Raw genomic sequence first — 72,089 nt, forward strand, 5'->3', positions numbered from 1 at the left:
CAATAATAAGTGACCTCGACCACACATCCAATTGATTACAATTCTATTAACTTAATGAGTTTATCGGAAACAACTTTTTAGTGTTAATTTGGCGAAAGGCCACCCAGTCCTCTTTCTAGAGTAAGTAAGGAGACGTCGTTAAAAATCCTGCCTCTGTCCGGCTGAGAAACAAGCTCAGATCCATCTAAACCGAATATTACTATGCTGACATTTCATCCTGATCTTTTCCCAACGACTTCATGTCGGCACAATGTGTGGATTAAGCTGTTTTACAATCGGATTGACGTTCCCTACGTTAAGGATGTGTTCACCATTCCGTGCTACTGTAGTGATTATCAGTGTGATATATTGTGGGGCTAGTGACCTAGATGTTAGGCCCTTTTAAACAACAAACTTCATCATCACCATCATCATATGGTCTGTAAATGAAAACGTGTACGAAAGGGAACGCAAACAACCAGTCCTCCTTCTAGAGTAAGCAACGAGACATCGTTAAAATTCATGACTCTGTCCAGTTGGGAAACAAACTCAAGTCCCTTTGAACCGAATATTACTATGCTGACCATTCATCCAAACAGCCAGAGTGAGTGTTCTACAACATATTGTCTAATAGACCAAGTCAAGACAAATTTATCTATATAAGTAAAATCGTGTGTCTGTACTTTTACTACTTTGGCGAAATTTCCATTCAGTTATCCGTTTTAGATGTAACAATGGCCATCTGCATATTTTGTAGCTTTGGCGCCTGTTTGTTTGTTTGTTTGTTTGTTTGTTTGTTTGTTTGTTTGTTTGTTTGTTTGTCTGTTTGTTTGTCTGTTTGTCTATAACGTGAAAACTACTAGGTATATTTCTACCAAATTTCATATTTAGAACCCACCTGTCCTTGGGTAGGCTTCAAAGCCAATATTGTTTCTAAATTCCTGAACGGACTGCGGGTTAATACGGAACCGAAACCGTGAATTTGCACTCCCACAAATCATACACAACCAAACTTAATGGAAATTGACCTGCCTGAATTAAAATCAATTTTTAAATCTTTTTTCTCGTATGCATCATTTCCATACAAGGATTAATAAGGGAGATATCATTAACGGACCATTTTTCGGTACACATTCCACCGCACTCGATTCAAGACGGGTGCGTGTAAAGCGTATTTCTTATAACTTGAAAACTACTGAAGATATTTCAACCAAACTTCATATTTAGCATCCATCTGTCCAAAGGTAAGTTTTTAGGTCCATCGAATGTCAAATTCCCGGAAAGGGGTAGGGCTTTATAGGGAACCGAAACAGTGATTTTTACTCTTCCACAATCATGTATATACAAAACCAGCCTGACTGGAAATCGACCAACCTTGATGGAAATCCATTTCTAAAACTTTTTTACCTGTGCATTTTTTCGATAGGATGATTAATTAGGGAGATATCATGAATGGTCGGTTTTTTAGGCAAAGTCCAATGGTCACAGCCCAAAAGGTATTGTACGTATAGCAGATTCCTTATCTATAATAATAAAATCGTAAAGACCGTGTGCCTGTGCATTGACTATTTTGGTGAAATTTTTGTGCAGTTGTCCGTTTCAGGTGTAATAATGACCATCTGCATATTTGGTAACTTTAGTTTCCTAAAAGTCCTCTTTTTAACCCCCCACCAAATCAAGATTGAGGCACAATCTTCCAGACAAGCTAGAAAATTGAAATTTGGTAAAATTATATGTCTTAGACTGTAATTGACGCAAAGCTTCGGAGATCTTTAAATATTTCGGTTTTTACCCCCGAAAAATATCGGAATATTGAGGCAATTTTAATGTCCGTGCTGACCTTCGTTTCGAGGTATTTTGCGGCTAAACGGTAAGTCGTATCACAAAACCGATGCACAGTGTGTAATTTCAGGAATCTAGCCGGCCAAAAATCGTATCTCGGAAACTAATGGACCGATTTATATAAAACTTAGTGTGTAACTGCTATTATTGGAGATAATTAAGTGTGTGGTCAATCAAGTACAAATTACTACGCCAGGAATATAATTAGTAATCTTTGTAATTTTAATAATGTTTAGTTATAGCTTTAAGAAATTTAATAGATGTTAATAGTGGGGCATGCTGTTTAGTATGTTTAAAAACAGTTACAGGAATGCATGTACTTGCCAAACAGTTTATTCATTAGATGCAGTTACATCAGAATCACTATCGTCACTGTCATTATCTCCTTCGGTAGAACCAGATACAGGAGGCTCAGACATTAAGTTGAACACTCAACTTCCTCCTCCTTGATTTCCCTAAACTGGTAATACACTGACTGACAGAGCAAATGCAACACCAAGAAGGAGTGGTTCGAAAGGGATGAAAGTTGGGGAAAAAACAGAGACGGCACGGACGAATAATTGATGTTTATTTCAAACCGATATGCAGGTTACACAATGCGCACGGCATCGACTCAGTAGGATGTAGGACCACCGCGAGCGGCGATGCACGCAGAAACACGTCGAGGTACAGAGTCAATAAGAGTGCGGATGGTGTCCTGAGGGATGGTTCTCCATGCTCTGTCAACCATTTGCCACAGTTGGTCGTCCGTACGAGGCTGGGGCAGAGTTTGCAAACGGCGTCCAATGAGATCCCACACGTGTTCGATTGGTGAGAGATCCGGAGAGTACGCTGGCCACGGAAGCATCTGTACACCTCGTAGAGCCTGTTGGGAGATGCGAGCAGTGTATGGGCGGGCATTATCCTGCTGAAACAGAGCACTGGGCAGCCCCTGAAGGTACGGGAGTGCCACCGGCCGCAGCACATGCTGCACGTAGCGGTGGGCATTTAACGTGTCTTGAATACGCACTAGAGGTGACGTGGAATCATACGCAATAGCGCCCCAAACCATGATGCCGCGTTGTCTAGCGGTAGGGCGCTCCACAGTTACTGCCGGATTTGACCTTTCTCCACGCCGACGCCACACTCATCTGCGGTGACTATCACTGACAGAACAGAAGCGTGACTCATCGGAGAACACGACGTTCCGCCATTCCCTCATCCAAGTCGCTCTAGCCCGGCACCATGCCAGGCGTGCACGTCTATGCTGTGGAGTCAATGGTAGTCTTCTGAGCGGACGCCGGGAGTGCAGGCCTCCTTCAACCAATCGACGAGAAATTGTTCTGGTCGATATTGGAACAGCCAGGGTGTCTTGCACATGCTGAAGAATGGCGGTTGACGTGGCGTGCGGGGCTGCCACCGCTTGGTGGCGGATGCGCCGATCCTCGCGTGCTGACGTCACTCGGGCTGCGCCTGGACCCCTCGCACGTGCCACATGTCCCTGCGCCAACCATCTTCGCCACAGGCGCTGCACCGTGGACACATCCCTATGGGTATCGGCTGCGATTTGACGAAGCGACCAACCTGCCCTTCTCAGCCCGATCACCATACCCCTCGTAAAGTCGTCTGTCTGCTGGAAATGCCTCCGTTGACGGCGGCCTGGCATTCTTAGCTATACACGTGTCCTGTGGCACACGACAACACGTTCTGCAATGACTGTCGGCTGAGAAATCACGGTACGAAGTGGGCCATTCGCCAACGCCATGTCCCATTTATCGTTCGCTACGTGCGCAGCACAGCGGCGCATTTCACATCATGAGCATACCTCAGTGACGTCAGTCTACCCTGCAATTGGCATAAAGTTCTGACCACTCCTTCTTGGTGTTGCATTTGCTCTGTCAGTCAGTGTATAAGGGTCCGATGATATATGTAGCCTATGGAAAAGTCAGTATTTGTGTCTTTCTGGAAGGTTTCCTTTATTCCTGGTCTTCTTGGCTTCCTCAGAGAGTTGTCCAATAGGTATAATACAGTGCCTAATGACTTCCTCTCCATGACGCAAGAGTTTGTGCTAAGCTACAGGCATATAGTACGATTTGTATTATTGTAAGTATAATTGTATAGTTTCCTTTGTGTACATGCCAAAGAATGAGATTTGTCCTTATTTCTCGATTATATCTATATTTTGCTCTTTGTACACGTATAATTCGTAGTTAGAATCATTTATACGAAAGAGAATTATCCAATTCTACACCAATATTGGCCCACCCAGTATTCATATGTGAGGCAAATTCTATGATTGTGGTTGTCACATAAATATTCAAAACCTTACCCAAATTTCACTCTATTCAACGTTTCTAACTCAATTTTACCCATAAATACATGAGAGAGGAGAAAATATCTTAAGACAAGCCAATTAGACCGCTAAATGAGGCGTCTTATGGTACAATCCATTTGACGATATAATGTATCGTTTAGCAGCAGTTAATCTGTAGATGAAGGTTTGCAATATTGTGAACATGTATATACTTCGTATGTCGATCTATATATATTCACTGAAGTCGATTTGTAGCGATGTAGAAAGGGTACGTTTGCCATTCTAATTAATATTTTACAAATCGAGAGTGACTCTCAGCAGGAGGGCGTCTGCTATTGTAATTATTACTCTCCACATCGACTTTGACTGGCAGTAGTAACGGGATCCTTCCCCAACTCCTTTGTAACTAGCAATACTAAGGAGGGACTACCATTGTAATTAATAATTCCCTTCTCGATTTGACCGGCCGAAGTCAAGAGAACATACAATTTTGTTCAAAACTTCCACATCCGATTGCGTTTGTGAGTAGATAAGTGTGCCCACCATTGTAAATGAATTTACCCATATAAAATGTGACTGGCATTAGGCATAGTGGCCTTGCTATTATAATAGAAACTCACCCTCTAGGTGTGACTGTCATTAAGAGAAGGGCCTGTCATTATAATGATAACAGCACAACTAAATTTTGACTGGCAGTAGGGAAGGTGCCTTCTATTATTACAAAAACTCCTCAACTGTAATCTGGCTGGATGTAGAAGAGGGCGCCTGCCATTGTAACGAAAGCTCCCCAAATAGATTGTGACCGCGCAGTAGGTAATAGGCTTCCCATTATAATGAAAACTTACATACTCGATTGTGAATGGCAGTAGACAAGTGAGCCTGCCGTTATCATCACAGTTTCGCAACTCGGGCTTCACATTGGATACAACGTATGGGAAACTCCCCCTGCTGTTTCTTGATAACGCTAAGTGACATGCAATTTTAAAAATATTATTCACTGCATGTACAGTAATTTCTTCGACATCCGTATACAATGTAGAATACCGTAACGAAGCACGGGTACATTTGCTAGTTGAGTAATATATGTGATCAGAAATAAGGCAACTTCTGGAAAACAATGCACTAAGTGACGTAAGTGAAATTTTCACTATGGTTCACAACGTAAAGAGATCAGAGAGATGAAAGCAACCGAAGTTTTTCTATTGTTCCTCTGTGACTGGCTTATTTCCCGTGCCTCGGGTGAAGGATCACTCTCCATGCAGATCCGGGATGGAGACAGGAAAGTTCAATATTACTTGAGGGAATACAACTAGTTTTGAGAGTGACTCTTCCACTGTATCCGCTCCAAAGCAGAATATCTGAGAAGCTGTTCACTGTTCGAGAAGTTGAAGTCAGAATAACTCTCAAGTGGACTGACAACAATCTGTATGAAAATTTTAGCTTATATGTGACATGCGAAGAGAAGCGAAAAAGTTTTTCATTATTTCTGTTTAAATCTCACAGACAAGTTTGACTATTTTTTTCATATTAAATACTGATTTCCTTACTCTTTGAATATGAGAACTTCTGCATTTGACGTGACTGACAAAATACTGATATCTCAAGCCCTCAGAGTTCATACTAATACTATTACATTTTCTACACTACTTCCACAATATAATTTGAATACAAATATCATCAAATGAAGGGGGAAGACCTAGCTTAACACGGGGAAAAAGGCCAATATTCATTCGATTGTTATATATGCTACAAACGTTGTTGACAAATGCTGCACATATCCCAGTATTGGCATGCTTCAGAGCAATGATAAGCAACTGTAATTATGTCAAAATTCAAATTATAACATTTACAAATAAAATGTTCAAAATATCCCGCCTTTTTAACAATATATCACGGTTTCCTTCATAACTCTCTTACCGTTTCACGGATAATTATGATTTTTTCAGAGTTTCCTCCCATAGTGTTGTACTACAACCTGTACCTCATTCAGATCAATAGGATTTAAATTAGATTTTGTATAACATATTTATTTAGAAAAATATTCATATTTTCTGGTGCTCGGAATAAAAACCTGACAAAAAATCCAAATCACAGTCTATGTTAATGATTGAGGTTCATTTTGTAGCTGGAGGTTTGATACACACTCTAAAAAAGGAAAAGTACGAAAATTCGTATAAACTTGGAATTTATAAGGGAAACAGTGATATATTGTTAAAAAGGCGGGGAATTTTGAACATTTTATTCTAAAATATTAAGGTTAATAACATTTTGACATTATTGAAGTTTGTTCTGGTTGCCAGGAAGCATGTCAATACTGAGATATGTGCAGCAATTGTCAACAACAATTGTAGCATGTTTAACAATCGAATGAATATTAACCTTCTTTTTTCCTTTGTTAAGCTGGGTCTCCTCCCTGAAACTACTCAAGTGCATAAGTTGCTGAAATGAATAGTCACTACCATGAATAATTGTGAATTTCTTATCAATTTTGTAACCATTAATGCAATTTGCGTCCGTATGCATAGCTAAATGGTTAGCGTACTGGCCTTTGGTTACAGGGGTCCCGGGTTCGATTCCCGGCAGGGTCGGGAATTTTAACCATCATTGGTTAATTTCTCTGGCACGGGGACTGGGTGTATGTGTCGTCTTCATCATAATTTCATCCTCATCATGACGCGTAGGTCGCCTAAGGGAGTCAAATCGAAAGACCTGCATTTGGCGAGCCGAACTTGTCCTCGGACACTCCCGGCTTTAAAAGCCATACGCCATTTCATTTCAATGCAATTTGCAAATACATTGTATTTGTAAAGAATATAGCTGCTCTTATAAGCCTCGAAATACATACATAACTACTTTCCCGTGACTCATGATCACAAGATTTAGAAGTTTGTAAGAGTGTAAGCTCGCTTTCTTTTATTATTTTTATTTTTATTTTTATTTCTTCCTTTATTAGGCTCGAGACGCTAAACGGCTAATATGGCTCAATATTTATTATAGAATATGCATTAAAATTAAAATATAGGTTATCATTTTCTGCAACTGAAAAGTTTTAAGGGTGCTGCCAATAAATGTTTAAATATTCTGAAAGAAACCGAAATATTTTCGTAGGTTTTCATACTCGTAGGAAATTATTATCCTTCGAATATGTTGCTTTTTATATTTTTATGGGTGTAAATATTAAAACTCGCTAACAGTAGCATTACCACTTAATTTTAATGAAGCAGATCAAAATAGGCCTACTATGTATCGCATCTTGCCTGCTGTCATTTCTTGATGGATACAGTACTTTTGTATCCATCTCTTGGCACAGGCCAGAGTAAAGTGTAGCTTTCACCGAAGTCCCAGTCTCATCCATGGCTGTGACAATATGGAAGCAGCTCGGGTATGGGTGGTGCTGAGTAATGACATTCAGAGCACGACTAGTGCATCTGAGTGTTATGAAAGGTGTTGCTCATAGGGTCAGTCGTCTGCAATAGTACTTTCTGATCCAGTGAGGAAACTACCTCACTCCTCATCTTGCCTAGTATGCCTCATTTTGGTGCTGCCATTGGTTTTTGGGGTGCTATTTGAGGATCCAACCAGCCTCTGGGCTAATGACCTAACAGACAGACATGTATCGCATCAGCAAGTTTTAATCATTTTAATTTGACGTATGATTAGATTTTTTCCAATTTCACAATTTATTTTCTCTGGTTGCCCCTTCTTGTATAAAACGGTTAAACAACGGCCTTTAACACTGACCCTGGGTTCCAACGTGGTGACTGGATGTAAAATTTGTTAGATAAAGTGGAGGTCGGACAAGTTTTCACTGGGATCTCCAGTTTCCCCACGCCCCTTTCATTGTAGTGGTGCTCCATTCGAAGGTGCGTGATAAGCCTGCCCAGCCGGCACGTTCCTCTTCTTCGACGTTAGTTGAGACTTCCTCGCCCATCACGGTTACATCACTAGATTATTGGCAAAGTGTCCGCTACGAATCCTCTGATCGCAAGGTCAAAACTGGTGAGATTGTCGATTTCCCTCCTTCTTCCTCATTTCGTACTTCCTGGCATTATATCCATCTTATGTGGTGTCCACCTTCTTACATTTCGCCCTCCCTTTCTTCCGGTCTCCAGAGTCCACGGGATAAACACCTGCAGCTCTCATGTCCTCTCTCAGACAGTGCATCCACCGCTTTTCAAGTCGGCCACGAGGCAGTTGTCCATCTGGGCTGAGTGTTAAGTGGTCGCTTCACGATAATCCTGCGTCAGCACTCGTCTCGTGAGCATACTATTGTACGCGCAACTTTCAGTGATAGCCGGTGTTAAGGGGATGAGGAGTAAGGAGGCAGCATTCCCAGTTGAATCGATAGTATGATCGATCGATATGAATTTTCTGAACTTTCATTATATTTTCATCCAGCAACTGTGTCACACACAAATTATCTTGATGCAAATCTTGTTCCTAGCATGAATTCTATAGTTTAGCTTTGCTGTGTAAACAACAACAGTACTAGTACGTAAAGTGTACGCCAGATGCCTCACGGCGATGCATAAGCGATTCATAGTTTGCGTTTCAAATGTTGCCAATATGAATATCGAAGATAACCGAGGTCTACCGATTCAGCATTAGGGTGTCCATGTATCACTAAAAGTTGCGCGTACTATACCTTAGTCTTCTTACCTCTCTCTCATTTTGGCGGAAATCGGGGCAACTCTAAGAGTGTTCCTGACTCTTAGTTATTAGTGTGGTAGTCGCGTGACTCCCAGCTTACATCTAAGCATGCGCATCTACAATACCTGCAGGATCTGCTCGTGTTTCTTTGTCGCCGGCAAACATTTCACACATACAGTATAAGTGGGCAAACGAGTGTGCGGTAAACCTTCGATATGAGGCACAGCTAGTCACAAAGGACGCCGCCTGTGTTCTGGCACCTCTTCAACCAGGCAGCGTTAACTCGTGCACGAGCGTCTACAGATGGGTCGCCGTTAGATGTCGTGCGGGAGCCAAAATAAAGAAATGCAGATGTTTTCGGTAGTGGGGTGTCGTCAACCAATATTGTCCCATTTGTCCGGGTACCGCACTCAAGGTATTCTATTTTTGCGACGATAGCCGCAATCCAAATGTTTCCAGCTTTCTTTCCACTGGGTAATAATTTCATTAAGCCTGTTCCTTGAGTCGTTAGCCAGCATACAGAAGGGTCCATGGATGGCGTGTGTGCAGGGTATGTGGTAACTCTGTCCACGCATAGGATCTATAGCAGTGGTGACAGGGCGGATTCTTGGTGAATTCCCACATGAATGTCAAATGGTACTGTGGCGCTAACTGCCCAGCGGACGGAGCTTTTGGAGTTGAGGAAACGGTGTATGGCTTTTAGTGCCGGGAGTGTCCGAGGACATGTTCGGCTCGCCAGGTGCAGATCTTCCGATTTGACTCCCGTAGGTGAACTGCGCGTCGTGATGAGGATGAAATGATGATGAAGACAACACATACACCCAACCCCCGTGCCGGCGAAATCAACCAATGGTGGTTAAAATTCGCGACCCTACCGGGAATCGACCAAAGGCCAGCACGCTAACGATTTAGCCATGGTGCCGGACTGGAGTTAAGGTAGAATAACAGAACAAAACGGACATATTGCTCCGGGACAACCTTGCGCACGAATCGAATACCAGTTCATGTTCATGGGGTACCCGGTTCAATTGTCTTTTATAAATCTAGAAAGGTGATGTGCACCGTTCTTCTATTCTCTGTGTGATTCTCTGCCAACAACGGGGCAGCATGGATAGCATCTGTTGTTCTGCAGCACTTAACAAAGCCACATTGGTTTCACGAGACAGTAATGATGCTTCTAGGCGTACGTCAAACACCCGCTCGAAGATGTTTATGGTATGCCAGAGGAGACGAATTGGACAATAGTCGGTACGGACAGTAACATCACATTTTGTTTTCCAGATTGGCATGATGTTACTAATGTTCCAGGTGGATGGATTGGCATTGTCTTTTATGCATTTGTTGAAGAAGTTTCCATGAATTCAGTCCCACATTGCTCCATCTCCTTCCAAACTTCAACAGGGATGTTAGCAGGTCCAGTTGTTTTGCTGTTTTTCATTGCGTGGTTGGCAGCTGCAACATCTGTAGGCCTGATGGCTGGAACTGCACTCTGCACTGGATTGGCTGTGAGGTTAGTTGGATTTGGGAACTCTCATTACAAATGACATTGAAGTGTTCACGTCAGAGTCTTAAGTAGCTTATATACGCTGGATTTGGAAGGAGCTGTCCATGCTCGACCATGATGTGGATGGCATGACTGGTTTCTTCAGTGGCACGATGACGAGATCTAGTGATCGTATAGATACTACTGGCTCCTCCAGGTTGATCTAATCAATCATAGAAGTCACGAAAGTAATTGTCTTCATCGGCTCCTACTGTTCGTTATGTGACATATTTGAGTTCCCCACGGCGGACCAGATCAGTGTCAGTCCTTGCTGGGGTCGAAGACTTAGATGATAGGCCCCTTCAAATAACAATAATCATCATCATCATCATCAGCATCATCATCATTCATTCTAGTTGGTGATTTACCGAGCGGGTTGGCCGTGCGATTAGGGTTGCGTAGCTGTGAGCTTGCATTCGGAAGATAGCAGGTTCGAGCCCCACTGTTTGCAGCCGACTTTCCGTGGTTTCCCATTTTCACACCAGTCAAATGTTGGAACTGTACCTTAGTTAAGTCCACGCCCGCTTACTTCCCATTCCTATCCCTCTTCCCATCTCATGTAACCATAGGACCTATTTGTATCGGTGCGACGTAAAGCAGACTTGTAAAACAGTTGACTTGGACTTCAGTGCGAGCTGGACCTCGTCATTCCATCACCAGACCTGTTTGTTCACGAAAAGCTTTCCTGGTTTCAACACTCCTACCACTTCTTTCCCATTCGATCGAATTCGTGCAGCGATCACATTCCATGTAGGTTATCCTTCACGAGGCGGACAGTATTCAGGAGCGGAGAGATGGTGTCCATTAACACTGCTGCTTTGTCACGAAGCTTCCACCGCTTGATGCGATGCTGGTGACAGGTTGGTCAGTTAGGCGAAGGTGAACCTAAAATTTAAGAAACAGAAGGCTGTGCCGAGGAGCGATGTTTTCTGATGGTATCACTTTACAGTCACTCACTGGCCGCAGATATCTTCTGCTTCACCATCCAGTAATCGATTTGTGACTTGTGACTACCACCAATGTATGTGATAATATGGGACAGGCGTTTCTTGACGAACGTGTTCAATTTTGCCAATTCGCATTCCAAGACGCGATCACGAGCTGCATTACGCACGCCAAACCCGAATTTACCTTGTATTCATTCGAAATCATCCCTTGAGTATGCAACATGGCTGTTGAGGTCTGAGATATTCGCTGGTGTCTATAGAGTGGATGTATGATTCAACTTCATGTCCAAAATCCATCTTGTTTCTCTGCTTGGCATCCTACCTGTGGTGCATGACAAGGGATGATGCGTACTATCCTTGACTCGGTGATAAATTGCATGCCAATCAAGATCGGATATACAGTCTACGTAGGTGATGTTACCTCTCACTCTCCCGGAGACAGCAATTTGACAGGATGGTGTGCCATAGTACAAGAGCTTGTATCCTTCACCAATGTTACAGAATTCCACACGTTGTCACTTTGGCTACTGGATACAGGCAATGTCTACCTGTCATAGCTTGAGTAATTTGGCCATCGTGGCTGCTTCCAGTGATTGTCCCAATGTTGATCGTTTCAAATCGGGTAATTTGGCCTCCCATTTCTAAAACGTTCCAGCCTTGGGCAGGAAGCCCTCGTGCACTTCTCACACCGATCTGGTGGCATCGGATTTCTGAAGGCTACAAAAGAAAAATCCTTGGTACTCCATGTCGTACGATGTCGTCATATTAAAGATCTCTGGTGGCACATTTACTGTAGTAGCTACTCGACAAAATTGATTAAAATCTCAATAGAGTTTCCTTCACTAAGGCTGTAAAAACAACGTTCTTTATCAGTCAATACTAAACCTTGTCTCCGTATATTTAACATTCCAGAATACTGACTACCTTAGAAACAGCATCACAATGCAGTACATAGACATAACGATTGATAATTATTAATGATAAACATAACATATCGTATAAATACAGAAAATCATTTAAAGAATGGTCTTCTGAATCCAAAGTATACCCATATAGAAACTATTAGTCCTCAAATTCAAAGAGGAAGTCCTTGAGAAACCATTGGAAACACATTTGCGTTTGAAAACTGATAATGTGGTTTCAGCCACGAAATTGAATCATGAACAAGAGTGGCATAACAACAAGAAAGGTACAAGTTGTTGAGAGCTCGACTATATTATTATTATTATTATTATTATTATTATTATTATTATTATTATTATTATTATTATTATTATTATTATTATTATTATTGCAGTCAATGGAGTTTAAGCGTGGCAACAGCGGGATATGCAAGTTGCTCTCACTTTATTCCAATATTGTGCTCAGTTTTCGGCGGATTATAGAACATGTACAGTATTCAAGGCTACTGGTTTTTCAACTGAAATACGTGTTGATTGATGGAGCTAACGTATTTTCAGATTTTATCTAAGTGAACCTGGAATCACTTCTAGGTCCAATATAATCACTGAAATGATGTGTAGTCTGAGTCATGCTTGCAGTGATCTCGTTACTCTTCGACCACTATGTGTTTAGAAGTTTCGTCACACCACGCATCCGTCAGGGTATAGAGAGATTTTTTATTCATAATCATCATATAATCATCATCATCAACATCATTACAAGATATATATATTCAAATAGAAAATACATCTGTGGCTTACTTGTCTTCGAAGAAAATATTAGTATTTGATACCTTACATGCACTGGAAAATATAACTTCTTTTTTTGCTAGTTGTTTTACGTCGCACCGACGTAGATAGGTCTTACGGTGACGGTGGGACAGGAAAGGGCTAGGAGTGGGAAGGAAGCGGCCGTGGCCTTAATTAAGGTACAGCCCCAGCATTTGCTTGGTGTGAAAATGGGAAACCACGGAAAACCATTTTCAGGGCTGCCGACAGTGGGGTTCGAACTTACTATCTCCCGAATACTCGATACTGGCCGCACTTAAGCGACTGCAGCTATCGAGCTCGGTGAAAATATAACTTAGGATATTCACGACGTATTAAGATTGTGAATATAACATATAAAGAAGAGTAATAGGTAAGTTTTCAAATTATTGTGAGAAAACGCCATCTTAAATTCTACAGCTATTTCCACCATTCTCAATATAAGTGCGGAAATTTAAGACATTTAAGATCACACTTACACTTAACGAGGCTTTTATTGCACAATTAAGTAAAAATGAACCCTACACAATATTCACATTTTTGTAAACTATATATATGTCGTATGGCTTACACGTACACAAAATATATAATAACAAATTGAAATGTCAAAATTTGACAACGAGTCCAGAGCACTCGGAGTCACTTGGTGTTGAAGCATCAGATCACTGTTAAATGCTCGAAGTGGGCACTCCTGAACAATGTGTTCCATTGTCTGCTCCTCCGCTCCGCAGTCACAGTCAGCAGATGAACGGAAATCCCATTTCTTCAACATGTAACCGCACATTCCTTGGCCCGTTCTAATTCGGTTCAGCTTCGACCATGTTTGACGCGGCAGTTGGAATCCTTCAACCTTCTTTGTTGGACCTTGAACAAATTAAGCGTTGTTGGGTGGATGTTCATGCCAAAGTTGTCGCCACTCGAAGATCATGTCGAAAGAACTGATACTTTTAAAACCAGTCTAGGTTGGTTTGCGTGATTTCAGACGAGTTGTAGGTGGGGCTTGTAGGGCATCGTACAAGGAAAAGTTCTTCTGAGAAGAGATCTTTAGCAAGTTACCTTAGCTGCTTTCCTCCTTAGACCTTGTGGGGCAATATTAGCTAAGACAGGTAATCACTGAATGCGAGTAGATCTAACAGTACCAGTCAAAACTCTCATGGCTTTATTAAGCCGTACATCAATCTTTGTTGTTTTATAAACTGATCTTCAATTAACCAATCTTTTAAACAGGAAATTTTAACACTACTGCTTGTTTTCGATATCAATTATTATTAATCTTACAATTTATAGTCGAATACTGTCATAGTTCGTCTTCTGAGGTCTTCCCTTTACGTCGAGTTAATGATCTGACCAATTCATGACGCACAGCGTTTATAGCCACAATTCAACACTGTCCATTTCTTGTTTCTATGAACATCATTTTCTCTACTGGCCATCAGCGGCTCCTACCTGTTTCTCCATCATTCCTGTCAATATACCGTATAGCATTGAAATAATTAATGGCACCTGGACGTAAAAATGTATAAAACATCCTCATTTTTATTTTTCACATTTAATGAAATAAGTTCTCATGAATCCAAAAATAATAATATAAAAATTATGTCTTGGTTTAAAATCAAAACAAAATATTACTTCTGAGAAAAAGAGTTTTCAATGTTTCCATTACCGGTGTTTAATTGCCAATATCTGCTCTCAGAATAATAATACTTTAAAAATATTGCTTACCGGGCGAGTTGGCCGTGCGGTTAGGATCGCGCAGTTGTGAGCTTGCATCCGGGAGATAGTGGGTTCGAACCCCACTGTCGGTAGCCCTGAAGATGCTTTTCCGTGGTTTCTCATTTTCACACCAGGAAAATACTGGGGCTGTACATTAATTAAGGCCACGGACGCTTCCTTTCCACTCCTAGGCCTTTCCTCTCCCATCGTCGGTGCGACAAAAAGCAAATAGCAATATATATATTGCAATGGGTTTGTATGCAGAATAGCGCTAGTTTGCTGAATGCCGAAACTTCAAAAATGACTTAATGTGTTTTGCTGTAAACGCACGATATATGTGAGCCTCAGCAACATAATGCGTTTTTTAACGAGTATTGCTAATGCTGTACATCGATTTCCATGCAGTACAGGAATTTTTACCCTGAATCGGGGGCTAGATAGAGATAACTCAACCTCTTACGGTGCACCATTGTCACTTTCCCCAGCAGTCAGCCGATATTAAATTTCCGAAACTGATATTCAAGCACACTTTTCTCAAGAACCATATGAGCTAGAGCAATCATAACTCAGTAATATTCTTATAATACCTATATTGTGTGAAAAAGAATCTTCCAGAAAATATATATATCCCCTTAAGTATTAATATGACACTAACCGCCTTCAAAGTTTTGAGATTAAGACATTTCCTTTTTGAGGGCCGATTTCAATAAGGTACACTTGTAAGTATTTATTGTAGGTACTACTGTACAGCTTTCACAAAATCATGCGTGCCTAACAACCTGAAAAATCTGAATTCTTAAATGAGATTTAATACGATTTACCTAGCGGTTGATTGGCTAAGGAACTTGATATCGTGCACATATTTCGCCCTAGTTTATGAAATGGTGAGTGAAAATTGGCTGTCTTCGGAGAAATAATTTATTAGATAGATAATAATCTACGGCATGGATCTTAAAGTATGCAGTTTTTATGTCCATGTATCCACAAGCATGAATTTTCATTGCTCATAAATCTCATAAAATGAATGTAAAATTTCATGTAACGAAGTGTGATTAGTAACGAAATTTGATCGTGCTTGCAAATCTGTGCCACTCCCATCGTTTTACGGTAGCGTACTTACCTTTTATCTTGAGTTTATGAGTTCGATTTCCATGCAATTCAGGAATTTTTACCCTGAACCGGGGGCTGAGAACAGATTCACTCGACCGCACAGCAGTCTGACGTGAGAGGCAGTAGGTACATTACATAATGCAAAATAATACTTCTCAGCAAGTGTTCAGGCTGACTATGTGATATCTCAATATTCGCTGACCACCTAGCCGAGCAGTATCCGCCTTGGCAATTCGAGATCCTGCGTGATACTCTGGTTGGGGTACAGCATTTCTTCTCTCTAAGCTAATAACTCTCACCGTACTAATGATTTGTGATATAATCCCTCACAAAATTAGAGGCGAAGAGCTGCAAATTACTCGCTACAAATTTTCGATAAAATATTGCCCGCAATAACTTACTGGAGCCCCATGAAGGTCAAACTGGCATCCAATTTTTCGCCTGTTTGGAAGTCTTAAAGGCAGGTCTGCTATTGTAAATGTACAGCCATGGTAGGTCGGTGACAGTGTGCTCGGTTTCTTTGAGACGGGTCACCGCACAAAGCCTACCGAACATCGATCGAGGCGAGGGAATTGAATCACAGATACTGTGTGGGCTGTCTGCGGTTTTCATTCATTCCTTGTAACCGAAAAGGGGAATAAAAACACCAGTTGGTCAACCACATGTGAGGTCTTCTTTAAACAGAGAATACGCATGACGGCGGACAAGATAAATGTCTTCCCCATGACCTGAAACAGCTCTGGAAATGGTTACTTGTTTTGTCTCTTCACTGCCATTTGGACATCCTAATAAAAGGAAATTCAGTATACATAATCGGACATAAAGTATGGGCCGACACTAAAATTTAACACAGTATATGTGCAAAACTGGCATTTCATTATTCCCAAGGAATTGGTTAATTATAATTGTATGTAAACATTAATGCAGCATTTATGTCTGTCTCCAGTGTCGAGGGCGTTGGTTCAAAGAGTTCCGATTTCGAATCTCACACGAGTAAGGGATTTTAGTATCGTCTGATAAATTCCGCAATTTATCTGTATACAATAGAAACTCAATCATCCGGACATTAGTTTTCCGGATCCTCAATTATAAATTTTTTATTTCGTTCATATGTTACGTAAATTTTGAAGTTCCGTAACTGTTCATACATATTTTATACATTGTGCTGCATGTTTAATTTATTACTGTAATCTAATAATCCATCTATTAATATTAACATTTTGAATTCAAAATTATTCATAAATATTTCATACACTGCACTCTACCTACCGTATGTTTATTTTATTACATTAAAATTCAGAATTCACTTTTCCGGATTTTTTCTTCGTTCGATGGCCCCTAGTATCAATTATTTGGGATAATCAAATATCAAATGTACACACCTCTTCATAAGCAGACAACGCATTTCAAAAACACGAAATAGTGAATAAATCCCTCCACATACTCTACGTTCAGAGTGGGGAAAGGTATTCGCCGTAATACAGGGCTATGAGGCACAGTGCACACCTGTAAACCCCCTGAGCGCGAGAAATGTAGCAGAAGAAGGACAGAATTGTGCAGCATGAGAAAATTACTAGTTTCAAAGGACCAGCAACAGCAATGGGAAGCAATGACTGTAAAAATGATGAGAAAATAAATTTTAAAATACAGTTGGTACGTTTTCATGAAGTTCATGAGATTTTAATTGAGTTTAGATCCCGCAAAGGAAGGGTGATGAAATTTTCGGAAGACTAACTTGAGAGAAATGTCTTTCAATATATTTCAGATAATCAATCCAGTGTATTAAAACAAATAATTAATACAATAGAATAAACGAACAATTAACCATAATTTTACTAATTCTAAGAAATACAATGTTTAAATGACATTGCATGGCATTAGTTCAGCTATTCTAAAATAACAGTAAAGATAGGCCTATGGGAAACGTTATATCTATCACTCATCTGCCGACATATACAAGATTCAATAAAATTCAGGAGTGTCAATCGTGAGATTACCAATTCGTCCCTTGCGGCATGGGCTTATCAGGTGTATACCGCATCTTCCCAAAACACTGCCCGGCTAGTACGCCGGTACCGACACCATGCAGTGCCCTCGTACTAGCGAAGAAATATATCTCCACTTGCTACATATAATCGGGCTAGCACCTCAATCGAAAACCATATTTTTGGTCATGCCCGGAAATGCATATATAGCATGTGGAGATATATTTCTTCCCTAGTACGTCGGTATTCCATAGTGCATAGCTTGGGGTCGATGGCACAGATGTTAGGACCCTTTAAATAACAAGCATCAGATGATAGCTTGCACCGCTGTCGCAACTGGCGTGCTAGCCGGCCAGTATCTTGGGAACCTGCGGTATCGAACTGATGAGCCCATGCCGCACTGAGGCAATGCACTGCTAATCTTACAATTGAGTTTTCCGAATTTTATTTAGTTACCTCAATCGAAAGCCATATATTTGGTTACACAAGACTTACTCAAGCAGTGTTACACAGTGCAATAACATATTCTCACAAACACTCATTTTGAACGTCTAAAATAAACTTTTTAAGTTTGTAGCGCAACATGTATAAATACATAAAAGACCGTATCAGCCGACCAAATGAATATAAACTTTTTTTTAAATTTGAACTTTTCAATTTGCCTCGGAGCACTGATTTTGCACACAAGTACATAATCAAAGAAACAAAAAATCCCTGTTTTTCCTCTTAGCTGCCTTGCGTTAGGATAGAACGGAACTGGTAACCTCATATTTTCACACAGATCATATACTACTGTCTATAAAATCTCACCCAAAGTTTAGATTTAAGAACGAAAACTCCGAGAGTTCATCTGCCAGGCTGAGTGGCTCAGACGCTAAAGCGCTAGCCTTCTGTGCCCAAGTTGATCGGTTCGATCCCGGCTCAGTCTGGTGGTATTTGAAAGTCAGACTCTTAGATTTACTGGCTTATAAAAGAACTCCTGTGAGACAAAATTACGGAACCTGGGCGTCACTAGAAATCGTAAAAGTATTGTTTTAATGGCAAATGAAATCAATAACATGATTATTAGTCGCATAGAAGCATGACTAACATAACATTGCTTTTGACTCCTTTTGACGATAAACGTCTATGAAAGACAAATATTTTCGACTTATGGCGCCTCAAAAGGATTACCGGTACCCTGGAATAGTAAATTATTAATACAACTAGCAAGATACCCGTGCTTCGCTACGGTATTATACTGAAATTTATAATTGAATGCTTATTGTTTTAGATATATAATACGCCGAAATTCGCGATCTGACTCGTTTTCTGCGAGAATCAGCCGAAATTCGCGATCTGACTCGTTTTCTAATAGATTACGGCAAGTTTCCTCCCATTTTTCAATCTTTATTTCCAGCAATCGATTTGGTACTTCCCGGGCTAGGTCCAGATAGTCCACCCAGTCAGTTGGGTCCCTAAATCTTTGCCATCCTTTCCTATAAGCATTTTTAATATGGATCAAATCCTTCAGGAGATCCGGCGTGGTGTATTCTTGGGTGCTTTGGCGGTACTGACCCCTCGGCCGGACTGAATTCTTAGTCATTACCCGTCCAGGAACCGTTTCCAAGGTGGTCCGCACATTTGATGACAGTCCAGATTATTATTATTATTATTATTATTATTATTATTATTATTATTATTATTATTATTATTATTATTATTATTATTATTATTATTATTATTATTATTATTATTATTATAGATATTCTGGACCCCACAGCAAGATGCAAGACCGCTACATGGCGGTAAATTACATCTGCTGCCATTGTCATTGTTGACAATGTGACCAGCACAGAAGGTCACTTGGCAAGGCATAGCATTACAACACAATCCTACCCCGAAGTACCTCGGAGTCACTCTGGATCGTGCCTTAACCTACAGAAAACATTGTTTGAACATCAAGCAAAAAGTGGCTGCTAGAAACAATATTGTGCGGAAGCTAACTGGAACATCTTGGGGAGCACAACCAGACACAGTGAGGACATCTGCCCTTTCGCTCTGCTATTCCGCAGCTGAATACGCATGCCCGGAGTGGTACAAATCTTGCCATACCAAAGCAGTTGATGTAGCACTCAACGAAACCTGCCGCATTATTACTGGATGTTTGAGACCTACACCTTTGGAAAAAGTGTATTGCCTTGTAGGGATAGCACCTCCCGATATTCGCCGTGAAGTGGCAGCCAAGAAAGAAAAGATAAAGGTGTTGACATCGGAAGCCCACCCTTTGTTTGGATATGAGCCACCACGCCAGCGGCTTCAGTCTAGGAAAAGCTTCTTGAGAGTAACCGAAACACTTGCAGGAACAGTGCAGCAAGCAAGAATTCAAGAATGGCGCGTCAGAAGTCAACATACGAGGATCAGTCAATGGATGACCCCAAAAGAGGAACTCTCTCCTGGCCATGTCACAGATTGGGTGAATTGGAGAGCACTGAACAGACTGCGCTCTGGTGTTACGCGGTGCAGGGTAAACCAGAAGAAATGGGGTTTCGAAGTGGACAATACCTTGTGTGTATGTGGAGAAGAGCAGACCACAGCCCATTTGCTGCAATGCAGTTCATGCCCATTCAGCTGCACAACAGAAGACCTGGTTAAAGCAACGCCAAATGCACTTGGTGTTGCAAGGTTTTGGGCTCACATAGTTTAATGTGGCTCTTCGCCATTGGAGTATTTATATTATGTTTTATGTTTTTCCTTATCTTCAATTTTAAACTTATGTATGCTTCTGACACGATATAAATAAATAAACCATTGTCGTGCGTAGGCAAGTGTGCGCGATTTCTGGCGATACCAATGACATACTTCCGTGCATTTTTGATCTTATTATAGAGGTGAACAATTTGACGGGCAATCTGATTCCCATCGTGTATTTCAAATGTGTTTACTTTTTTTATTTATATGCCAGGAGAATCTACTGTAATCTAAGAACCTTCTCCGAAGGAAAATATGGCTGTTGAAAACGAACCCAGAAAAGATTAAAAATGATCGGTTTGTGATCAGAATAAGTACATCAAAAAATCTACAGCCTGTTTCCAGTCATTCGAGAGGGTCAGGAATGGAATGAATAAAGCCCCATCTAGCGGCGACAATAGGAATTGTGCCGGCTGCCGAAGCACTCCTCTGGGGAAATGATTGATGAATGACAAATGAAATGAAATATTGGACAGTGTTTCTGGAATGAATGATGACAGGGAAAACCGAAGTATCCGGAGAAAACCTGTCCCGCCTCCGTTTTGTCCAGCACGAATGTCACATGGAGTGACCGGGATTTTAACCACAGAACCCAACTGTGAGAGGCCGGCGCGCTGCCGCCTGAGCAACGGAGGCTCCTTATAAGTACATTATGAACAGTAAAATCAATTGATCTCACCTCCTTTTACACCCCACCACCGTTAAGTTTATTTACCCCTCCCCCCAAAAAATAAAATAAAAGAAGGCGTGTTTCTTTATGTTTAAAGGAGATTTCAAACACCAATGTTCACGTCTATTACCTTCAGTTTTGAGATATAAGTATTAACATAAAAATAATTCACTTTCTTCACTTCCTTTCACACTCCCCCACCCCCCACCAAGTGAATTTCCGGCAAAATATACTTGTTTCTTTAATAGTAAAGGATCTTCTAAATACCAATTATCACGACTCTAACTTCTTCAGTTTTTGTTGTACTGTATGTGGCCTCATGAAAGGAATTCAACTCCTTTTCACTCCCGCCACCCCCCCAAGATGGTTCCCCCCACCCAAAACGCGTTTTACTTGTTTTTAAAGGAGATCCAAATACCAATTTCCACGTCTGCAACAACTTTAGTTTTTATTAGATGTATGTATTCTCATACAATTAAGTCAATTAATTTTTCATTTCTTTCACCCCCCCCCCCCCTCCCCTTCATTGGATTTTCCGAGAATAGGTGTTTCTTCACTTTTAAAGCAGATTCCAAATATCAAATTTCACGTCTGGAACATCTTCATTTTTGAGATATCAGTAGCCTAATTAAAAGAATTCACCATTTTCAGGCACTTTAACCCCCCCCCCCTCCACCCAAGTGGTATTTCCGAAAACTAAAAATACTCGTCTCTTAATTTTTAATAGAGATAAAAATACCATTTTACTTCTGTAACATGTTAAGTTGTTTAAGATATACTGTAGAAATACTCATTTTAAAATTTCACCCCTTTTCAGTTCCCCTTAAGTGGAGTTTCCAAAAACAAATCACCTGTGTTTCTTTACATTTGCAGGAGATTCCAAATACCCACTTTTTACGTCTGTAACATTTTACGTTTCTCAGATATTCTGTAGATATAGTCTTTCAAAAAATTCCCCCGAATTTGTCACTCCTGTTTAACCGCCATTAATTGGATTTTCCGAAAACAAAAAAAATACGTGTTTCTTTCTAAAGGAGATACCATATACAAATTTTCAGTTCTGTAATATCTTCAGTTTCTGATATATATGTATCCTCATTAAAGGCATTCAAGCCATTATTCACTTTTACACCCCTCCTATTGGGATTTACAGAAAACAAAAAATACGCGTTCCTTTAATCTTCAAAGAGATTCTATATACCAATTTTTACAACTGTAAACTTTTAACGTTTTAAGACGTAAACACACTCATTTTAAAAATTCACCCTCCTTTTCACCCCCCCCCCTTATTTGGATTTTCCAAAAACGAAAAAATACCTGTTTCTTTATTTTTAAAGTAGATCAATAATACCAATTTTCAGGTCTGTAATATCTTCAAGTTCTGAAATATAAGTATCCTCATTAAAGGCATTAAACCCCTTTTTCACCCTTTTCCACCCTTCCTATTGGGATTTTCCGAAAATAAAAAAATACGTGTTCCTTTATTTTTAAAGGAGATTCTAAATACCAATTTTTACATCTACAAACCTTAAAAGTTTTGAGATATGGATTCATTTTTAAAATTTTCCCCCTTTTCACCCCCGATTTATTGTATTTTCCAAAAACAAAAAATACGTGTTTCTTTATTTTTAAAGGAGATCCCAATCAACAATTTTCTGGTCTGTAATAACTTTAGTTTCTGAGATATAAGTATCGTCATTAAAGGCATTCAACCCATTTTTCACCCCTTTTCATCCCACCTGTTGGGATTTTCCGAAAACAAAAAATAGGTGTTCCTTTATTTTTAATGAAGATTCTAAATACCATTTTTACATCTCTAAACTTTAAACGTTTTGAGATATAGATGCAATCATTTTACAAATTCACCCCCTTTTTCACCCTCCAATTAATTGGATTTTTCAAAAACAAAAAATACATGTTTCTTTATTTTTAAAAGAGATCAAAAGTACCAATTTTCAAGTCTGTAATATCTTTAGTTTCTGAGATATAAGTACCGGTATCCTGATTAAAGGCATTCAACCCCTTTTTCACCCTTTGTCACCCCTCCTATTGGGATTTTCTGAAAACAGAAAAATACGTGTTTCCTTATTTTTAGAGGAGATTCTAAATACCAATTTTTACATCTGTAAACGTTTAAAGTTTTGAGATATAGATACACTCATTTTAAAATTTCACCCCCCTTTTCACCCCCTTAGAGGCGGAATATCCAAAAATCTTCTCTTAGCGAGCACCTACACCTTAATATGAATATATCCCCAACATTTCATGTCTTTATGTCCAGTAGTTTTGGCTCGGCGATGATGAATCAGTCAGTCAGTCAGTCAGTCAGTCAGGACAAGTTCTTTGATATATATATATAGATTGAAATTCTTCAGGTAAAAGGAGAGAGATGATCACCCTACGTGACGACAAATTTTCAGTGGGTAAACGGAGCCTCGTAATGTGGAAAGTGAAAAACCTCCAGCTTTCGTTATTTAGCATTACAATGCAATTAAGAAAGACTTAACACCTTTGCCATACGCCACAGTATATTACGGGATATATTGTGACGGTTTCGATAGGCCGGATAGCTCGAATAAATGAGAACGAGTGGCATATCTTGGAGTTAGTGCTATTTGCATTCCTATTGATTTCACCTGTGGACTTAATACTCTTCTAATTACTTGCAAGATAATATTCAGAAATGTTATCAATAATAATAAAATAATAATAATAATAATAATAATATAATATAATATAATATAATATAATATAATATAATATAATATAATATAATATAATATAATATAATATAATATAATATAATATAATATAATATAATTTATTATTATTATTATTATTATTATTATTATTATTATTATTATTATTATTATTATTATTATTATTATTATTATTATTATTATTGGGGACATGAACATAGATATTCTGAAAGACAGCAGAGTCACATCCTTGTACAATAATGTGCTAGCAGATCATCAGTTAGTTCATTGCATTAACAAGTTCACAAGGGAAGAATATGTAAATGGAAAACTAACACAATCCTGCATCGACCATGCATTGATTAGGAGTGGGAAAAATGTAAGAGATTCTTCTGTAATTCAGACTAAAGTTTCTGATCATTATATAATAACTGTACAGATATCACATGATACTAGGTGTAATAAATATGTTCCAAGTGAAAAAGTTATAGATAACATACAGGAAAGGGTGAGTAAATCCATGTTAAGAACAGAAACAGAAATTATTGCAAAAGAAATAAATGAGAACATGAGTTCAGATGATATATATATGAAGATTTGCAATGCAGTTAACAAGGCAACTATTGAAACGAAGGATACAAAAAAACAGAAGAGAAGGAAAGACTCTCAACCGTGGCTGACGGGTGCTGTAATAGAAAAAATCAAAGAAAGGGACAGACTTCAAAAGATGGAAAAATGCATCAAATTTAAATCCAGAAAATAAGGAAAATTTAAGGAGGTCATATAAAAGAATGAGGAATGATATAATAGCTGATATTCATAAAGCAAAAAGAAAGTATTACAGATTGCAGTTTGAAAGTTGTAGAGGGGACATGAAGAAAACTTGGGAAGTATTAAATGATGTGCTAAAAACTAAAAGGAAATAGACAATAGAAGAAACGGTAAGAAATTATTTAGGAAGGCAAGACTCACTAGAAAATATAGTTGATAACTTTTCAAAAACATTTTCAGAACAGCTAGACAAAGTAGTACATGAATGTAGAGTACAACGAACACCATTACCTAATACAGAGAGACATTCATCATTTTATCTACCACTAGCAAGTACAGCAGATATAGCACACATAATTGAAGGAATGGACATTAATAAATCACCAGGCATGGATAAATTAACAGTTAAACATCTGAAAGATAACATAGACATAATAACACCAGTAATACAGAAGCTAATCAATAAAATAATAGAGACAGGTATTTTCCCAAAGGATCTGAAGACTGCCATAGTGAGACCTATTTACAAGCAAGGTTCACATTTACAGTATGAAAACTATAGACAGATATCTATTCTTCAAACTATAGGTAAAGCAGTTGAAAGATACATTGCTGATCACCTAATCTCATATTTAGAAAAATTTAAAATTATTAATGAACATCAATTTGCTTATCAAAAACACAAGGGTACAAGTAATCTTCTTGAGGAATTCTCCAATTTGATCAATGGGAAGCTAAATCAAGGTATGCACATTTTAGCTATGTTTATTGATTTCTCAAAGGCATTTGATTCAATTTCCCATGAAAAAATTATTGCAGCCTTAAGTAAAATTGGGGTAAGAGGAACACCACTAAAAGTTTTTGAAAGTTATCTGACTGACCGAACGTATAGGGTAAAAATTGATAATATATATGGAGAAATAACTTCTATTAAAAGAGGTGTTCCAAAAGGAAGTATCCTAGGACCCATTTTGTATATTATTTTTGTCAATGATATAAGCTCATGTTTTAAAAAATGTAAATATTTCATGTATGCAGACGATAAACTAATTGTATCAGTACATAAAAGCCCAAAAGTAGCAGAGAAGCATTTACAAATGGAGTACAACTACTTTCAAGAATGGTGCCATGATAAGGGTCTAATAATTAACACTTCAAAAACAAAAGTCTTGTACATTACTACCCCAAAAATGCAAAGAGAAAACATTAAAATAACAGGCCATTCAGTTCAGTGCATTCACGATGGTGAACAAAAATCATGCAATTGTGACTATGTTATAGAGGAAGTTGATAACATGAAATATTTAGGTATAATAATAGATAGATATTTTTCATGGAAGCAACATATTAATAAGTTGTGTGAAAGACTGAGGCTAAGCTTGTTCAAAATGCAAATAGTTAAGTATATAATACCTCATGATAGCTTAAAATTGGTTTATCATTCACTTGTTGAGTCACTTATATCATATGGTGTAAGTGTATGGGGATCAGCTTCTGTTACAGACATAAACATGGTACAAATGTTACAAAATCGCATTGTCAAAGCATTCTTTTGGTATGAAAACAGAGGAATATTTAGCTTAAGTGAGGATATGTTAACAGGGATGTACCAGAAGGAAAGGTTCTTGAGAGTTAAACAACTATATATGTACAACATAATTAAAGAAAATTACTGGAAGCCACAATATAGAATTGTTAATGAACATGCACATGGAACAAGACTGAGGCATATAAGTTATTTTCAGGTCATGAGGTACTACAACAAATATGGATCCAGAACACTGCAAGTTGTAGTTCCTAAATTTTTGAACGAGTTGTCCTCAGAATTGACGCACTTGAAAACCAAATATCAACTAAAAAAACATGTGAAACTATGGATCATAGATAATAAAATTACAGTTTAAATATTTGTTCATGAATGAAAAATGTACCAAAGACTTATGTATTTTGAGTGATACTTTCAGGGATTAAGAAAAACTCACACCACAGGACAAAATTACATTGCTAATGTAAATATACATACCTTATTAATGTTGTAAACAGTAAGTATTGCAACATTGTATATAAATGTGAAACAACTACACCGGCAGATAAGCACATCAAGTGCTTTGCAGGTGTAAATAATTGCAAAGATAATGTATAATATCCTACCGCATATTTGCAAATGTATTTTAGATAAGTTATAAATAAATAAATAAATAAATAAATAAATAAATAAATAAATAAATAAATAAATAAATAAATAAATAAATAAATAAATAAATAAAATTATTATTATTATTATTATTATTATTATTATTATTATTATTATTATTATTATTATTATTATTATTATTATTATCATTATTATTATTATTATTATTATTATTATTATTATTATTATTATTATTATTATTATTATTATTATTTGAATATTATCTTGCAAGTAATACAAATGTGGGATATTATAGTTGTGAATTTGACGATGCCTCGTGCATGTGCAAACGCATGCGCAATGCTTCAAGGACTATAGCTTGCCAGCTGATGTTGGAAGTAGGTTACTGGGTCAGTGAGTCGCTGGAAGTTAGTCTTCTTCGACACGCCGTTCAGGCGAAGGACTTGGTTCGATAACAGACAGTTCTACCTTCTGCGGGATCTGAATTTAAAGTAACTGTATGCCCCGCAAATGTATCACCTGGGCTATTCTGTTTGACAACGTACACAAAATAACAGACGTCAAGATAAGTCGAGTTTCCTTCAGTACATATTCATTGGACAATATTTCCAGGAATTGGTGGTGTGAGAAATTTATTAATTTTTATTGTACAAGTTTCATCTTGAAATCCAAGAAGAGGACAGCTACAAATTTCATCATGGTGATGTTACCTAACGCTGTGTGTGCGAGTGTTGAGATGGAGGCTTAAACAATGAGACCGTAGCTGATAGCTATGGGTTATGAGGAAGGCACATGCAATTGTACTATTGAGGACGACCAGCCGTCCAGCATTATGAAGACATCGTAAAGCTAAGTCGACCCAGTCGTATAATAATTATCTGTTCCGTAGTGCGATAGTTATGTAGTTATAATTTAAATGGTCTTGCATTTTGGTATAGTTGTGTAGTTGTAGCACTTTGCCATATCGTAGTATCAGTGGATGATCTTCACATACTTGTTTCCGTTAGATAGGCTTAATATAATATTGGATGGCATATGTGATTTGTGAATTATGCTCGTCAAATCAGTTGGTAATAATTCTCATGATTCCACTTTATAAATTCATTATAGGCATGACTGGTGGAGAATGATGTCAGAACCTTCGATTACGTAAATTAGATTTTCTCGGATGTATAGTCGTCGCACTGAAGCGGATTATAACTGCAAAGGGTATCTGTTGAAATATAATTGTGTGTGATCTTTGAACTTAAGTTTTGAAAAATTGATTCACTTACTTTGAATCAGAACCCGTGAATGTAAATGCAGAGTAGAAATAGTTAAATCGAGACACAAGAGCCGGTAGTTGGACTGGATCTTCGAGCATTCAAATATAATTGTATACGCGTAGGACTTTTTGCGTGATGCTAGAGTAATGTATTTGTGACATACCCGGGCGGATCACAAATGTATCGTTGTGTGATATGGGTCATAATAGTGTATTTCACTATTATTAACGTGATAATTTTGCGTCTTTGAGAGAGATTAAATTGTAGTGCATAATAGATGTAATTCCTCGAGAGTAAAGTCACGCCATGATTATAGGAGATGGTTATTGATGCATTGTGATATGTTAAATATTTGCATGATTTTGGATAATTAGTCTGCGTATATTTGATTTTGACTACGTATTCGACGAATTATGTCTAATTAGGTTCTATTCCGAATTCTCTGTAACTTGTAAATTTAATATTTGCGTTAACTCACAGTGGTTCTGGGACAATCTCCGAGACCTTTCCCGAACGTCGAGGACTTTCATCCGGGTCATCTACCTGAATATTAGAAACCTTGAGGTGCCCTTTACTATGCTAGGAATATTTGACAGTATCCAGATGTTATGATCATCTTCCGTGTTGCCAAATGTGTAGATATTGTAATATATTTTGTAGATTTTAGTGTAATATAGAATTATAATAACAGTAATGGTAGTTTGAATTCATCTTGTATTTTATTGTCTCAGATTTTATTGTGCTATGTGGGCCGAGTTACTTTATTTGATATTCGCATCCAAGATTTATGATGTGGCGTTTCTGGAGTGATATTTTGAGTTAGGCAGACCATTTGAAATTATTAAAATGATATTTCAAGACTTTAGTTTGTTTATTTATTTAATTTCGCTAATCCAGTAAGAGACTGGTAACTGAACAGATAATTATTTCGTTGAGTCGATTAAGTTTAAAGGGAAATTATGGCATCAAATTATGTAACAGTAAATTTAAACTTTGGGTATATAATTGAGAATTTGATATATTTATCGCACAAAATTTTAATTTTTCTTTTTTGTCTTTTCTAATATTTCAGATTGGATCATCGGAACCCAGATCTTTCAGTTAGTTAAATTAAAATTGTTTGTATCAACAAAATTATCGAAATCAATCTGTAACTGTGATTTGTTAGGGAAAGATAGGGCGAAGAATCATGTATCCCCCCATTGGACTTATTTTGTTTGTACGTCAAGAGCTGCATTTTAATTTTTATTAGCGATCATTTCCACAATCATAGTTATTAAAGGATGACAATCTGAGAATATTTTATGTTAATAAACCATGCCATATGTGAATTTTACTCTATTTTTCTTTATTATATGCCACAACACCAATTTAATTTCCTATGCATGCCACATCCCATTTGTGAACTGAGCACCCCTGAGATGTCTCAAGTATTAGCATCCGAGGCCTTAATTAAGGTACAGCCTGTATGAAAATTGGAAACCACGGAAGACATCTCCACCGCAGCATTTGGATTTTTTTAATTTGCCTCGGAGCACTGATTTTGCTTACAAATAATTAATTAAAGGAACAAAAATTCCCTGTTTTTCCTCTTAGCAGACATGCACTAGGATGAAACGGAACCACTGTACACACCTCCTATTTTCACACGGACTACAATTACATTAATTAATATTTTAATACACTGGATTTATCTTCTGAAATGTATTGAAAGATCTCGAAGCCACCATCTCCTAATTACTTGATTTTCTTGACTGGGTTCGTTTCCTAGCAGCTCCTAATTTTACCTTTCTGCTGATTGGAATCAACATGATGCTCATGTAATATCATACTTAGAGTCCGGATTGTTAGGTGCTGATAGGTTAGAATGCAAGCTTACTTAAGCCAGTAACAACTATACCCTACACAGTACAACGGGTATGCTATGAGATTTGCATAGATATTAGGGGGTACAGCCTATAGAGCTCCCTGAATTTATGCTACTCCTCCTACATTATCGTACAACGGGTTGCATGACACTTTCTTCAAACCAAATTATTTTGCATTCCTACCTATTATCACTTACAAATCCGAGGTATAACATACTGTAAAAAGTTAGAATGGTTACCTTTAAACGACCACAGAAAACTCACCAAACGACCCTCGTCTACCGGTTACTTTCTGCACCTATCTGTCGTCCAATTTTAGGCTTATTTATTTCACAAATATTCGTTCCGAATCATGCTCGAAATATCATCGCATAGAATAAATGACAAAAGTCATTCCTTTCTGGTGCTGGCTTCGAGGTTATGGAACATGTTATAAAAAACTCTTCTTCGTCGAGCCCGTTTAAAACAACTTACCGTAAAATATTCCTCAGTACATACAGTTGACTTGAAAGAATGACGCGTGAATGAAATCAAATATCCATTAAATGCATCTTAAATTATACCAACTCATTTAAGATTGTACATCGGTTCCTGAGAAAGTAGACATAGAGTAAAATGGTAACATGGTCCTTAGTGAATAATTTAGAGACTGTAACATAGTAACATTCGGCTCTTTTTTACGCTTTCTTTCAATTAAGAATACGTTCTACTTAAACCTAGTCACTGTTGTATTAACAAGGTGATTACTCAGTGATTCATTTTGATTTTATCAAGTTATTTATTCTCTGTTTAACACATTTAAGTATTTTTGTTTTCATTCATTGCAATCGTAATTAAATGTATTATTATTTCACACCCCATTCAAATTATACAGTTTTGTTCATTAATTCTTATATATAACGATTCTTTAAATCAAGCAGTGAAAATATCAAAAACCGCATTTGTTCAAGGGTAAGAGAGGACCAAGAGCCTTAATTTTGGCAGTTTATGAATAAATAAATAAATTGGTTCCAGCACTCATGCAAGTTCCTTGGCTCAGGCGGCAGCACGCCGGCTTCCGACCGCTGGGTTCCGTGGTTCAAATCTTGGTCACTCCATGTGAGATTTGTGCTGGACAAATCGGAGGTGGAAGAGGATATTCTCCGCGTACTCTGGTTTTTCCCTGTCATCTTTCATTCCACCAACACTGTCCAATATCATTTCTTTCCATCTGTCATTAATTAATCATTGCCCCAGAGGAACGCGACAGGCTTCCCCTGCCGGCACAATTCCCTATCCTCGCCGCTAGATAGGGGGCTTCATTCATTCCATTCCTGACCCGGTCGAATGACTGGAAATAGGCTATTGATTTTCATTTTCACACAGGCAAGTATTGTATATCCTTAGACGAACCTGGCATCGAACTGAGGATCTTCCGCAAGATGCAGACACACAAACCCTACATAATTCAACTGCTAACGTAATGAGTTACGTGTAAACAATTGGCATTGATGTGGACTCTTAATATTTAAAGAGCCGTCCCGACTGCACTCACCACCTAATTGAGTTCCATTATTTAAACCGACTTGTCCGTTACCATGTGCCGACTGAGTGAGTAATTTAAACGTCTCTGTACCTACTGCTGGAGAATACGTCAGAATGACCAAATTCTAGGATCTAATAGATGTACTTAAATTAACCATCCAAGTAAGCTTGATTACACTTGCTTTTGTCGTTCTTATATAACTTGAAACATATTGTATTTAGTGTGCAAAGTGCAACGCATAAAAATCCTACCAAGTTCACCAAGGTCGATTTTTATGAAGTAATGAAAAACTACTAAAATTTACCAGTGATAAGCGCACAACACTTTAAATAGTCGATTCTGAGAGGTCAGCGACGTACATTTTTAACTTTATGTCGAATTCATTAATCTACATATTAACTGATGTGCTATTAAAATTTCAGGGTGAAAGTTATTTGAAATTGCAAGATGTCACAAAAGGCAGGAAATGAACCACATAAACATTGACTACACTTGCCCATAAACCGAAACAGCAGCAGAAAGACTAATGAAACTTTTAACCACACCAACTGCTAACGCTATTCTCCGTTCAATAATATAACGTACAGAATTTATATAAACATTTTTTCATTCCTTCGCCCGTAGTTAAAAGCAAACAGTCTTCAATCTGAAAAAAAAAGTAAATGGAACGTAACATTTAGTGCACCTTCCATGATTTCCACGGAGCGTTTACAAAATATTTTCATCGATATTTTGATCCAATTTTGATTGAAAAACACAACTGTGTGGGCGCTTTAAATGTCCAGCGACGCAGTTTATGTCCGATGACATGTAACAACGTAGTGTCTGTTCAGGCTGTTTTAGATTATCATATATTATTTCCAGTAATGTCTTCCAGAACACAGTGGTTCCCCGGTTCCCCGTCAAGAACTCAACTCATTTAGAAACAAGGTTTTCTCTTCTACAGAGATTCTTTACTATTCATATTTGTTTTACCCATCACTAACTACTTTTGCGGTTTTATGAGACACCGAGGTGCCAGAATTTTCCCCGCAGTAGTTACCCCGGTAACTGTATATCTGCCGACACGAGGCTGGTTTGTTTGAGCATCTTTCAATACCACTGGACTCAGCCAAGATAGCACACTCCAACTTGGGGTCAGAAGAGTGCTGAGGGTACAATTAGTATAAAGATTTACCTCCCATTTCTCCACGTTCATCCGTGGGCCTTACGGAAATGATTTTTTATTTGCCTTCACAAAACACTTAGCCGTTCATACATCTGACGCATGTACCATCACTATGTTCAACAGAATAATTTCACAGCAACTGTAAACAGTACAGTTTCAATAATCACTCCTGACCCAGTTACATCACGAATACCACGAAGCTCACTAATCTTCTCAAATTCATTAAGTTCGTCAACATAGTAACTAGCTTGGGCTAGCAATGAAGAACAAGCCATCGTTATTTATAAGTTACGAATAATCCCGAAATTTGCATGTCTTCAGAAACAGTAAAAGCAGTTAGTGTTGCGAAAAACCAATAGCAATATTAAAGGATATCTATACCCGGCCACCTTTGTCCTCTAAAATTAACTTTATGCTCATTATTGTTGAAGACATCTATAGAGGTGGAAATCTTGTTTATAAATTTAACGATTTACTGACGGGTAAACCAAGGAAAATAACTTATAGTATGACCGAGAGTGAAATCCAGTCTCTCAAACTAGTTTAATATTCATGGTAGAAGTCAGTCATCCGACCAGAGCCAGATGGCAGGAAGGTATTAGGATAATGTGTTAAACTCAAAAAGCAATGCATTGTTTAAATTGTTTCATTATATCAGGATAATAATAAGGGGATTCACGAGCAACCAAGGGGAATTATATTTTCCCCAGAATCAGATAAGAGATCGAGGTTGTATTGTCCCACATTACCAGCTATGAATTACGGAGTTTGCAGTCCACTTACAATTTAAGCAGTTCCATCAGACGTGTATAGTTCAAAAAGTACTTGAAATCTCCCTTTAAGTGAAATGATTTCTAATTCACATTTCACTCTAGAAAATGATGCACCTAATGTGATTATCTATAAGTGTAAAGATTCAACTTTGAAAATGCATTACTTGCAAGATATATCAGTAAAGGCTTTTGAATTATAAATTCACCTATTACAAGTGAGACACCTTGAAGCTACCCTGTTTTCATTTAAGTATTAAAACAAACTTTTCTGAGGTAATACTGATTAGTTAAGGTACTCTTTGCCCTTGTGGCAGCATGCAAGTGTTGTAGGGAGATATCTAATATATATGTATAAACCTTACAATGTGTGGTCTGATATTTTGATGCGACGCTTTCGTTGAAACTGCTTGTAATTACAACACTGCTTCAGAAAAACAAGAATTAGACTGCACATTCAAAATTGACGGTAAAATTTGGAATTCTCAATGTTCTTCTGTACCTAGCTATAAACGTAAATCTTATCTTCATGGTTTTATGTAAATGACGACTGATTGTCTTGATCAAGGAAGATTCACTAACTTTGACTACGGATAATTGTAAAATAAAGATTATGCGTATTTATTTACATACCGCCCAATTCTTATAAAAATCGTGTATTCATTTCAACAGGAATATATTGTAACTAAATATACAACAAACACATACCACTGCTACTGTTGTCACTATTATTCTAAACAAATACGTTGTAACTGGGAGATATCCCGGTGCAATGTCTACTTACATACTGCTGACATGTAGTGTACGATAAGCACTAATTACATGAGAACAACAACGACAGAAGATAAAATATAACAGGCAGTTATATGAATTATTATAAGAAATTATATCTAAAATAAATGTCACTATAATGAAATAAGAATAAAATAAGAAATCTATTAAAACAGAAAGCAAGAAAACATGACAATTAGAAATTACTTGCGAGTAGATTAACAAAATAATTAAATGCAATCGCAAAGGAATTAATACGAAATTAAGAGAAAAATTCAAATATTTTCTAACATGTAGCGTAACATAATTATAACGTAGTCCCTTAGATAGTCACATAAACTTTTAGGATATAACTTAAATAATTGGTTAGTCCTGAGAATTTTCAGAGATGTAGCTGAGTTTCAGATCAGTGCAAAAATAAGTGTAATTTAACCAGAAATGCTACGTGAGAGAACACTGTTTGATAGCATGGAACTAGCTACCACTCGTATCGATTACAACTGTGTACTGTCAATGGCCGGCGTAATAAGTTATTACTGTCAAATGCATACAATACTTCACGCATGAACAAATATACTGTGACTGACATGGGAACCAATATCCGTCGGCATGTTACTGCTTCAGTCCTGATGATATACACACTCACAAACCTTTCTGTCTCGCTGACTATAACTTGAAGTTACAATGAATAGTTCAGTGTAGTACTGATCTAGATACATGCATTGTATTACTATGAAACACAGAGCGAGAAAGCATGTAATATTGTCAGTGAACACTAACCCCCAAGTATGATTCTGCAATGTTGCTACTAGGAAACAGAAGGTCTCAGATAGGATCCATGACGTGGAGAAAGGTGGAAAATTCTCTAAACGTTGTAGAAGAAGTTATCTAAAGGACGACTGGGAGGAGGTTATTGATCTACAGTGCATATAATGGAGCGGGCACCGTTAACACTTGTAGTATGCAATCCGCTATAAGATTTCAAGCCGAGGAGGTTTAGCAGGCACTGCCAACTAGGCTGTTTGGTAGTAACACATACTCCTGTAGATGAACTCATACCTCCTCGATCGTCAGCAGTGTGTAAATATTAGGAATAATGAATATTCATTCGGATGATCCTATTTTTCTTTTCTTTTACAATTGGCATTACGTCACACCAACGCATATGAGTCTTATGGCAACGATGGGATAAGAAAGGACTAGGAGTGGGCAGGAAGCGACAATGGGCTTAACTAATGTACAGCCCCAGCATTTTCCCGGTGTTAAAATGGGAAATCACGGAAAACCATCTTCAGGGCTGCCGTCTGTGGGGCTCGAGCCCACTATGTAAGCTCAGAGCTGCGCCTTCCTAGCCGCACGGCCATCTCGCTTGGTCCTGGCGATCCGTAGAGGTTAGTACCCCACAGTAGTCACATATAGAACTACTTCTACTTTCCGTCTGTATCAACGATATTACGTCCGACTCGTTGGCTGAACTGTCAGCGTACTGGCCTTCGATTCAGAGGGTCCCGGGTTCGACTTCCGGCCGGGTCGGGGATTTTAATCTTCATTGGTTAATTCCAATGGCCCGGGGGCTGGGTGTTTGTGCTGTCCCCAACATCCTTGCAACTCATACACCACACATAACACTATCCTCCACCACAATAACACGCAGTTCTCTACACATGGCAGATGCCGCCCACCCTCATCGGAGGGTCTGCCTTACCAGGGCTGCAGTCGGCTAGAAATAGTCACACGAAATTATTAATTAACGATATAACGTCGTCGATTAACAACTGCAGACACTAGATATAGTATTATACTTGCACTGTCATCTCCGTACAGGAGGGGTGGAAGGTAAACGCTTCCACTATCCGTAACCTCGACACTTGATCCGGTAGAGTGGTTAGCTCTACGCCTGGCCGCCTTTATCCCCAGGAATTAACCTGGTACTCATTTTTGGTGTAGGCTGAGTGAACCTCGGGGCCATGCGCATCTCCGGAAGTGGAAATCTCGTTTCTTAAATTTTACGACTTCCTGACAGGAATTCGAACCCACGTCCTTCCGGCCTTTACCGCCTCGGCTAGGCAGCCCCTATACTTGTAATATAAAGCGGAAAGACTAACTCATGAAATTACAAATTTCACTTACGAGAGATGTATAAGTGGACTGACACGCAAGAGTTCAGACTAATAACGTAAAGTCCTAAGCTATTATAATTTCTCACCCACGACTTCGTTCAAAAATCATAAGTAACTGCTCTTTACCAAAACTCCACTTACAAAATTAACTGATTGACTTCAGTGAATCAGTCAAAGATATCGGTGTAATCATAGACGAGCACCTTTCTTGTAAGCAGCAGATTATCAGCGTTTCCGGAAAAGATTTGCGACACTTAATTCACTTAGAAGATTCCACAATATGTCTTCTGAAGGATAAAACGAACGCCTCATTTTCACTCTGGCAATACCTCGTTTCAACTACAGTAACGCCACGTACAACGACCTGATTGCTACTTTAATGACAAACTACAACACGCTCAAAACGCCTGCTTTCGCTATATATCTGACCTACGTTACTATGAACACGTTACACCTGCCTACGATGAACGAATTATGGATTTATTTTACATAGGAATTAGCTAACATATTGTGAATACTATAGTCTTGTAATAGTTGTGTACATCAACACCATCACCTTTTTCAAATATTTTTATTTCACTCATTTTCATAAAAACCAGAACACCTTGAAAGACTAGAGATACGATCTTCATATTCAGAGGACATGTGCAATAACATGCTCTGAAGAAATGATCAGCATTTGAACCATGTTAGCCCTCAGGTTCAAGGTTCACATCTAAATCTTGGCGCACCACCCGGACTGACAAAAGGTGCCTACGACTCCCGTTTTCGCTATAAACCGAAGGTAATGGATCACTGTGACTAGAGCAGACGTGCAGGATACCTCGCAGATGTATGTGAGAACCGTACCGTCAAATGAGTGAGTTCGAAACAGGGCGCATTATTGGCATGAGAGAACGTGATGCACCCATCCGGGAAATGGCTGCTCGTGTGGGACGAAGTGTGTCGGCAATGCAACGGGTGTGTACAGAATGGTTCACAGAAGGCCGTAGAACACGACGAGATGGGTCTGGCCGCACCACATAGACCATCCTCCGAGAACGATGCATCCTCCTCGGCTCCGGCGCAACGGCGGAACAGTGTAATACATCGTACACTATCAGGAGTGACAGTCCGTCACCGTTTATTACGGTCTGGGTTACCGGCGCGTCGTCCACTTCTCCACCTACCTTTGACTAATGTGCATAAACATGCTAAACTGCAATGGTGTACAGAATGACGTCACTGGGGACAGGAATGGCAGCAGATAATGTTTTCGGACGAATGCAGGTTCTAGTTTGTTTCAAAATGATGGCCGCATTTTGGTTAGCCGCAGACATGGGGAGAGGTATAACATTGACTGCATTCGCGCAAGACATATAGCTCCAACTCGAGGGGCCTTATGGTGTGGGGTGCTATTTGGTACAACCACGATTCACAGTTGGTGCGTGTTCAGGGCACTGTGACCAGTATGACGTACGTGAATGACATCCTGCGACCCGTAGCCATACCCTTCCTGCACGACACCACAGACGTCATATTTCAGTAGGACAATGCGCGACCACATGTTGCTACACGAGGACGTGCCTTCTTGTTGTTATTCTTGCCCTGGACCACCCGATAACCGGACTTATCGCCAATCGAAAATTTATGGGATATGGTGAAACGACGGGTGCGACGCTGTGACCCAATGCCAACCACCAAGGATGTGGGAACTGTGGGAACAGGTGAATGCAGCGTCGATGCCGTCACGCATAGAACAAGTTATCAGTGCTCATAGAGGACCCAGTGCCTATTGGCAACAGGACTGAACCTAGGTGACTGAAATGCTAATAGTTTCTGCAGAACATACTAATGGACATGTCCTGCGAATATGAACTCCCTATCTCTAGTGTTTTAAGGTGCTCTGTTTTTATGAACACGAGTGTATAATATTTACATCAAAATAGAGTAATGTTAAGTAGCTGTAAGATGCATTTATAATCCATTTCTTATTATTCTGTAATGCAAATATTGATTTTTCTGGTTAGATGGAAGAGAGAGTCCAGTGGCCGTAATCTTGCCTGGCGAAATAATTCTAGTCTGTTCTATTTCTGGAAAAGAGAACTCTGAGAATTAGAGTAGATGAAGCATTTTCTGAATATGTATTAAGAGAGGGGTCCAGATTCCAGATAGGCAGTGTTAATGGACCTTTATATTCCCTTAAGTACTCGTATATAAATGATATGATTAAAGAACTGGACTCACAGATACATATTTTTGGTGATGATGCTAAACTCTATAGAGTAGTAAATAAGTCACAGGATTATCAGCAACTGTGAAAAGACCTCAACATTATTAAGAGATAGATAGCACACAATGGTTTGAGGAAAAACGTGAAAAAAGTCAGTTTTTAAGTTTCAAAAAGAGGAATAGTCCCCTCAGTTTTAATTACTCTGTTGATAGGATAAAAGTAGCTCACGAGAGTCACTGTAAATACTTAGGTCTTATCATAAGGAAATATCTTCCTAATGGTAATGACATAGACGGGATTGCAAATAAAATTGCAGATCTCTTTACATGTTCATGAGCGTATAAAGGGGTTGTAGTAAGGAATCTCCGGTAAGTCCACAAGGAGAGTATGGTTCCAGTATGTGGGACCCACAGCAGGATTACTTGATTCTAGAACTGGAAAAGGCCCAAAGGAAAGCAGCACTATTTGTTCTGGGTGATTTCCGGAAAGAGACTAGTGTCAGAAAAATTGTGCACACTTCGGGCTGGGAAGGCTTGGGAGTAAGGAGACGAGCTGCTCGACAAAGCGGTATGTTCCGAGCTATCAATAGGGAGATAACGCAGAACGACATTAGTAGACGAATAAGGTTGAGGGGAACTTTCAGATGTAGGAAAGATAAAAATGGAATTCAAGAAAACAAACAGGGGCAATCATCACTTTGTAGGAAGAGTAATTAGGGACTGGAATAACGTATCAAGGGATATTTTAGATAAAGTGTCACATTATTTGAAATATTTTAAGAAGAAATAGGTAAAACATTTATAGGGAATCTGTCACCTGGGTGACAGCCCTGAATACACATCAATGATAATCAATGAAGATTGATGTTTGATTGATTCAGAAATGCAGTTTTCATTTTCTTAAAACTTCGGTTCATTACAATTTGTAGTCCGAATTAATAAATTTTCTGGATTGTTTGGGTTAGTATTTGTAGGACACTAAATTGAATTAAATTAAATTATAAGTTAATTACCATCGATTGATCCTTTGTCCGATTGTTGTTTTTATCTATTTTAAGTGTATATAGTTTTAAGTGTGCATATATATAGTTTCTCTGTACCCTCTAAACGCCATACGAAATAAATAAATAAATAAATAAATAAATAAATAAATAAATAAATAAATAAATAAATAAATAAATAAATAAATAAATAAATAATAATAATAATAATAATATAGGCTTGTAATGCTAGTGTAAGGTACTACGCCCACCCATGAGCTGTGTAGCGCTGTTACAATCATCCATGTGGTAATGACGGATGCCCAAAAGGTGAGGAGAGTTGGTTGTTGTAGAAAAGGTGTATAGGAGAGGACGTGTAAGTCTCTGGATGGCTCCAGTATATGGGATCCACACCAGAGTTACTTGATAGAAGAACTGGAACTAGTGCTCAGTTCAAATTGCAAAAATTGAAAGGCAAAGGAATAGGATATGTATAAAGTACAGGAACTCTTCAGCAGGCTGAGTGAGAAGCGGATGGTGGTAAAATGTGTTCATGGGAGAATGTGTCAGTGTGGAAAAAGTGTCAGAAAGAGACTTATTTGTGACTGAAAACTGTGAATTTAAGATTGAGGAATGGGTTCGCCCCTACGCCTCGTGAATGGCTGTAAAAATGGAACTCCACAAAAGAATGGATGAAACCAGGGAAGGATATGTTAGAAGGGGTACAAGACTGTGTCATGAAAAGTAGAAACTATCCTTTAAGAAGTCACACCAGAAAGTAGTACCAGAAGAAAATACTTAGGATGAAGAAGAAAAATAAGACAGTATAAGGAGAAAGTGTAACGTGTGCTCCAATAACTTTTTAAAGTAAGATCATATTACTAGCTATTTCCCGAAATCTGCTTCTTCAGTCAGTCAGTCAGTCAGTTAGTCACGGTACCTTGATTCGAACATCATGCCTCCCGCCCTTGTTAAGATGAACGCGTTTTTGTAATAAAGTAGAAGCTTCAATCTAGTGCATGGAACTAAATAAAGGAAATAAATGAAAGAGTATTATTACAACAATGGAAGATTATTCGAATTTACAATTTTTTTAGAATAAATTACTGGAAAAGACTAAGAATGCAATTAATGATCAACATTTTAATTTCAAGCTCTACTTTACGATTTAGCGATTACTTTAATATGTGAAAAATAGTTGAACGAAGGTCATGGTAAAATCAATGTTGAAGATTTTTGTGTTTTGAGCGTCATATACCTTCGATTATAACGGATAAATTTCTGAGGTATCTTATGGTCGTCTTCTACATGAACTTTAGGTACCGACTAATCTATTCCAATGAATAACTCTTCCGTTAAAATAAGCAATTTTTAATAAGAAAATTCACTTATTTCTCGCTACGCGTCAAATGTAGGTATAGTTAAACAATTGACTTGTAGATCTTGCAAGGAACAGATGTATATTTTATTCGTGGTCTTTTATTGAAACTGGGGTAATAATAATAATAATAATAATAATAATAATAATAATAATAATAATAATCATAATAATAATAATAATATAGATGTCAGCATAAGCATGAGTTCCATACTCATGTCCAGAAGATCTCTGATGTCATGCGGAGAAGGAGAATTGAATTTTATGGACACTTGCTAAGAATGAAACCCACACGATTATCGAACAAGATCTTCACCTATTTTAAAGAGAAGAAGACCCAGCCGACTTAGTTCAAGGAGGTAGAAAGGGACTTACAGGAGATGGGGATCATTTATGAAGATACACATGAACACAACCCACTCAGGAGGAAACTGAAAGACCACCAGGGTTTTCAAGAAAGACCAAAGTTGAAGACGGAAAAGACGTGGATGGAGGAAAGGTGAGAGCAACACTGGTAACGAATGAAGGAGCACTGGGCATAGATCAAAGCCTAGATAAGACAGCTGAAACAACGGGGTCCTTAGTAGGCTGATACGAACAAAGAATAGTAAGAATAAGAATAAGAATAAGAATAAGAATAAGAATAAGAATAAGAATAAGAATAAGAATAAGAATAAGAATAAGAATAAGAATAAGAATAAGAATAAGAATAAGAATAAGAATAAGAATAAGAATAAGAATAAGAATAAGAATAATGTCTAGCTTCTTGGGTTTGATTCCCGATCAGACCGGGGATTTTAACTCTGTATGGTTAATTCCTCTAGCTCGATGTCTAGGTATTGTGATTTCCTTAATACACTTCTCTTCATCTACATACCGCACATCTCAAAATCAACCGTTACAGGAACACGCAATAACGAGTATATCCTTCCAAGTAGTGTTGGCTTCGGGAAGGGCATCCGACCGTCAAACTAGGTCAAATCTATATCAAGTACCAACCTCAATATTTTTTAAAAGAGGCCAATAATAATAATGTCATATATATCTTCTTCTATCTATCTTCTATATAAATAAAATTGTAACGACCGTGTGTCTGTACATTGATTATTTTGGCGTAATTTCCGTACAGTTATCCGTTTCAGGTGTAATAATGACCATCTGCATCATTTTTAGCTTTGGTGTCTGTTTGTCTGTTTGTTTGTCTGTTTGTCTGTCCTTCTATAACTTGAAAACTACTGGATATATTTCCACCAAACTTCATATTTAGAATCCACCTGTCCTTGGGTAGGTTTTAGGTCAAATAGTGTTTCTAAATTGGGGGTTTATACGAAACCGAAACCGTGATTTTGCACTCCCGTAAAATATACACAACCAAACTTAATGGAAATCTACCTGCCTTAATAGAAATTAATTTCTAAAACTTTTTTCTCATGTCAATCTTTTCGATACTAGGATTAATAACGGAGATATCATTAACGGACCGTTTTTCGGTACAAGTCCCACCGGACTTAATGCAAGAGCGGGTGCGCATAAAGCGTATTTCTTACAACTTGAAAACTACTGAGATATTTGAACCAAACATTATATTTAGCATCCACCCATCCAAGTGTAGGTTTTAAGGTTTCTACCATTTCAAATTCCCGGAATGGACTGGGGTTTTATAGGGGACCGAAATGGTGATTTTTACTCTCCCACAATATATAAAGTACAAGACCAACCTGACTGGAAATCGATCAAACTGTTTGGAAATCCAATTCTAATTTCTTTCTTCATGTGCATTTTTCAACGGGAGTATTAATAAGGGAGATAACATGAAAGGTCGGTTTTCAGGCTAAGTCTAGCGGACATAGAAGGTGTTATACGTGGAGCAGATTACTTATCTATCTAGATAAATCATATCGTAACGACCGTGTGTCTGTGCATTGACTATTTTGGCGAAATTTTCGTACAGCTTTACGTTTAAGGGGTAATAATGACCACCTGCATATTTTTTGCTATAGTTTCCTGGAAGTCCTAAATTTTATCCACAACCCCCCCCCCCCGCCTCGCCCAAAATCAAGATTGCCTCACAATCTGCCACACGAGCTGAAAAATTGAAATTAAGCAAATTCATACGTTTTAGCCGGTAACCTACGGAAAACTTCTAAGATCTTTAAATACTTCACTTTTTATGCCGAATAATATCGAAATATAGGCAATTTAATGACGGTGCAGACCTTCGTTTCGAGGTATTTCGCGGCTAAATGGTAAGTCCTATCACAAAACGGATGGCATGATCTCCGTTCAATTTCGAGTGATCTACAACTTTGGTCCTGTGATATTTTGTCCTATCTCTCTCTCCCGTATAGGGTAGATTTGGCTGTATATTTCGATGGTTCGTAAATTTTGTGCTTTTTACACGTGTATTACTTAGTTTGACACACTTATAGGAAAGGTAGAGTCATCGAATTTGGCACACACATTGACACGACCAATGGATACATGCGAACCCAATTTCATGATTCTAGCTCCCACATAAGTATGTGATAAATAATGTAAAATGATGAAAATGTACCCAAATTTCACCCCATTCAAATATCGTAACTCAGTCGAACCCATAAATATGTGAGATACGGGAAAATGTTTTAACACCAAACATGTAGAGCGATAAAAGGGACGTCTGAGGGTGCAAACCGTTTGTTGGTATGGTGTACCGTTTAGGAGCAGTAAATCTCGAAATGAAGGTTTGCACTTTCAAATGTACCCATGCTTATCTGTCATATATATAAATATAATCGCAACGACCGCCTGTCTATACATTGACTATTTTGGTGAAATTTTCGTACAGATACCCGTTTGAGGGGTAATAATGATCGTCTGCATATTTTTTGGTATAATTTCCTGAAAGTCATATTTTTTACCTCCTCACCCAAAATCCAGATTGCTGCATAATCTGCCAGACAAAAAAGAAAATTGAAATTTGGAAAAATTATACGTTTCAGCCTGTAACGAACGAAAAACTTCACAGATCTTTAATTTTTTTCATTTTTTATCCCCGAAGAATAAAATATGGAAGCAATTTTAATGATGGTGCACACCTTCGCTTCGAGGTATTTCGTGGGATAAACGGGAAGTCCTATCACATAACGGATGGCACAATCTTCGTTGAATTAGGAGTGATCTTCAACCTTGGTCTTATGACTTTTTGTCGTATCTGTATCGCTTATACGTTACATTCGTCTCTATTTCTCGATTTTAAGTAAATTTGGACTCTTTACCTATATAAGTCATATTTTCAATCACTTACAGGAAAGATAGTATGACCAAACTCCACACGAACATTGGCCTACCCAGTACCCATATGTGAGCCAAATGCTATGTCACATAATTATCCAAAAAGTAATGCAATGTAAGATAATCTTACACAAATTTCAACCTATTCAACGTTTCTGACTCAATCTGACCCATAAATAGATGATATGGGAGAAAATATCATAGGACCAGCCATTTAGATTGCTAAATACTGAGCCTTACGGTACAATCCTTTGTCAATATGACGTACCGTTTAGCAGCAGTTAATCTGTAAATGAAGGGCTGCAATATTGTAAACATGCATATACTTTCGTATGTCCATCTATATATATTCATTGATGTCGATTTGTAGCGATCGAGAAAGGGTGTGTCTGCTATCGTAATCAGTACTCCCTACACCGACTTTGACTGCTGGCAGTAGGAATGGGGTCCTTCTCCAACTCCTGTGTAACTGGCATTAGTAAGGAGGGCCTACCATTTTAATGAATAATTCACTTTTCGATTTGTCTTGCAGAAGGCAAGGGATCATGCAGTTTTGTTCGAAAGTCCCCTCCTCTATTGTGTTTGGCTCTAGGCCAGTGTGCCCGCCATTATAAACAAATGTTCCAATCTAAAATTTGACTAGCATTAGGCATAGTGGCCTGCTATCTTCATGGAAACTCACTAATTCTGTGTGACTGGCAGTAAGCTGGCTGGCAGCAGTAAAAAGGGTCTGTCATTATAATGATAACTGCACAACTCAATTTTGACTGGTGGTAGGGAAGTTGCCTGCTATTATAATCAAAACTCCTCAATTGTAATCTGTCTGAAAGTAGGAAATGGGTCTGTCATTGTAACTAAAACTCCCCAAATCTATTGTGACCGCGCAGTAGGCAATGGGGCCTGCAATTATAATGTAAACTTGCCAACTCGATTGTGAATGGCAGTAGGCAAGTGAGCCTGCCGTTATCATCACAACTCCGCAACCCTAACTTTACATTGGAGACAACGTATGGGGACCTCCCCATGCTATTTGTCGGATAAGGCTAAGATACATGCAATTTTAAAACAATCTCATTTACTGCACGCACAGTATTTACGTCTGGCCTGTATGCCATCTAGAAATGAAATTGAACTCTACTGGATGGTTGGTGGATGAAATTAGTGTATGTAAGAAGACGTCTTTGATAGCCTACATGGAGAGCCTAGGTTTTTCTTGTCCATCAAAAATCGGTTCCCTATGCCAGTATTGAACCTGGAAACTGGCAATCATTAATTCGATGTACTACCTCCGTTCCATCGTGTCAGTTATCGAAGTGTACATCAATGTTATGAGATGTAAGAATGCTAGAACCAAGAATGGCACTAACTCAATAAGCCTGTGTGTAGAATGGAGTATGCTGCTGTAATAGATCAAGATTATTGTCACATGTGAGCTAGAAAAAATTAACAAAAGTAGCCCGTCAAGAAGAAGGAGTTATCGTAAACTGGAGGAGGAACCCTCTTTCTCTGAGTACTACAATTAGGGCAAGAAGCTTGCGAGGTATAGTATATAAACTGTGTACAAAGCGCTCCGCCAGAGCAGACGTATTCCTACTGCAACTTTTAGTGGGCGAGCTTTTGTATGCTTTGGGACTATGAAAGTTAAATCATAAATCCGCCAAGAGGACAAAAGTATTACGCTATAAAGCAAGTCAAGACGTGTCTAAAGGAGAACATATCTCACACGCATGTACTCTCTCATAATGCAGGGTAAGAGTGCTAGCACAATGAGGCATACAACATAGGCCTCTTCCAACTTTTATTCTCTACTGAAATATTATAAGTATTACCTGACTCCTTTCAGTTATAAAGTGGAGAAATTTTTCCCAAGAACAGCGTGCCACCTGTATAAATATCCGCTTAGTCCTTTATTCTTGTTTTCAGAGAGAAGAATATATTACTTGATCAAACTGCGGCGGGCTATTGGGGTCCTTAACACTTACATTTTCTACACAGTGTGGTAGCGTGTTCTACTATCCACTGAGTTTATTTCACTACTATTTACAGTGAATTAAAAGTTCAATCGCTTTCCCGTTATCCATTTGACGCAATTTTTACTCATAATCGTAGTGCACACACAGCTGTCTGATGGACTCGTGACGGTCTCGTGCTGCATACTCGCGATTGAGACACTCAAGACTGACTCACTTGAGACCGACTCTAGATTGACTGATGCCGCGCTTCCACAGTTGCGTTTTTATATAAGCCAGCGTGGGATTCTAGTACCTTCTACTGCCAGATCAGTGTGAGTGCCTGTTTCATTGTTAATCACGTAGACCTTGGGTTTTTAGGCAGTAATAGAATAGAATGCAAATTAATTTCGTTATTAGGAAGTTCCGTTTAGCCCGCTTTTTCGTAATATAGCGAGAGCATAAATTCTGGGAGTTCTGATGGGTTGTATCCGTAATATTCATGCAAACCTCATAACATAACCGTTGTGCTGGCTAGAATATACTCGTTAATCGCTTCTGTAAGCTTGCATTTTACCTGTTACTGGCTGAAAATCCCGCCTCTATAATCAGCTTTCAGCTGTTAGGGGTTTCTTGATCGTGAGCCTCAACACTTCACTGGCGTTATTGCTTTTCTCGCGACTGGCCTCGTCTATATTGTCGCCGCTCCATCGCGACTAAGATCTCTCGCTTACATTCTTGCCGGCCGCCCTGACTCTGCCTTCATTGTCACAATACCTATAGTGTTTGAAACTATGTTGTCATTATTCTTACTTAACGGAGATGATGAACCTTAAGATACAGCACATCGCATTCAATAACAATTCACCAATACATGTAAAACTGAACTTGAATAGATACTTCTAAATATGACAGAAATGGTTCGAGTACGAGTCTTTTGGATTTTGTAGTCAAGCAGAATTCCTTACAACCGAAACAGTCCTCCTTCAGTATCTCCTTTGAAATGGCTCCACCTGGTGCAGATAACATTATGTTTAGTCCATAAACCATAATTATCAGTGTTTCCTAGTTCTAGTTATAAATACGAGGACAACTTGAGTTTATTATAGTGCTATTAAAACAATGTGCGTGTTCCGACAGCTCTCGGCGTGGTAGTAGGAGGTGGCAGTTACTATGGCAACCAGTACACGCCTCCTATTTCAGCCAATCCCAGCTCGGCATGCACTCTCCCTTTTCCTACCCCCGCTGTCTGAAAGCTTCGTGAGGCGGTTGGTCCGAGTTCCACGTTGCCAATATAGTATACCGTAGAACATGTGGCTGGGCTAACAATGTCTACTTTGAGAGATATCGTTGTCTGTATAGTGTGTTTTTTAAATCAACTAAATATTATAGTGCTATTGTGTTCGTGTTAATAAGTGTATCGTTATCGAGGCTGGCATTCTAGTGTAGTGTAAATTATAGTATTGTGTAGTATAGTGTAATTTTAACACCGTCTCATTTACTGAACTCAAAATGTTGCAACCCGTTCAGAGCGCCGCTAAACAACGAGGGCGACCTCGAATTCATTCACCTAGAAAAAAGGCAAGCGTAATGGGGAGGTATGGCTTCGCTATTCGTGGTCAAGCTCGCGATATAGTATGTGCCTTACGGGAATATTTTGAGGCTGAAGGGAAAAATGGAGGCCCACTGACAGACGTTAACAAAGTTGTAGAAAGAACAGCAGCAGCTTTAAAATTTCTCAAGCTACAGTAATTAGAATATGGAAAGAAAAAGAAAAGAAAGAAAAGGAGCCTTGGGAAGAAGGGGAAAGAGAGGGAGTGGATGTAATTGGACCATCACATGACAGGTTATCAACACCGGGCAAAACCCGACTCATTAAAGCCTATGAGGAAGGGGAATGAGGAGTTTGTCTTACGATATTTGCAGCTGATAAAATTACTGCTGAGCCATCTTGGAATAATAGCAACGATATTTAACGTTTTTCTAACTCTTTCAAGATAGCCGCTAATGGATATTATTTTCCGCAGAGCCTAGCGCAGAACGAGAGCTGTTGACTGTGATGTAGTAACTCCTGCCGGATCATGTGGCAACACAGCGCTCCCACTCCTTTGTTCGGCGCCACGTGCTACGAACTGTCAGAACACGCACATTGTTTTAATAGCACTATAGTTGGTGAACTCGTGACAACCTTCCAAGCCTATTTGGGCGGCTTATCAAATTAATGAAAAACAGCAAAAATAAACGTTAGCTAGATACACATCACGCTAAAATTGCAAAAATAAGTGACCAGAAACTTAAATTAAAGGTAGCCTACGTGAGAGATGAAAGGAATAACAGAAAAGTTGCTAGAGTAAGACAAATACTGGACAGGGTTCTTTTCTTTCCCAGGATAGCTCCACGCATAGCGACCGGTCAGTTCTAGCTGGAACGGTAGGGAATGGGAGTCAGAAAGTACACAGTTGTAGTTACCGCGTAAGCTGCTGCTAATACTACTACTAAGAAGAAGAAGAAGAATGGATAATAATATTAATAATAATAATAATAAGTAACTCTTAAAAGGTGAGTTTACACACCTTTTCAGGGAAGGACATCCCAGCCGTTCGAACAGAGGAATACGAAATTGTATGCTGAGAATGACGTCGAAACGATTTTGCAGGGGAACTTTCCAGAGCATTTTGTGGCGTGCTAGGCGTCGCAGTGTGACGACTTTGAAGCTCAACATAGATATTTAAATGAATATGTTGAAAGAAGCACACAACAGAGTGGTATGACGATCCTGCTAGGCGGAGTGATACATTTGAACACGAGCGCTGAGCTGGGCTAGTTGAAAAAATTAATGCCGTTGACTTGGGTACAGTACAGAAGATACAGCGAAAATATAGGGATTTCAAAGGGAAGTGAGGGAGGAACGTTAGGAGATTGCAATAAGCCGAAACTACAAAATAACTCTTGTATTAAACAGGTTTACTTTAACACTCATGGAATTTGAGACACATTTTATCAACTGCAAATGTTAAATTCATTCAAGATTTTAAACCCTTCATTTGTGGGGTGGAACATTGGTTCATGACTGAAAAGACCTTCTTTTTCTTTATATTTTACACTCCAGGATCGGTTTTTCCCTTGGACTCAGCGAGGGATCGCACCTCTACCCCCTTAAGGGCAGTGTCCTGGAACTTCAGACTGTAGGTCGGGGGATACAACTGGGAAAGGTGCCCAGTACCTCGCCCAGCTGGCTTCACCTGCTAACTCAACAGGGGCCTTGTGGGGGGATGGTAAGATTGGAAGGGATAGACAAGGAAGAGAGAAATAAGCAGCCGTGGCCTTAAGTTAGGCACCATCTCGGCATTTGCCTGGAGGAGAAGTGGGAAAACACGGAAAACAACTTCCAGGATGGCTGAGGTGGGAATCGAACCCACCTCTACTCAGTTGACCTCCCGAGGCTGAGTGGACCCCGTTCCAGCCCTCGTACCACTTTTCAAATTTCGTGACAGAGCCGGGAATCGAACCCGGGTCTCCATGGATGACAGCAAATCACACTAACTATTACACCACAGAGGCGGTCAATTCTTATAAAATAAAGCAAGAAAGTCCGTAAGGGAAACGACTGGGAAGGCAGTTTTCTGTGGGTAAGTGCAATGTAGATGTTATATTAATGTAGTATACAATAAGCTTCCCTAACATTTAAGCGACAAACAGATAACCAGATCCTTAGATTTAATCATGAGGAAGTTCATAAACTAGTGCTGGGGATGTTTCCCTCGACCGCACAATTAGTTCAGGAACACATTAATATATCTACATTTAGTAGAGTTAAAGCCTAAATAGAAATGAGAAAAGAAGAAGTTGACTCTACGATAAGTAAGGACTAGAGCAAGTAAAGGAAGAAGCCATGCGTCATAATGACGTCACAGAGATAGTCTTACAATATAGACTGGAACAGTTCGAGAAGTGAAAATGAACTAAATTCTGTTCACCACGAGTTAGCACGTCAGCTTCAGTCACGTAAATGTCATTTAATGTAGGTAGTGGGACGTAAAACCAATAAAATTAAGTTCACGAGACTGGTGAGTGAAAATACACTTTGCTAAATTGTACTGGCTATCCTTTTGTCTTAGCACGAAGCATAACATTCTTAACAACCGTCATGAATGAATGCCAGACGAAAGATAAAGTACGAAGGAACGTAAGTTATGGGGTAAGCTTAAAGCGTCATTGTGACTCGCAGAACTAGTAAAATAGTAGAAGTTCCTCTCTCATTCCTCTATCTCGTAACAGACAGGCATGGGATCAGGGAGAAAGAGCTCTGAGACTTAGTGTGACACCAACTCATCCTCGAACAACCGTACTAAAACACGGATGGAAGAATGGAGGTAAATTTGTCTTATGTATATTGGTTGAGGGGTAAGAGAAGTGAGGAGTAGGTAGGCGAATCGAAACATCTAGAATGTGGCAGATTGTAAAGTGCTGAGTTGTCGGGTGTAACGTGAGGGAAAGCGGATTCGGTGAGGTCCCACACTGAGTAGAGACAGATCATGCAGGCTAACGGAGTGAAGTAAACGATGTGTAGTGCATTGGCGTAATGCAATAAAGTATAGAAAGTTAAAGTCCAATGAGCAGGGAAGAGAACTGGTGAGTAGTGCTGACATGATGTCCAATTATCTACACTTTCTTACGTGAGTACTGTAGGTGGTTGTGTCTTTTCTGTTAGCATGAATACATGCCGTTTCAGGAAACTGATTTATCAATCTGTGCATCGAACTTTGACTTGGAAGTTGAATATCAGGAATCTGTTTTGAAACAATTTCCATACAAGACGATCCAATCTTGTATATACGTACGAATCGTCAATAAATACTCCCTGGGGAGCAGAATAGCTAAAATGAGCCATTTGCCCTAATTTTTAGACTGTGCTAGACTAACAAATAATGCAAATATGAAGAACAACAACACGCGCGTATGTTCCTTGTACTGACCCCGCCCCTTGGACATTGAAGCGTGAGGATGAGACGTGTAAGACAAGAACTGCAGAACTCTGTCAACAGCATGTGGAGCGGTCACGCGAAGGATAAATCACACGTATAAGAGGAAATGCGCAGTACAAAATAAATCCATGGCGCAGCAGGTCATTGGGCCTTAGCCTGCCAAGATGACTATAGTCTAGTTAGATGACCTTCAGATATTGCAATGTTTCATGATCATCATTACACCATCTACAGCAGTATTGCTTGTGATCATGACCATATCTGCTTCCTCTTGTATTAAACAGCTTTTGCGGCTGAGTGACGCCCGTTCCAGCCCTCAATCCAGAAGTAATAATCCTAGATTGGCTGAAATCGTACCCGGGGCTTCCGCATAAGAGACAGACACGCTACATACTACACCATGGAGCTGGAGGATGTATACTGTAGCATTACATTAAGAGGAATCGGGAAAGATGAAGGATTATATATTTTGGAATATATGTCTATCTCTTCCAGGATATTATCGTTTTCTGTATAATTTAACCTCAAAAATGTCTGCATTTCCTGTCAGGTTACTATTAAGACAACCACCTACCACCTGTATTTCTTGGTTTGTAACAATTGTGTTTTGTTATTATTTAATTTAATCATAATTTGGAATACATTTGGAACTTAATTGCAAGTTGATAAGACACAATGATACTGGGATTTCATCAAAATATGTAACTGTAGGAGGTAAACAACTGATCACTAAGGTCTCCTATAGGAATTTCCTTTCGTATAACTAAATTTTTTGGATAAAAAGTTTGAATAGCGTTCTTCGAAAGAAAAGACCTTCCATCATTTATTTTCTAAATTGGTTCGTAAGAAAGATGGATTCCAGTTACTCCCAAAGAAGTTCAGCTCATGTCACTGTAGCTAAATAGAGTTTATCCCATCATTCCTTAAGTCAAAAGTCTTGCAATAATCCCACTTTGCTGGTGCAATTAATTTAGGTAAACGTCGTGAATCTCGCATTTAACAATACAAAATGATGAAATAAGTATGCAATGGAATTAACAACACTGAACAAATTCAACTTCAAGTAAATAGTCACTGACGCTTTCATTAATACAATCAGTATATTTCATCAGTTTTGTAGCTACAGGAAATTTTATAGACTTGCAGGACTCATATATTGTGGTTCTGCTTAGAATTGTTGGCATCAGTGTTACCAACGTTGAGAAGTATTACCTGAAATGTCCTATTGTAGTGAAGTACTCAATATATTCACACTAAAACTGAGACCTTTATCAGGTGTTTCACAATACCTGAACTGTGGTTCCTGTCAAGAGCCTTAAAATATTAGCCTCCCCAGTGAGTCATTCATCAAGGGTTTTTCTCGAACTTTCATGGGTGAAGACATATTTTATTCTTGTAACGATTGCGAAGTTTCAGTTTAATGACTATATTAATGGATTTTAAGATATGACAGTGTGTAGTTATTTTGCTCCACGAGAGTTAATTTATGCATTGGAAGCCAATGACACCCAGCTGTTACAATAAAATGGCCTCAAATTCCATAACTTCAGACGGAATCCAATCCACTATTTTTGAAACAAAAGGACTAACCAACACTGCCGTAAAGGCTGGTCGTTTCAGAATATCTTACATGTTCATTATGATGTGAGATAACAACTTATGAACATGTTAGTTCCGTTTTGACAATATACATAAATTCAATTCTTTCTTTCTTTCTTTCTTTCTTTCTTTCTTTTCTTTCTTTCTTTCTTTCTTTCTTACATACTTTATTTAGTTCTTTCTTAAACCATTCACCCTCCAGGGTTGGTTTCTCCCCCGGACTCAGCGAGGAATCCACCTCTACCGCCTCAAGGGCAATGTCCTGGAGCGTGAGATTTTAGGTCGGGGGATACAACTGATAAAGAGAATCAGTACATCGCTCAGGCAGCCTCACATGCTACGCTGAACAGGAGCCTTGTGAGGGGGGGATGGGAAGAATGGAAGTTATAGGCAATGAAGAGGGAAGGAAGCGGCCGTGGCGTTAAGTTAGGTACCATCCCTGCATTTGCCTGGAGGAGAAGTGGGAAACCACGGAAAACCACTTGGATGTGGCTGAGGAGGGAATCGAAACCCCTTTACTCAGTTGACCTCCCGAGGCTGAGTATACCCCGCTTCAGCCCTCGTGACACTTTTCAAATTTCGTGTCAGAGCCGGGAATCGAACCCGGGTCTCCAGGGATGCCAGCTAATCACACTAACTATTACACCACAGAGGCGGTCAATTCTTATAAAATAATTTGATTAACGGATCCACCCACTGGTAAAATTATTTTAAAATATTTGAATTTATGTGGGATAATGATTATAATCTGTAATTGTTTAGATTACCTGTTACAGTGTGGGAAGACCTGCCTACACCAATACATCTAAATACCGGTTTTGTGTGTGGTTCAAAACTTAGTCGTTCATTCACTACACAGGACTGAAATATTAGCAACTGTATGGCATATGTGCCTCTGTACATTTTGCTCCATGTATAGGCTATTTTTATTGCCAGAGGGATTGACCAGGTATGGGCTGATGAGTACAATATAATATTATTTGTCTGTTCCACAGAAAGGATTGAGAAGATGAAAGATCGCTTGCTGTAGAGAAATTCTTCATTAAATGGGAGTGGGCACTACTAATTTGAACAGAACTGTAATGCCAGGTCGTAATTCATCACTCAAGTCCAACTGTCTCTTTACATTATGTTCGTTTAGTTAATTGGCGCTCCCTGATGATGAAACAATGATATTGGCTAGAGACTAGAACTAGTAATCGAAGACAGGTCCCTAAACAATATATATCATGCCGCTAATGGATGTCTCAGAGGAACAGTCCAAGTGGACTGTCGTAGACCAGACAGTATGCAAATGTTAATGGACAATGATTTATGCTCTGTAGATATCAATTTGCTTTTCATTGCACACCTGATGTTTAGTGACTCTTCCTTTATCAAGAGGAACATTTTTTTTTGTTCCGGTGTTCACAGGAATGAAACAGCTCCTCAATGCACGTTGTATATGTCTTGAGTAAGATATGGCTGTCACTTATGACAGTGTGTACTATATATCCATATGGTAACACTAACACCCTTCCAAAAGCTTTTTCACCAGTCAGGAATGAAAGAGGAACACCATTAGTGCATTACCTTTCCGTTAAAAGTAAGTACCTAGAGAAGTAAATTGATCGTGCGGTTAGGGACGCGCAGATGTGAGCTCGCATACGGGAGATAGTGGGTTCGAATCCCACTGTCGACAGCCCTAAATATGGTTTTCCGGGGCTTCCATTTTCCCACCAGACAAATGTTGGGGCTATGCCTTAATTAAGGCCACGGCCACTTCCTTCCCATTCCTAGGCCTTTCCTGTCCCATCGTCGCCATAAGACCTATCTGTGTCTGTGCGACGTAGAACAAAATAGCAACAAGAAGAAAAGAGATAAATAAGTACCTAGGTGTTAGTATAAGGAAAGGTCTTCGTTGGGGTAATCACATAAACGATTTTGTAAATATAGGGTACAGATCTCTGCACATGTTTATGAGGGTATTTAGGGATTGTAGTAAGCATGTAAAGAAGATAAGTCTCTGATAAGACCCCAGCTAGAGTATGGTTCCAGTGTATGGGACCCTCACCAGGATTACTTGACTCGAGGACTGGAAGAAAAGTCCAAAGAAAAGCAGCTCCATTTGTTTTGGGTGATTTCCGACAAAAGAGCAACGTTACGAAAATATTGGAAAGTGTGGGCTGGGAAGATTTGGGAGAAAGGGTACGAGCTGCCCAACTAAGTGGTATGTTCCGAGCTGTCAGTGGAGAGATGGCGTTGAATGACATTAGTAGACGAATACGTTTGAATGGTGATTCTATAAATAGGGAACATCACAATATGAAGATAAATTTGGAATTCAAGAGGAACAATTGGGGCAAATATTCGTCTATAGGAAGATGAGTTAGGGATTGGAATAATTTAGCAAGGGAGATGTTCAATACAAGTCCAATTGCAATTATTTAAGAAAAGACTAGATAAAAACAGATAGGAATCTGCCACCTGGGCGACTGTCCTAAACGCAGTTCAGTGGTGACTGACTAAAATAATTTAAGGAATGGTAGTAGCATATATACTGAAATATATCCTCTATCTGTTCCGTACCTCTACAAGGGATTACAATTTTTCATACTTACCTATACGCATTATGGTCATTCTGTTACTCAGCTCCCCATTTTCAAGACACGTTTCACATAGACCTACTATTAAATATAAATCAACGTAATTCCTCTCACGCTGAATAGTCGTAAGTATAATAAAATATTGTTGTAAGGGGCAAGATTGTTTTTAAACATTAAATAAACAAAATGTGAGACACTCGGGAGGAAATTTGTGATTTTATCACCGAAGTGAAGTACTTCTAAAGAGTTGTAAAACATTTTTATCTGGAATGAGAACTGTAAAAAATTATATGTAATAATTTTTTTGCTAGTTGCTTTACGTCGCACCGACACAGATAGGTCTTATGGCGACAACGGGACAGGGAAGGGCTAGGAGTGTGAAGGAAGCGGCCGTGGCCTTAATTAAGGTACAGCCCCAGAATTTGCCTGGTGTGAAAATGGGAAACCACGGAAAACCATCTTCAGGGCTGCCGACAGTGGGGTTCGAACCTACTATCTTCCGAATACTGGATACTGGCCGCACTTAAGCGACTGCAGCTATCGAGCTCGGTATGTAATAAGTTGAAAAGATAATTTAGATATTCGTTAGAAGTTTTAAAATATTTACACCAGAATTGAGGTATTGTTGAGACGTTTAATGCACGTGCAATTACCGTAAGGCATATGTCTGGAATTTTATAGTACTGTATTACCCAGCCCCGCCCTACTGAACTGTGGTAATTGTAAAGCATTTTAAAATATTTACACCTAAACTGAGATTACAACAAAACTGTTATGACAAAGGTTTAAACCCTCGATCTTAGGAGCTCTTAGAACCATATCTCGCCTTAGATAGAAATCTAAGTTTAAAGATAAATGTAACCTGAAAGAACGAGGAAGGCGCTGTTCATGCAACACTATGTTCTTTTAGCGGGCGCTGTATCTTCTTTGTCGCTTTAATCTGAACACTTTGATTTGTATTTTTTGTGTGCACTAGTGTGGACTGAGAAGAGCTTGGCGCTGCAACAAATGGACACGTAATCCTACCAAGACAGGATTAGAGGCGCTGTCCATTTGGTGAGGAGAAACCCTAAGGGAGGGGTGTCTGCTCTCAGATTACATTCATTCCGGAAGGAATTAAACCGCATGTCGAGCTCGCTATGACAGGCAGACGTTCATTCACACGCTCACTGGGAATATTTGCGTATTAACTGATACGTGCATATCTAGCATAGGAACCCTACCCCGATTAGCATCACTGCAGTTATACTTCTCAGATTAAGTACCTTCAGTTCGTTTATTATTAGTTCTGAACATAGTCCTTCTAATTTGGGCCTTGTCTCTTGCATATTCCTTTGGCTATTTAACTACACAACTACGTAAGAACAAGAGAATAACGCTTTTATTTCTTGACTTGTTAACAGTTAAAATGTAACAACACCCTTTAAGAACGTAAAAAAATACAATTTTCAGGGCACAAAAGGCGGAGAAGTTGCATTTGTTCCCATCAAGTGGACAATTTCAGGTCCCTCAAATCACATTCATAAAATATAAAAGGACATTTTAAAAATTCTGAACAAATATTTATGAATTGCAAACCTTTTATAGTGCTGGAAAATGAAATATTTGCAAATAGTATTTACATATGGGTAATGAATAAGCTTTATACCGAAAATATGTACTAAACAATAACTTACAAACTTGGGCACATTTTTGTCTCGCTGAGAAACTTTCCGGACTATTTGTCATTATGAATAAGCTTTTCCGTGAAACGTCTGGTCTGCGCTATCTATTAGCTTGACCATGATGGCCTCCAATGGTCCGTATTGACTTAATTACTGTAATTATTATTGCAAGGTCCGCCTTGTCAATACAATTCAAAGTCTCACTGAATACTTTTGGCTCATCTGATTTACAACATCGACACCTGCTTTAGTCTTGTTTCAAAAGCTTGTCATCTCAGGTTTCCGTGCTTCGCGAGTCGCTAGGTCTATGAAACAGTGGCATGCATTTTTGATAACAGAAGTACTCACTCGTTCTTTATGCGCACATAGAAAACAATGGTCACCTTGTCCTTGCTGAAACCGAATAAGCTGGAATAAACCGGTTTATTCTTTACTTCGATGAACTCCTTAGTTACTTCCCTTTTATTCTTTACGATAGTTTGAACCAGGATCAGTTTATGATGGCAGAGCAGATCTTGTGCTAAAGGTATACTGGTAAACCAAGTTATATTATTTCCAGTCAATGATATGGGAGCTTTCAGTCGCTTGACAACATCACTTGCAGCATTACTAAATACGTAGGAGCCATCAGGTTCCGTTCCCGTATATATCTCCATGGCCGATGTGAACAGTGAGATGGAGTCTGTAAGCATGAAGAGTTTTGAGCCGTACTTTGCCGGCTCTAATTTCATAAGTATTTTGAAGCTATAGCGAACCAAGAAATGCTTCCAAATTTTCATCTTAATTCTAGTTGCATATTCAGAGATAGTATGTGCAGATTGGCAGTTTCTTAGAAAAGCAGCAAATATTTCCGGCACTTGTGTCATTTTAACCACTCTTTTTCTATCGTCTGGGGTAGTTCTATCATCAAACCGAAGAGAATTCATCTGAATTTGGAACCGTTTCCGTGAGATAGCGCAAATTACGAGTTCCATACCAGTACCATCTGATGCCCAAATGTCTTTTGTGTTCAGATGTGCAGATTTCATTACGCCAGTAATATACAATATTCCAAATAATGCTTTAATCTCTTCCGAATCGGTTACTTTGACATCACGTTCTCTCTTCATATCTATATAACTTACTATCTGATCTATCGTTTAATAATAATAATAAAAATCTACAAGCTTCGCCAGCAGTTGTCGGATTATTAGCTATTCGTTTTAACCCCAGTCGCTCTGCCACAATATTTCGAGTTCGTGTTCTTCCTTAATATTTGGGAGTTCCTTATACCAGATCGTACTACCTTTGCCTTTCAAACAATAAAGTCGTGTCCGCAAGGGAATGTCATCACCAGAAAAGTTAGCAGAGTGTGAACTATCTGCACCTTCTGATAATCCTGATCACTTTCTGCACTTCCTACCGAGTTTGAGTCACGATCGCTGTCTTGTACACGTTCCTCTTCTGATGAAGACGTAGGCCTATCTTCGCCAACAAATTCATCGTCTGATGCTTCAAAACAAGTCAAAACAAGTCAAAACAAGTCAGTCTTCTTCCTCTGGTCATCTATATATACTAGCGCTTTGCCCGCGGCTTCGCTCGCGTCATAGTTGAGTTATGTCCCATTATATTATTTTATTGCTCATTTTCATTTGAAGTCCACTGAACCAACCTTATGCGTTCATCGACTTTCGTAAGAAATGTAAGACATGAACGTAAATTATTTGTTTTCCCGGCCCGGCTTCGGCCGGAATCGAAAAGTTTCACGTGTCTTCCGAGTTCGCTGTTAAATGAAATTATCCTGTAATAACAGCAGCTTCTATTCTTTTAACCCCGTCACACGTAATCGAGTGCCATTGCATAACTTAGGTGGTTTGAGGTTGCATAACAATATTACCGGTGCTCCTACTTTCAAACTAAGTTTGTGAAATGGGAATCCTGGAGGATTAAAAGTATTTAGGAATAATACTGGGTAATTGACAGCATCGTCCGTTTGTACTACCATGTCGACCGATTTATACTCTATTTATTCTGCATCAAAACATGTAAGCAATGCTTCATTTAATTCATTAGCCGTCTCATTAAAATAAATCTGCAAAAATCCATGATCTTGATGAGCATTTGGCAATAGACTGCCTATGAAATGCTAAATTTGACCTTGTACTTTGAAAGCCCGGTTGGATGACTTGCTTAGCACCAAAACATGTCATTTGAAAACAGCTGCTATGTTTTCCTATTCGATCAAAAATATGACCATGATCTGGATGGGCACCCATTAGTAACTGTACCATGGTTCAGGTGGAGATTAGAGTGATGGCAGCTGAACCTTGCCAGAATCGCAACACATGCCTGGTGTTTCATCTTTCCACTTGAGAGCATTGCCGAACTGGCATTTATGGATCATTGTACCAGTGGTTATCAAGCTGTTATCTTCCTAATTAATTTCAGGATCGTAAGACATTCCGGAACGAAACTTAATTTTACATGGACGCAATCGTCTTTCTTTTCGGACCCCAGGGTGATGTTGCTCACATCGCATTGAATTGTCCTCTGATATTCACGATTATTTTGCTGGTGTGTAGCTGCCGCTGCTCTATGAAAGTCGGGATTATTTTTCTGGTATGTCGGGGCCGCTGCTCTATGAACCTTGGGGTTATTCTTCTGTCTGCTGCGGCTGTATGGACTTCGGGATTTTTCTGTTGGTATTTACTTCCAGCAATGGTATTGCCCCCATTATTGCCAAGCTAAGCCCAGCCAGTGAGCGAGAGATCCCGAGGTGGACCATCCGTTCCTGGCTTTCCGTTGTTTTAGAGGCATTTAAGGGAAAAGGGGTGAGGACCAAGAAAAATAAATAAATTTTGAAAACAACACTCTTACATTTATTAACACAAGCATTCAGAACACAAAAATATCCTTGCTGGATTTCTTACAGCAAACTTACATAATGTATCATCCTCCAGTAGCGCTTTATAACCAAATGTACTTCTCGTCCTCCAGCATTACTGTTCTGGAATGAAAATTAACAAAAAATAGGCCTTTACTGCCTTTAAAAATTAAAATATTTAACTGAAAGAGTCCAGAGACTTCAATAAAGATTTGCACAAAATTAGTAGGCAGCTATCTCGCTTATTATTCCACAGAAAAAATTACTTAAGGTTCCATGAATTTATAGTAATCTCAACACGTGGTCAATGTTGAATTCTGATGAATTTCAATATTTAAAGTGTATAACATTCATCAATAACACCAGTAGTAGCTTTAGTGAAAATCAAGATTAATTCCAAAATTTTATAATTTTTTATTATTATTATTATTAATCATCTCTAACCTTATTTGTATAGCATATTTTACTTTATCATCACACGATCGTGCTTACCAATTAGTGTATCTCAGTAAATAATTCTCATGGCAATTATAATTCACATTTCCTAATTAATTATCCTTCCAATTAATTATTATTATTCATTATCACCTGAATTCAAGTTGATGATGCCATTGGCGAAACATGTAATTTCTATTTTCGCATAGCATTTAAGTATCAAGTCCATTTAAAAATTTTGGAATGTGAATATAAATGTACTGAAAATTTTCTCATCCACGTGTGAGTTAATTGAAGATTAATTTGCAAATCGCTTGCCTTTGCGGGAAAAATAACCAGACGATCTTTCACCTAAATCTTTAGAAATTGCAAATTAAATCCAAATCTAGTCTTACTCAACACTAATCTTATCAAATTTTTCCTTAAGGTGCACTAAAGAAGACATCATGGTGGCAAACAACGTTGAACACAGTCTGTGCCGTTGCCATAAATACACGACCAGATCAAATCACATTAAACAATCGAAAAACACGGAAAATATTCATAATTATAACACATACACACCACAGTCACACAAGGTAACACGTACTTTTTATATACACTATTTACGTAGGATCCTGCACATATAAATTTTTTCAGTATTTTAGCATGGTCACATCAATAGTTTCGGAGGATGAATTCGTACATGGAACTACTCTTTCTTCAATAGTGGCTAGTGATCGAAATTCGTGGTATCACTTGGATTGAAATATTTCTCAAACAATGACGGAGATTCATCTAAATTTCTGAAATTTATTTGAAGATTCCAATAAGATTCCATAATCATCACCATCACATGGGTTACAAATCGCAAATGTCGTGTTCGTGAGCCTCAATCGCATTATTATTACTCCCAATTCGTGAAATATATAATCAACATGTGCTCTACTTATGATAAACCCCGTTGTGCTCCCAAAGACTATGGTCATGTGATGCGTAACAGTAAATGCCACCTTCTGCAAGTAATACACCAAGGGAAAATTGATGAAAAACGTGGTCCGGTGAGAAGTAGGACATCGTGAATCGGCAACTTGAGCCAGTAGTTTGGGATGACAAAGTTTACTCTGTTCAGAACAGCTATGAACAAACAACAAATCATGCTACTGATCGCCAACGTTCTGCGAGGACATGGCACATGAAGAAGAAGAACAACACTTCTTTAAAGTTGTCCTAACACGGAGCCGTGAGACCACTTCATGAAATAATGTACTTACTCTATATTTCAGACGTACAAACACATTATTTACATGACACATAAACAATAAAATGATCTTTCAACAAAACTGTGGTCATCCAGTACAGTGAAACCCAAACCGTAAAACAATTAGAAGGAAAACAAAGCGCTCCAGAGATACTGAGTCTCTAAATTTCTGTACATGTGCCATAGCCTTTTCACCTCTTCATGCCCTGACTTAAAACTTCCAGATAGATACAGCAAACCCAGCAAAGCTTTTATCTCAAGAAGGTCGGTATGCTTGACAAACGATGCTGTACCACCACAGTTCAAGCACTGTTCTGTTATTTTGGCATTTCTATGGGTGACAATCATATTCAGCATGTTCTGGTCAAAAATCAATTGCCCAAACTCTACAGGTTCATTAGACTTAACTGTCTTTGCTTCCAATCGTACCAGAGTGAACATTGCCTTGTTTATATTATGCTATCTAGTTTCTTAGCTGCAGGGAAGCAGTGTGCTCCATTTGGAGAGATTTTTACCCCAAACATCTTTCCCTTTGACTGATCTAATAACTTTTGTCACAGGACGTAACTCTGATTCAGAATCCTGTTCATCGACCTGTTTGGGGCATATGAGAGGAATTCGTTGTTCTGGAAGATGTTCACTCTGGCGAGAAGTACTAAGTCCTGGAAGCAACTGGGATATCTCATCAGCATCCTCATCCTGTATTTCTTATTCACTCTAAGTTATCATGTTCACTAAACACACTTTCACCATTACTAAGATCATCTACGTCTTCAACATTAAGCCACTCACTAATCTACTTATCACTCATTGCACATGCATTCGGTTTAACACCCAATTAGAAAATGAGTGAACAAGTACGTTGACGCTATCCTCGGGTCAGTCGTGACCCGATATATTTCTCCAACTCAAATCACAACTTCCAGGGACCGAATTCTGTTAGTAACTGATAAAGAAAACAATCAAAGAGGAATACCTGTAGCCAAAACAATCTAGAAGTAAAATGCATAAAAATATAAGACCATGAAAGTCTGTCGGGTCATGCTTGACCCAACATTAGTAGCTGAGGGGTAATGATGATGCAAATCAGCAAGGTTTCAGACCCTCTAAATATTAATCTTAGTGAAGGAAGTAGGAGTTTCCGATCCCTTAGAGACTGGCGATAAGGCTGATGAAAACACTGTAGCTCACATTAAATCATCTATCATTACAGCAACAGCCAAGAATGAGGATATCGAGAAAATTAAAACCTCTCGAGGCCTCGCAAACCTAATATCTTCGTGGTCAGAAGTGAACCTGCTCCAAGTAAATGGAGGCACATCATGGGTGACAAGGGTGGGAAAGATGATGCTTAAAAGGCTGTCAGTGCTATGAAATGCTCTAGCTGGGCGTCGGTGAAGGAAACATGGTACGCGGTTGAGTGCTTTCTCACCAGTGTAATGAAATGCCGCCCTCCATAACTGCACCGACAGAAGGGTCCGTTCAAAAACTAGCACGAACTGGGAGCTTTCCTCCTGCATTAATGAAATACAACACCGAAGGGGAAACGTTTTAACTGCAGATTACCTTACGTCTTATCTCCTCCAGGCACCTCCTGTTTTTTCCTCTGTGTCCAATTAACAGGATACTTAATACCTGACGCTCCGAGTAATCTTATCCCCGCTCTTAAATTTACCTCCCCCACGCCTGTTCATAGTATATTGTTCCTCTTCTAAGCTGTAATCAGATTACCGAGCGCCCTACTCTTTCTCAATACCACCGTAAATATTTTTAAGCATCGTATATTTTAGAAAAGTCGTTAAAAGTCTCTTTTATTGTTTCCCGTCTCCTCTCCCTGGAGACTATTTACTGCCCTCTTACTTTAAGTCCCGTGTAGCCTCAGTATTTTCTTACCCTCAACCCTCTACACACTGTTGTGACCACCCGTCTTTGCAGCCGAGGTCTATAGGACTTAAAAGATACACCTCCGGATATATATTAGAAACCGCGTTGATGACTGGGGTAATTGGAGGGTTTCATGAAAGAGGGATGGTAGTTGAAATGTATCAAAATATTTATTTTATGTATATGGAGGGAAAAGAAGCACATACAGAAGAACACGACAGTCGTAAATTCAATTTAACCTGCCTTGCTTGTTGTGTTTGTGACTTGAAGGGATTGAAACATTCAAGGACTGAGTAAAAATCTTTTGATGGCGATTAAAGTTAATCTTTAGAGGAATGTGTCAATAAAAATCCTCTAACCATATTTAAGATATTTAAAATGTCTTAGTGAAAAATAAATGTGAGGGAGATGAAACGGTATTGGCTTTACGTCGTACCGACAGAGACAGGTCTTATGGCGACGATGGGAAAGGAAAGGGCTAGGAGTTGGAAGCAAGTGGCCGTGGCCTTAATTAAGGTAAAGTTCCAGTATTTGCCTGGTGTAAAAGTGGGAAACTACGGAGAACCATTTTCAGGGCTGCCGACAGTTGGGATTCGAACCCACTATCTCCAGGATGCAAGCTCACAGCCACACGAATGATACAGAGAAAGTTGAACAGAAGAAAAAAACTGCAAATGTAAGAGTAACTGCGTATCCTCACGCATGGATGAGGAGAAATGTGAGTTTCTGATATTTTATTAAAAATTCAGTAAATAATTCGAATAATAATAATAAGAAGAATAAGACCCAAAATATGAGATTTTCAGGTTCTTAAATTCCATGGTTTGCTGCAAGAAAGGAGAAACTACCCTATTTTATGTTCATGTCCATGTACAAATTTCAAAATTTATCACTATTCATTCTTGTCTTAAGACATTTGTAAATCACTTTCTGCCTCTTCAGAAAATGTTGATAAAACGGAATTTTATCCAACTAGAACCAATATCTTCAATCACGTAAAAAATATTTCACCGAGATTTTTAACTATTGTTGTTGCTTACAGTAGATCAGTAGTCCATGATCTAGCTGCACGCCACTGTGTCTTCAACTATCAAGTTTTATAGGAATTGTGGAACAGGTTTTCAATGACAAAATATTTAATCAGGAGTTATACAATGTTGTTAGTCGCGAAATAAGGCATGAATAGTGATATCCATTTTAGGCCTACAGCTAGACCAAGCCCACTTACATCTATATGTGATACTGTCTGCAATTTTCAGATAAGGCATGAAAAGTGACAATTGTATACATTTAAAAATAACTCAGCCCACTGTACCTGTGTTATTTTCAGAAATTTAAAGTTTAGACATGACAAAATTAGTGTAACAATTTACATACAACGATGGACCATGCAGCCATATTTCCGTTCAATTCACGTTTGCATGCATGCATTTTTTATTTATTAGAGATTAAGAATGTACAGTGACAACTATGCACATACCACAATTATATACAATATATTGTATTTTATACAACATTACGTAGGTCCACATGCACATTAACATGAAATAATATGTGTTACTTTCTGTAATTTGACAGTTTTTCTTTTCTGATGAGATGTATAGGAATCATTAGTTTTATTTACGAATGCTTTATTGGTGAATGAAAATTATTTATGCGCCAACAAGAAATAGGAATTGCCACACATACTATCTATACTAACATATTGACTCATTTACCCATACTTACATATCTTTAATTTTCGATAATCTTGGACGCATTTTGCTGTCTGTAATTATTACAATCATTCATAGCGTAAATACTGCCTCTTCGAGACATTTTTCCTAAAAAATTAAGTATTTTTCACATTTGACATAGCATTACTTCACAGCTGTTGACGCCCGGTGTTAGTGTGCACTTCGAGCCACCAGAGTGTGTCGCAGTCGTTGTAGCAAGTTTTCACGCCTGCTTTCTGTTATTATCTTTGTAACCGTCTCGAGGGAGGCGTATTTCAGCAATTTCAAACACCACCTGACTTGAGCTGAGAACACCAGCGCTCTACTGACTGAGCTATACAGATGAGTAAAAAGAATGTCTCACGTGGAGAGAATATTTCCTACCCTGATCTATTCTACCATTTCATACTTTTATTACCCTAGTATTAATATTAATTCCATGTTGTTCCCTAATTTGAAATTTCCTGCACCAAATTATTTCATTGTACTATATTCCATAACTTTAGTTTCACATGTATTAATGTCCGACTCGTTGGCCGAATGGTCAGCGTACTGGCCTTCTGTTCCGAGGGTCTCGGGTTCGATTCCCGGCCGGGTCGGGGATTTTAACCTTAATTGGTTAATTCCAATGGTCCGGGGACTGGGTGTTTGTGCTGTCCCCAACATCTCTGCAACTCACACACCACACATAACACTATCCTCCACCACAATAACACGCAGTTACCTACAAATGGCAGATGACGCCCACCCTCATCGGAGGGTCTGCCTTACAAGGGCTGCACTCGGCTAGAAATAGCCACACGAAATTATTATTATTACATGTATTAATTTACTAGCTCATGTACCCGTGCTTCGCTACAAAATTCGACATTGTATACAGAATTCTAGGTAAAATACCATACACGTTGTGAGTACCGGTAAGATTTTATTGCATTGAATTGCTCTTAGCGTTACCCGAGAAACACCACGGCGAGGTCGTCATACGTCATTTCTCATGTGAAGGAGTTTTCATTATAATGGCAGTTCCTATTTCCTACTAAAATCCACAGTCGAGTTTGGGAGTTCAGATTATAATGGCTCGTCCCCTTGTCTACGGCCAGTCCCAAAGGATTTTGGAAGTTTTCATTACTAAAGGCCCTTTTCTACTTCCAGTCACATTTGATTTGGGGAATTTCCATTATAACAATGGGCCCCTTGCCTACTGCCCCTCACACTCGACTTTAGAAATTCTCATTATAATGTCAGGGTTCCTTGCCTACAGCCAGTAGGCTGAGTAGTTGCCATTATAAAGGCAAATCCCGTTGCCTTCTGCCGTTCAAATTATGTTGTCCAAAGTTGTTGTTGCACTCACAATTGATTTGGGTAGTATTCATTACGAAGGCAAGCCCCCTTTCCGACTTCCCTCCACATTCAAACTGATGAGTTTTCACAATAACGGCAGGCCCCACCTTGCCTACTCCCTGTTACACTCGACTTTGGAAATTATCTTTACAGTCCCCGGCCAAATTAATAGACTCAGTCACATTTTCTTTCATTTATACAGTTTGAAGCACCGTGGAAGTCTAGTACATGCTCAAAGAGGAGTAATTTTGATTCCATAGGTATTTACAGTTGGTAATATGACTTTAACATGTGCATTATGTTAGTCAGTTGTTTTTTGGACTGCTGATGTGCAGCTGTTGACAGCTTGGCAATATTTGGCGCCAAATAGGTAATTCCTTACAAGTGTTTCCACAGTGTTTTGTCATCACAATAACTGAGAGTTAAGTTGTACTGCTTGGTTTACTTTATTCTTTATACAAGAGTTAATGATTTAGGAATAATAAACTTTAAAAAACCAGAGAAACGTTGGTAATATAACAAAATTTTGATTTTTTTTTTTTTAGGTTACGATGTCTGGTGACATAACCCCTCGAAAGAGGGCACAGATAAAGATCCTCATTGAGACAGGAACGTATTCCCAGCGTGAGATTGGTAACAAAGTTGGTGTTTCACAATCCTCAGTGAAACGCATTTCTAAGAAACTGGCTTTTGGTGAGGACTTGAATGTGAAACGAAAAGGTCATTGTGGCAGGAAACCTCTCTTTACTGAGCGTAGTGAATGATGCCTTGCAAACATTTGCAAAAGAAACCGACATTCTACGGTGAAAATGGTAAAAACTGAACTAGAAGCGTCTGGGGTACATGTTTCAGAAAGAACAACGCGGCGGAAACTGAAGGAATTGGACTTCATGGCTCATAGGCCATGTAAAAAACCAAGGCTTACTCCTTGTATGATGGCTAAGAGATTGAAATGGGCCAGGGAATACAAGGATCATGGTATAAACTACTGGAAATCGGTAGGTAATAACATATAATATTTATCAAAGGGTGCTGAAGAGGATTTTGAGGTTAGGTGAAGTATTTACAAATTTCTCTATTTTTTCAGGTATGCTTCAGTGATGAGTCAACTTTCGAAGTTCTTTCCCAGAAGGCAGCATTTGTTCGTCGCAGGTCAGATGAGAAATACCATCCAGACTGTCTTTCCCTGACAGTCAAACACCCAGATAAGATAATGGTGTGGTCAGTAATTAGCGGGGAAGGAGTAGGACCTCTTTATTTTGTCGATGGTATTATGCGCCAAGACCAGTATAAGGAAGATTTGCGCACTCAGCTACTGCCACAGATACGCGAATGGTACCCTGACGGAAAAAATGTGACTTTTATGCAGGACGGAGCACCCTGCCACACAGCCAAATCAGTTAAAGAGTTCCTGAAGAAAGAAAAAGTACCTTTATTGTCATGGCCAGGGAATTCTCCGGATATGAATCCAATTGAAAATGTATGGGAGGTGGTCAAGAGAGAAATAGCAAAAGAAACGATCACAACAAAAACCAGACTCATTGAAAAACTAAAAGAAGTTTGGCATCATAATCCACTAATAAAAGAGACTGTTCAAAGCTGTATTGAAAGCATGCCCAGGAGGATTAAAGCACTAATAGATGCAAAAGGTGGGCCTGCAAAATATTGAAATTGTGTACATATGAAGGAAAGTGTACTTAACACCTAAAATTTTTTGAAAGAAAGGTAAAAGAGTGTCTGTACATAGTCAATAAACATCCATTCTGTAAGTAACTGTAATAAATAAGTTTTAATTCTAATAAATTTGGTAATTAATGAAAAAAACGTGAAAAAGTAGTACTGAGTCTATTAATTTGGCCGGGGACTGTATAATGTGAGACTCCCTTGCCTACAGCGAGTCACAATTGAATTCTACTGCCGTTCAAATTAAGTTGTCCGATGTTGTTGCTGAAGTACGGTTTTCTTAAAATACTTTCTTGTCAAATACATTTCTCATTCTCCCCTGTGGCTACATAATCAATATTATGTCAGGAGAGTTTACACGTGAGCAGGCTATGCATAACTGGTCATAGGAAAAACAACCATTTAATGTCATTGCGAGGCAAATATTAACGGGGAATTGCAGTTATTTGAATAGCAAGTGGTACTCTGAGGGAATCAACGAATGTGGAGGATGAAAACCGTTTCTCCCGCACTAAACCCCGTAAAGATTGTTTCTTCGATTACGCTACTATGTAAGGACTTCACTTACAGCCCGGTGCCATTACAAAGCTTAGATTCCGTAGAAGCATTGCAGGTGCTCCAACTTTCAGACTGAGATGAGTTAGAAAACTTGGTGGATTTAAAGTGTGAAGGAACTCCACAGGGTATTGGACCACGTCTTCTAACTCCACCATGGAGTCCACAAACTTAGATCTCACCATCTTAATAGCAAGTTTGTCCGGTAATGAATCATTGATCTTGCTGCGGTTATTTTCTTAGGCGTGAGAATAGCCTTTCCCTAAGGCAATTTAGGCAGCGAGTCAGTGTCGTACATAAGTAAGATAGGGAATTGAAAAAATGGACCCTTCCTTCGTGGGTACAACACGGTGAGGTAGCATTAAGCCTCCAATAGCAATGAACTCCATGCCTAACAAATCCTAGTACAGGAAACAAAAGAGGAAAATAGAGTCAGCTATGAGAAATAGGAGCAGTTGGTAAACAGAAAGGAAAATCTGGCAGAACAAGTATAGCGTTGTGACTAAAGTCTGAACATTTGGAAAGTATTAAGAATAAAAGACAAGAAGAAAAGTAGGTAAGATGTATACGACGAACAAAGTTACTTCAATGAGCTGAATGAATCACTATGGAGTTGTATGATAGGACGCGAACACTCGTCTTATTGTGTTGCTACAAATGATACAGCTGCACGCAGAAGCTCGTCTGTGCTTTTCTAGGTATAGAAGATAGATATGGATAAGAAATCGAAAGTAGAGTCAATTATGAGTACTAGGAAATGCAGTATACAGAAACAGGAAGTACAGAATACAGGGGATCTAGGAAAACCTGGTAGAACGAATATAGCCTTATTAACCGAGCAAGTGGCAGTGCGGATTGTGCCACGTAGCAGTTTGCATTTGGAGCATGGTGGGTTCGAACCCCACTGTCGCCAGCCCTGAAGATGGTTTTCTGTGGTTTCCCATTTTCACACCAGACTGGGGCTATACATTAATAAAGGCCATGTTCGCTTCCTTCCCACTCCTCGCCATTTTCTACCGCATAGTCGCTATAAGACTTATCTATGTTGGTGCGACCTAAATCAAATTGTAAGAAAAGACAAATAAATGAATTAGCGTTGTCACCAAACTGGAAAGTATTAATAAAAAATAGAAGATAGATATACAACAAAGGAATATGGGTATGACGAATAAAAGTTAGTCCAATGAACAGTATAAAGCTGTCTGATAGAACGTAGAAGGACATCTGATTGTATTGCATTAAATGAGAGAATTGACAGTGAGCACCGTGAGTGAACTTCTCTCACAGAATACGGTAATATCTTATTCCTGCCATATTTCATGCATGTATTAAGTAATCAGCCAAAGCGAAAGTTGTAATTCTGGCCTCGTTTGTGAATCTGTCAACATGAGCTCTCTAGGACTTAGACTAAAGGGCGGTGAAAATATCTGGAAAACGGTTTATTCAAGGGCATTAAAACGTAGTTTTGGTCCCGTAGACTCTTCCCGAGATCTGATCATAGCGTTTTCTTGTGCTTCTTCTTCTGTTTTATTTGTTTAAACTCCACGGTCGGTTTTCCCTCGGACTCAGCGAGGGATCCCGCCTCTAGCGCCTCAAAGGCAGTGTCCTGGAGCTTCAGACTCTGGGTCATGGATACAACTGGGTAGGATGACCAGTATCTCGCCCAGGTGGCCTCACCTACTATGCTGAACAAGGGCCTTGTGGGGTAATGGGAAGATTTGAAGGGATAGACAAGGAAGAGAGAAGGAAGTGGCCGTGGCCTTAAGTTAGGTACCATCCCGGCATTTGCCTGGAGGAGAAATGAGAAACCTCGGAGAAACACTTCCAGTATGACTGAGGTGGGAATCGAACTCGCCTCTACTCAGTTGGCCTCCCGGGGCTGAGTGGACCCCGTTCCAGCCCTCGTACCACTTTTCAAATTTCATGGCAGAGCCGGGAATCGAACCCGGGCCTCTGGGGCTGGCAGCTAATCACACTAAGCACTACACCACAGACGCAGACTATCAGGGAATTTTAAGACTTAAAATGAGCTTTATCTCGTCCTTATACGACAAATTCGATTTACGCCTATATTAACCTGTGCTATTCGGCAAAGGGCTTAAATCAAGCAGAAAAGCTGAATCTTGAAAAATACTTTCTTAGTGCGCCGCAACGGCAGAAGATGATCCTATGTTAATAATTTCAGAGTTCTAGGTCTTTTGGATCTGGTGATCTGTTGATAAGGGATTTGGCTATTATATACCGGGTGAGTCCGCTGACTCTTTCTGTTGTTAAACATCCATCGAACATCTGTGGTGTGAAGGTCGATTGCCATACAGCCACCTTTAAAAGCACTTGTTGCGTCAACACACCAAGACATTCAATGATTAAACACAAAGCCAATGATGCGGCATTAAACAAATAGCATGCAGTGTTTACAAAGAAATAAAGACATGCAACATCGGACACCCCTGATGTGCCACAGGGTGGACGGCGTGGAGCACAATGTTCCTTGATTTCCCGTTGCCTCGTGCCAGGGATTGTGATTTTTATTTTATTTTTATTTTTATTTTTTGTTGCTAGTTGCTTTACGTCGCACCGACACAGATAGGTCTTACGGTGACGATGGGATGGGAAAGGCCTAGGAGTTGGAAGGAAGCAGCCGTGGTAGCCTTAATTAAGGTACAGCCCCAGCATTTGCCTGGTGTGAAAATGAGAAACCACATAAAACCATCTTCAGGGCTGCCGACAGTGGGGCTCGAACCCACGATCTCCCGGATGCCGCGTGCCTCTACGCGCACGGCCAACTCGCCCGGTGGATTGTGGTTTAATATTATTCCTAAATGGATGTGATAACCCAAAGTTACTGAATATGAATTGTTTGCCAATATCAAGTAGTGGATTAGGTGTATTTTTCAGTGTACTGGGTTCATTAACATCCACTGACCACAGACCGCACAATCAGCTACCGCAACAAGACTAATATGCCATGTTATGAAGTTAACTCGAATGTCAAATATAACGCTAAAAACAAGAATGTACTGATATAAAACGTGAGTTAGAGAAGCGGAAGTATATGGAAATCCAGTACGCTTTCTGGGGACCACGTAGGAAGTGTTACTGCGGTGTCATGAACTATATTGATGGGATATTCGATTAATTTTACTCCGTTCACATTAATACTGAATCGATACAGTGATTCGATTCACGGCACATTAGAGTCACCGTTCCTATTGCATCTGCTGTAGTGTGTACAGTACGCGTAACTTCCAGTGATACCTGGTTTTACCGGGATGAGGAGCAAGGAGGGAGCTCACCCGGTTCCTGTAATAATACCAAATGAATGGAGATGAAATCTGAATTGAATCGATAGTATGATCGATCGATATGAAATTTCTAAACCTTTATTATCTTAGCATGAATTCTCTGAAATATCACTTCCACAATCACTTTCATAATCGTCACTGCTATCTGCAGTACTATTCAT

The sequence above is a fragment of the Anabrus simplex genome, chromosome 1 (genome assembly GCF_040414725.1).
Source record: "Anabrus simplex isolate iqAnaSimp1 chromosome 1, ASM4041472v1, whole genome shotgun sequence".
In the NCBI taxonomy this organism is placed as follows: domain Eukaryota; kingdom Metazoa; phylum Arthropoda; class Insecta; order Orthoptera; family Tettigoniidae; genus Anabrus; species Anabrus simplex.